General features: G+C 37.2%; 4 protein-coding genes across 8 annotated transcripts; 2 read left to right on the forward strand and 2 right to left on the reverse strand.

The window, feature by feature from the left end:
• The first annotated feature begins 1407 nt into the window (after nt 1-1407).
• Nucleotides 1408-11446, forward strand: LOC141612422 (delta-1-pyrroline-5-carboxylate synthase). 4 transcript variants are annotated; one of them, XM_074431190.1, is made up of 21 exons: nt 1436-1661; nt 4278-4349; nt 4469-4572; nt 5258-5360; nt 5445-5579; nt 5667-5726; nt 6049-6326; nt 7199-7349; nt 7482-7646; nt 8002-8079; nt 8472-8561; nt 8906-8992; nt 9091-9177; nt 9257-9353; nt 9661-9764; nt 9878-9950; nt 10038-10194; nt 10301-10369; nt 10638-10704; nt 10801-10871; nt 11131-11446. In XM_074431190.1, the coding sequence occupies exons 1-21, from the start codon at nt 1611-1613 to the stop codon at nt 11219-11221; spliced, it is 2190 nt and encodes a 729-aa protein (XP_074287291.1). In that variant the 5' UTR covers nt 1436-1610; the 3' UTR covers nt 11222-11446. The 4 variants fall into 4 exon arrangements, with proteins under 4 accessions (XP_074287292.1, XP_074287294.1, XP_074287291.1 ...); XM_074431192.1 differs by having other exon boundaries at nt 5667-5684; XM_074431191.1 differs by lacking the exon at nt 5667-5726 and having other exon boundaries at nt 1408-1661; nt 5445-5606.
• Nucleotides 11447-12721: 1275 nt separating this feature from the next.
• On the reverse strand, nt 12722-22167 carry LOC141612427 (uncharacterized). Of its 2 annotated transcripts, none has more exons than XM_074431200.1 (9): nt 21949-22167; nt 20173-20335; nt 19231-19395; nt 17714-17892; nt 17422-17517; nt 17002-17071; nt 16266-16390; nt 15238-15348; nt 12722-14687 (listed from the first exon to the last, which is right to left on the reverse strand). In XM_074431200.1, the coding sequence occupies exons 2-9, from the start codon at nt 20324-20326 to the stop codon at nt 13368-13370; spliced, it is 2220 nt and encodes a 739-aa protein (XP_074287301.1). In that variant the 5' UTR covers nt 20327-20335; nt 21949-22167; the 3' UTR covers nt 12722-13367. The 2 variants fall into 2 exon arrangements, with proteins under 2 accessions (XP_074287301.1, XP_074287302.1); XM_074431201.1 differs by lacking the exon at nt 21949-22167 and adding an exon at nt 20618-20926.
• Nucleotides 22168-40031: 17864 nt separating this feature from the next.
• Nucleotides 40032-41861, reverse strand: LOC141612424 (protein phosphatase 2C 37-like). The gene is made up of 3 exons (XM_074431194.1): nt 41335-41861; nt 40870-41226; nt 40032-40753 (listed from the first exon to the last, which is right to left on the reverse strand). Exons 1-3 carry the CDS (start codon nt 41767-41769, stop codon nt 40310-40312), a joined length of 1236 nt encoding a protein of 411 aa, XP_074287295.1. The 5' UTR covers nt 41770-41861; the 3' UTR covers nt 40032-40309.
• Nucleotides 41848-50198, forward strand: LOC141614747 (uncharacterized). Its single transcript, XM_074433493.1, has 4 exons — nt 41848-41917; nt 43383-43523; nt 44783-46074; nt 46236-50198. Exons 1-4 carry the CDS (start codon nt 41848-41850, stop codon nt 50196-50198), a joined length of 5466 nt encoding a protein of 1821 aa, XP_074289594.1.
• The last annotated feature ends 21891 nt before the right edge of the window (nt 50199-72089 follow it).

The following is a 72089-nucleotide window of genomic DNA, read 5'->3' on the forward strand; positions in this document are numbered from 1 at the left end:
TGATATTTTTTATTTAAAGATTATTTATCAAATATAAAATTCAAAAATAAATAAATTAAAAAGGCTAAAAAAAACCAATACAAAAGCTGTGTAAAATCAGAAATAAATCTGACAGATATCAGAGTTCAACTATCTAGATAAAATTGTTGCAAAATTAAATTTCTCATACTAGTCAGACAATAATCACAATAATAGACACATTTTTTAACAATTAGTCTTGTGTAAACAGTTTTACATAAAGATAGTATAAGATAAAATTAAAATTTTAGAAATAACCGGTGTTACAATACACTTTTAATTTGTAAAGCCACTCTACACAAGTATCTATACTATTTTAAATCAAGATTATTATGAGTTATAAAATTAAACTAAAAATTAAAAATATTTTGAAAATAGGGTAAAAGTAATACAATTTTTTTGTAAAATATATGAATCTAACAAATACCAACTTCAATAGGTAGTAAAAAAGTTTACCTACCGTAAAATTAAAGCTCTTACTTCTCATAGACCCCGATAAGACAATTTGACACATTCTTGACCCAACAAGGAGTAAGGGGGCGTTTGGTTGGAGGTTTATAAGAAATGAGAAAAGAAACAAACTTACTGATTTCCTTTGTTGGTGTTTGTTTGACACAAATAAAGAGAATGAAATTCCCTTCATTACCCCTCAATCCATTTATTAATTCTTTATCCCTACCACCAACGTATGAGATTTCATTAGCCTTGTTATCCTTCAACCACCTTATTTACCTACCACCACACTTGCGACTTCCACCACACCAGTCACCATCAAGTCGTCATCGCCGCCACCACCACCACCACAACCACCACCACAACCACCCCACATAAAACCACCACCACCGCCACAACCACAACCACCATCACGCCACCACCACCACCACCGCAACCACCCCACTGCCACCACCACCACGACGCCACTACCACCATCACCACCACCACAACCACCCCACCTAAACCACCACCCGCACACCAAAACAAACCACAACCCACCACACTTCATTTCTTGATGTAACCAAACAACTAGTTAAGTTTTAGGTAATCCATTGCCTTTCCCCCTCTTACCATTTCTAATTTTCGTTCCCTTTCCCTTTCTCTAACCAAGCGCCCCCTACGTCTCTTGTAAAATCACCTTATACAAGAGATTGTATAACAAGTTTTAAAATACTATCATGCCTTTCTTACCCAAACATGATAAATAGTAAGAAAGTGTTTTTGTTTGGGTTACTTAAATAAATTTAAGCTGTAGTTTTACAACAACGATTGTTAAAGTCGATGTACATCAGAATTTCTGCGACTTTTAATTTTTGACAGATGTAATTTATATTAATTTTTAATTTATTTTATTTTTATTATTAAAATGAGAGCTAGTAGTCCAAATAGTAGTATAAATAGAGAGCATAAATGCCCTACAATTGTACAACAACCACTCGGTATCCTACTCTACTGCCACCACCTTCACATCCTTCCCTTTCTTCATCTATTTTCCTTCATTCTTCTCGTTTCCGTGTTGCCTCATAATCAGGGTTTTTTCAGTTTACTGAGTCATCCTTCTTCTCTCTCTTCAACTCGCCCGAGTCCACTCATCCTCCATGGATCCTTCCAGAGCTTTCGTCCGTGATGTTAAGCGTGTCGTCGTCAAGGTATAATCCTTTTATTCATTTATTTTAATTCGTTTTAATTCAGCATTCAATTTAACCCTAATTTTGATCTGTTCTTGTATCTATCGTTTTTTTTATCGAATGTTTTTGAGATTTTGATGTTTTGATGATGTTTTTGTGAATGCTCTGTTATTGAATTTGGTATGATTTCTGCATGTTGTAATTTGTTCCGTTTGATTTGATTATCTTTTGTTCCGTTTGATTGTATATGTGTTTTTAAGTACGTTAATTGAATTCGAAAAACGTATACGATCAAATGGAGTAGATCAAGTCTTGTTGAAGTATAATTTTAGTGATTTGATAATCTTTTGTTTGGTTTGATTGTGTACGCGTTTTAAAGTACGCAAAACGGATTTTGAAAAACGTATACAATCAAATGGAACAGATGAACAAGTCTCGTCGAAGTCTAATTTTACTGATTTTTATATGATTTTATTCTGCTGATTTATTGGAAAATAATGTTTTGATTTGTTTTTGATTTGATTTTGTTGTGTTTCACCTGGATTTTCCCTGTTTTGTTTGATTGTATACGTGTTTTAAAGTACGAGAAAATTATTTTAAAAAAAACGTATACAATCAAATGGAACAGATGAAGCTTTGTCAAAGTCTAATTTTAGTGAATTTATTATATGATTTTGTTCTGCTGATTTATTGGAAAATGATGTTTTATTTCTTTTATTTGATTTTGAGGTGTTTCACCTGGATTTTCTCTGTTTCAGTTTTTCATGGATTTTTTTAATGTCAAAGCTATTTATGTTAAGTCTTGTGATTTTTTTTTTTTTTTTTTTTTGGTGTGGAAGTCTTATGAATTGAAGTTTAGATGTCTAACTTTTGTAAAGATTTGATCTTGGATATTTTTTAAGAAATTGTTTCTAAGCGATTTCTGGGTGTTTTTTTTTTTTTTTTTTTCGCGGGAATTTGTCTCTTGTAACACCGTTACAAGAAAAACCGGGAATTTGTTTTCCGCGGGGAGAGGTTTTCGTTTGGCTTTAAAAATAATCATTTACGGAGTATGTTTTTCTATATACATATATTCTTTTATGTCTGGAGATCCTCGTTAATCTTTTCAATATCTCTCATAATATATGGAAAAAATATTTTTAAAATCTGTACTTCATGTAAACCATTTTTATTGTGAATATCTTTGTACTATAAATTTTGCAACTTTTTCAGTTTTTTTTTTTTATTTTTTTTTAAGAAAAGTGAAAGGCAAAAACGACTTAATACATAGACCCTGCCGGATATGAAATAGAGGGAGTAAATAATTCCGATATCTGAAGTTTGACCGATATAATTACTTATGCGGTGACCTGTTAAGTTCTTAGGATATGATACGATGCATTAATGATTTAAGACTACTTTATGATGTTGCTTGTGTAAAAATTGGTGGGATAATGAAAAGGAAATTAAGGATATGCAGAAAATAGATTGTGATCTTAGGATCTCACCATCTAGATTCTCAGAATTCTTGTGTAGTATGTCACATTCAGGGTCCTACTTTCCGTTTTTTAAATTCATGTTTTAGCTTCCCCACTTGCCTTTTTTTTTTGTCTTGCTTTTGCAAATTTTGATATTTCCCGGATGAAAGCGAGAGATGGAAGAATAAAGTCCGTTTATTAAAACAGTATTTTTTTTAACAGACAGTCTCACGTTAAGACAAGAATTTATTAGAGGACACGATTTTTACTAGGAAGTAAAAGATTAGAGTAAATCTTGATTTTGTAAGGAAGAAAAATTAAGTTGGACGATTCTACCCAAATTCCCGGCAAAACTGCTATATTTGAAAAGCGAGTTCATGGGCATGACCATCGTTTGGGTTGTTGGACAAATATAATCCTCGGATAAAAAAAAATTCGAAACTAAATTGATTTAGAATTACTGTTGCCTCACTATTTCTTTTTATCGAAAAAAGTTAATTTTTTGGTTCTTTTGATCACATGTAGTACACACTATATGTTCCTTTATGGAGAAGATAGGTGGGTTACATGAATGATGAATCCTACGGATTCATCTTAAATGTTTTTTTATGTTCGAGGATAAAAAATGTTATTCATTTGAAATTAATGCTCTTTCAAAAAGACCTATAGAACAAAATAAACAGATTTTTTTATTGAAATGGAAAATGAAGCTGACTTAAAGAAGAGACAGTTGTTGAGTAAATTAGTAATACAATCAGCATCTGCTTGCTTGTCAATCATATGATGTTTGGATACTTGTATTTGAGTCCATCTGAATGGAATTTTTTTTAATAATCATGAAACAATGGATGTTAACAGAGACGGTGATGAGATAGTTATGAGGGGCCAAAGCTTGAAATAACAAAATTGCCGTTTAATTACTGCTGTGATAAGGTCCTAGTGATTTTATTTATCTTAATTGATAATAAAACAAACCTAACACTCTTATAAGGTCTGCCACAGGATGTTAATGATTGATTTCTTGATATAATAGGAAACATGGTGATTTGTAAATTTCTGATATTCGACGTAGAAATGGGATTTGACTTTTGAATTTTCTAGCAGCTCTCTCTCTTTACCTTTATCTGAAAATATCTCTGAATTCCCTTCACAAGCTTATAACGAGTATCAAATTTAACAGGTTGGGACTGCTGTCGTTACCCGAGATGATGGTAGACTGGCTGTGGGAAGACTTGGTGCACTTTGCGAGCAGGTATTCTAGCCTTTTAGGTCATTTCTTTCAACATTCATGTTTCACTGGTGAGGCTTCTGTTAGATGATTTTGTTTATCCGAAAACCATGTGTGTAACCCTCAAAACTAATTTTATGCAGTTGAAGGAGTTGAATGCTAATGGACATGAAGTAATTTTGGTGACTTCAGGTGCTGTTAGTGCCGGTCGCCAGAGGCTTAGGTTCAGGAAAATGGTTAACAGCAGGTTTCTGGCTTTCCTTATTTGTAAAGCTTATTAATGTGGGTAAATTGTGTATTCTAATTACACTGATGTAAAGTGAGAAATTGCAACCTTATGAAAGATTGTGAACTTAACTCAGTACAGATACGAGTAAGGAATGTAAATTTCTGTACCGTGAATTTTCTTGTTCTTTTTATTTTTTACCTTATATTGACGGTTCCACAAGAAGATTCATGCTGGCGTACCCCAAATCTTTTTGAGGCTAAGGCTTTGTTGTTATAATTTGCATTGTAGGGACTAAGGATTATATGATAGGTATAGGCTGAAAGCTTTATTGCATTGAATGTTACCTCCTATAATGAATACAAAAGAGTTGCAAGTCCTTCAATATGACATTTTAATGTTCCTGTTGAATATAGTTTGAGATTGCTGAGTTCCTTATAACACTGGCCTATTTCGGCAAATTTAGGAAACTTAACCCGAGACGTAGTTTCTCATACGTTGCATTATGCACGACACTTAATGTGGGGTGCATTGAAAGCTAATTAGTCTAGCATGATCAAGAGTATTGACAATGTAGATAGGTCTTACAAGTTATACGCTGTCAAACACGTAACTCTTTCTCTTTCTGAAATACCGGCGAGCTCATTTAATTTCGGTTTCCTATAGGAGCCAGATAATATTTACATATTAGTCTTTTTCGTTCCAGTTTTGCCGATCTTCAAAAGCCACAAATGGAACTTGATGGGAAAGCATGTGCTGCTGTTGGGCAGAATGGTCTTATGGCGCTTTATGATACATTGTTTAGTCAGGTAACTATTTTTTTTTTTTTTTTTTTTTTACAAAGCTGACTGCAAGTATATGCAGAATGTAATTATGTAATGTATGTTTTGCAGCTGGATCTGACTTCTGCTCAACTACTTGTGACGGACAATGACTTTAGGGATCCTCATTTCAGATCACAATTAACTGAAACCGTTAATCAGTTATTAGATCTTAAGGTCGTTCCCGTATTGAACGAAAATGATGCAGTAAGTACCAGGAAAGCTCCTTATGAGGTATGTACTGTTTACTACTTAACTTTTCATTGATGAATCTTTTTTTCTACTTGTACCCAGGGTTGTACAATAAACAAGGTAAAAGTTTCTCATCGCTTGACCGGGATACCCCAAATACAAGTAAACCGCACATTTTGTTTTCAATACTCAGCTTAAGGCTGCTTTTGTAATTTTATTATGTTGCATACTTTAAAAATTTTATCCGATGAGAATAAGAAAAGCACTTAAGGATTTACTTTCAGCATTTGTTTGGGGCAATCTTTGTGTCATTGTGAAACTCGAAGATCCAACCCTGCACCTGGTAGTTAAAATCTATGTTTTATTTAAAACTTAGATAACAAATTATCTTAGGTTCATGGTAGATGCTTTTCTTATTTTCAATTCAGTATATTTCTTTTGAAGCCTTTACATTCTAATTATAGCAGTTTGAGATGAATTGCAGGATTCAACTGGTATATTTTGGGACAATGATAGTTTAGCGGCTCTACTTGCTTTGGAATTAAAAGCAGATCTCCTTATTTTGTTAAGTGATGTGGATGGTCTTTATAGTGGGCCCCCAAGTGATCCTCGATCAAAACTTATCTCCACCTACGTTAAGGAGAAGCACCAGAGCGAAATCACTTTTGGGGACAAGTCTAGGTTGGGCAGAGGTGGTATGACTGCTAAAGTGAAAGCAGCCGTTTATGCCGCCTATGCTGGAATTCCAGTAATTATTGCTAGGTCAGTGCCGTTATATAGTCTCATAATTTGGGTGCCTGCTAGCCTGTTTATTTAGTGCTCACTGTGAATTACATGTTAGGCGCGTCTTTTACTTAATGATGCGATTGTGTATATAGTTGCTTCAACCATCAATGTTTTAGCATTTTTAATATCAACTGCCAATGTTTTAGCCTAATTGGAATGGGGTATTGGCTACTATGTTTTTTTTTTTTTTAAATAACAGGAGTCATATGAAACATAGCAAAATATTCGGGCTAACCTGACAATTTTATGTTTGGAATTGTCTTTGACTTTGTTATAAAGGGTTTTATATAACTTCGAATATAGATAAATAGTTCAGGTCATGGGAAGTGTTGCAGTTGTCATTGTGAAATGATGTCCTCCTCCAAGGTGGATGTCTCTACTTCTACCGCTCTATCTGTTATCTAACCTTCTACGAGGCCTTAATTGCATGTTGCATTAGTGTTTTTAGTACTTCCTTCCATCAATAGACTTCCTAGGGTGTTTTGCACAAAACATAAGGAACATATTAATGTGGATGAAAATGTAAGTTGAAGAAAGACCAGGGGTCACAAACAATATTAACACAAATCAAATACAAAAAAAAGGAAAGATTCCAGCAGAAGTTTATTCTGGACATCCCAAATTGGAAAGTATATAGTTTGTCGTAGACAAAGGGAGTACTTGTTTTACTATAGATATGAATTTCTTGTGTTAATTTCAGTCCTTATTCTTGATTGCATGTATCTTTACCCTCTTTTGACGTCGTTAACATAACATTGCTTACATATTGCTTGTTATGCTTGTCAACCCTTTTAATGGTGTCTTTCTCATGATTTCTGTAACATGATTGTTTTATACGTCTGTTCCAGTGGTAAAGCAACCGACAACATCATCAAAGTGCTTAATGGTCAGCGCATTGGCACCTTATTCCACAAAGATGCTCATTTATGGGTTTCAGCTAAAGAAACTGGCGCACGTGAAATGGCAGTTGCAGCCAGAGAGTCCTCTAGGAGGCTTCAGGTACAAGGCTTTGCCATTAATTATGCTTACTTTATCAATATTAATAGATTATATTGTCTTAGATTGTTCCCGGATCATCCCGGTTATCGAGCTACAGAAACTATAATTTTTGCTACTAAAACTGTTTAACAGGCACTTACTTCGCAAGAAAGGAAAAAGATTCTGCTAGACATAGCTGACGCGTTGGAATCAAATGAATCATTGATCAAGAGTGAAAATGATCTTGACGTCGCGACAGCAGAACTAGCGGGATATGATAGTTCACTGGTGGCTCGCTTAGCCCTGAAACCTGGCAAGGCAAGACATCAATTTGTACTTTATAGTCTAAATTACGAACTAAAAGTCTAAATCTAGCTTCATCCCATTTATGTCTCTAATTATATGTGATGTTATAATGTCAGATTTATCACATTTGATTTATCAAAACAATTATTTTTATACTCTCTTTCTACGAAGAGTTTGATAGTGTTTGTTATGACTTATGAGATAATAGCCGTCAATGTTAACTGTCAAAGTGAAAGGGTATAAATATAAATGGGATACAGTCATACAGTGATATTTAGTTAGTTTGGTAATATTAAATTTGATAACATCCGATTATTTAGATAGCTGTATGATATTCATGTTCTGTCCTTTGGTTATTCCTCTGCAGATTTCTAGTCTTGCTAAATCAATTCGCGTTCTTGCTGATATGGAAGAACCTATTGGACAAATTTTAAAGAGAACTGAGGTTCTTATTGCTTCCTTACTCCATTTGTTTGTCGTAAATTTGTCTTCATTTCTTCCAACATGAAGAAACCCTTTCACAAGCTTCTCTCACCTGTAAAATTTCCTCAGCTGAAGCATTGACATCTAGAATTTATCCAGCAAGTATTTAATGTGTATTCTCTTTGTCTCCAAGTCATGATCATGGAAGCTTCTTATTAACGTTTTAAAGTATTATTTCCGTCTTTCCGGAATTAGGATTTCTCCAACAATTCTACTTTTGGCTTAGGACTTTTAAGTAGAATTATTGCAGACCGAATTTGAACTTTATACTGATATTCAGCATGATTTCCAAGGTATTTAAGAACATTAATTATCTACGGAGTACATGATCTCATAGCTAATGTTTTCTCACAGGTTGCAGATGAACTCGTTTTGGAGAAAACATCGTGTCCTTTGGGTGTTCTTCTTATCGTGTTTGAGTCACGTCCAGATGCTTTAGTTCAGGTTTGTGTAACCTAGATTTCTATCCTTATCATACTGGTGCTAACTCCTCGTATTCTTTCAAGTGTTGTACTAAATCTTAAATGTATTATACCACATATCAATGGGAAACAAACTGTTGAGATTTGAAAAACAAACTGTAATTGACCGTAGCCTACAAGTGCAATACATCCAATATCCCATTGTAGTTGCATAACATGCATTATTTTTATAAGCTTCTTAATGTGTTTTTTTCCTCGTCTAATTATATTGCTCAAATGAGTTTCCGTCAGCTACTTCATTACTGGTGGTCTAATTGCATCTCAAAATATATTTACTCATGGGTTGGTCATCTGGAAAAATTCCAGATAGCTTCATTGGCGATAAGGAGTGGAAATGGGCTTCTTTTAAAGGGTGGAAAAGAGGCAAAGCGATCAAATGCGATTTTGCACAAGGTTTACACCTTTTGTTTTCCTTTTTTTAAGGTTTCACTAAAATTGTTTGTGAAACTACTCGTGGGTATTGTTAGTCAACTGACGTTTCTTGGTTTTAGGTTATCACTTCTGCCCTACCAGATAAAGTTGGTGAGAAACTAATTGGTCTCGTAACCTCAAGAGATGATATCCCTGATCTGCTTAAGGTAAGTGACGATACAGTTGTTTAATTATGAGGAAGGGACATGTGTGAATATTGAACTAACAATATCTACTTCACTCCAGCTTGATGATGTAATTGATCTTGTGATTCCAAGAGGTAGCAATAAACTTGTTTCTCAGATTAAGGAATCCACCAAAATTCCTGTTCTGGGGCACGCTGGTAAGTTCTGCACTAAAAAATAAAATTTTTGGTGCAACTTTTAGGAGGCCGCGTTTCTCTAATTCTCCATATTTCACTCAAACTATATTTTTGCGGGCCCTTAAATCATGAGGCCTTGTACAAGCGGTGCGCTAACACACATTAAACGTCATCGCCTGGTTTTGCACTTGTAGCAAAGCCAGACACATGGACTGAGTAATGACAGAGAGACCTTTGTCCGATATTTCTAAATGAGTCTGTCAAATAGTGAGGACTTACGAGGATGGCAGATGTGATTTTACTAATCAAGCTTGATTTTCCTGTTTAGATGGAATTTGTCATGTTTATGTTGACAAATCTGCCAATTTGGAAATGGCAAAGAACATTGTTCTGGATGCAAAAATGGACTATCCTGCTGCATGCAATGCAATGGTAATTTCTTAAAAGTTCGACTGTTTGTTGCTCCAATCTAATTTTTCATTTCTGCTTTTCGGTATTCTTTTCATCTTTCCCTCTTTTGAGAGTTACACATGCTTTGCTTTTAGGAAACACTCCTTGTACATAAGGATCTACAGAGTGGAGGCTTGAATGCTCTTATTGATGATCTTAGATCTGAAGGTATCTATTCTCGTACCAGTCATCCCACTCGTTCTCTTTCTATTCCCTTTGATGGTTAGAACTTGAATATATGTGCATTTCATGCAGGAGTTATCTTGTTTGCTGGGCCAAGACTAAGTGCCTTGAATGGGCTCAATATCCCAGCAACGCAGACATTTCATAAGGAGTACAGTTCACCAGCATGCACTGTAGAGATAGTGGATGATGTGTCTGCTGCCATTGTACATATTAATCAACATGGAAGGTACTCTTTCTGTCTTTCATTACGTCAATATCATATGTAATCTCAGCTGAATATTTTTATTGCATTCTGATTTACATATCTTTGATTATACATTGTTTGGCTGCAGTGCGCATACTGACTGCATTATAGCAGAAGATGTGAAAGTTGCGGAAAAATTCTTGCAGCAAGTTGATAGGTAAGGCTCATATATATATTTTCCTTGTCACAAGTATCTATTTCACTATAAACAATATTAAGCCAGTGTCTCGTAGGTTTCTCTCTATGGCGGTCAAATATTACGGATGGCAATATTTTGATATGTGCATGACCAACATCCAATACTTCACCATTATAACTGATATTGACCAATATGACCATACTTGACTGATTTTGACCGATAGGGTGATAGTGCGATACATACAACTGATGCTAGACTGATATAACTTCACAATATTAAATTGCAGTGCTGCTGTTTTTCACAATGCTAGTACAAGATTCTGTGATGGGGCTCGTTTTGGTCTGGGTGCCGAGGTATGCTCCTGAAGTCCTGACTACTAATCCAGTTACAGAACCAAAATATATTTATCTCTTGAGAAAACATCATGTGTTTTTGCTGGATGTCAACAGGTAGGAATAAGTACTAGTAGGATTCATGCTCGAGGTCCCGTTGGTGTTGAAGGGCTGTTAACAACTAAATGGTTTGTTTATATCTCTGACTCTGGTCCTGACTTTTTTTTTTATCACATTTCACCCAAATTTTTTAATTAAAAAATTAAAATCCACAACTCACGTATAGTTACCGCGTTAAGATTTCCTGTCTCGGCCTCCGACTACATGAATTGGAAACATAAAACACAATCTGCCGCGTAAACACAATCTGCCACGTAAATGCATATTTCCTACTGGTAATCAAGAATAATAGTTTTAAGTGCTGACCTGAAGTCATTTATGATGCAGGGTTCTTAGGGGAAGCGGCCAAGTCGTGGATGGCGACAGTGGTGTGGTATACACCCACAAGGACCTCCCAATCGAATCAGAGAGCTGTTGAAGATATGCTTGCTTATAATTTGTTCCGAGACTCCCAATTATAGCGCAGTTTGTCCGAGGGAATAGGGTTTACATTTTTCTCATCCCTTCTCTCGCTGCCTTGTTGGGTATTCTCTGTATGCTAATTAGCATTCTATCCAGCTACTCTTTACTATACTCATTGGTGACTTCATTTGGAGCTTATAGTTTCGTTGAGTACTAAATAAAATTATGCGATTATGATGAATGACCGTGTTTGGCCTATGTTATTAAGAATCGCTTACTAATTTTGTCATGATTAGCGTCACTTCATGAAAATTCTAGTTTTGGCCTGAAGACCTCATCGGTACCTGAATTAGCACCTAAAAGAGGGTCGGACCCTCGATATTCTGATGAACGTCCTAATAGATTTATAGTATCTTCTTTGGATTGCAGAATGGACTGGCCTCAACAATATGCGCTTGGTATGCTAGTGGTAGTATATTGTTGTCAAAGTTTTTTCGCTTAAACTCGCAACTTATGGTTACCATTGGGTTAAATTTGATCTCACACAAACAGATGAATGCCATTTCGACTAGTGTTTTTTTTTTTTTTTTTTTTTTTTTTTGGCAGCAGAAAAAATAAGTTCCTTACTCAGTACCTACCCGACTCTCGGAGTCGCGGATTTTATTAATACATTATTAGGATAAGAAATTAAACTACAAATGGGGTTGACAACCAAAAAAGGCTTCTTAACAGGACGATCAGAGCTGGCCAATTGAGCGAGCCCAAGTGTTAATTTTCATCTTCCTAGTGACATTCGGAAGGGGAAAATGGTCGGTTCCAGACTTCCAGTCCCTTTTGAAACAATAATTATTGTGTAAGATCATTGTACAGTTAGTGCTTAGCGGATCAAAGGGAGGTCTTAGTCCATAATATTATTATGGACAAAAAACGTAGTGAAAGAGCACTCAAAAGTCTAGGGCTTAACTGGAAATATATACTCCGTAATTCTTTACAATATATCAAGTCTAAGATGAAGGGATCTTGCTTCATTTTTCCTTCATAAACACAATAAAAATATCAATTTTTTATAGTTTTTTATAATGTGTAATTATAAATATGTGCATTGTTATATATAGAAAATGAAATGAGATATTTAAACTTAAATAAATGGAGTACCATTTATGTTTCTTCCTTTTTGAGGAAATATTATGCTATTAAGTACTCCCTCCGTAATTATATGATGTTCCCATTTGACTTTTTAAGGTCATAGTTTGCAAATTTTGACTATAAATATTTAAAAAGTTATGAAAAATTATGATAAGATATAAAGTTATTTGCATTTGCTATAAACAAATGTTTCATAAAAATATTCTTTTAAAAAAAATAATAATATATCCAGGCACATAAACATGGTCAAAGTGTTACCTAGAAGACTGTAAAAAGTCAAACGGAAGCATCATGAAATTATGAAGGGAGTATCAACAAAAAGTATGGAGTATGTTTCTTCATCAATAATGTCTAGATCTTAAGTTCCTAGTGGAGTAAGAAAAGTAAAGCAATTGATTCAGCAACACAAAAATATATTTATAATTTTCTTTTAGTTCTATAAATAGCCAAATCGACATGATCAAGTCATAAACCAGACGTCTGTGTCTATTAATAACAGCTTCTAACTGGAGATAAGCAAAAGAGCAACTAGGAGATGTCTAGTTCATGATAAAATCATTAGAAATTGGATCTTGACCATGGTTCGAAATCCACTCGTCTCAAAATAACACTTGTACCCTAGCAAAGTCGACCCGGCCCAAAAGCCTGACCCGACACCCGAACTAAGGAACCAAACTTGACAGAACCCGAATTAACCCGACACTATTATGACCCGACCCAAATGTTTATAGTTGGAAACTGATCATTATCCCCAAGTAACTTGATAAAAACAGACCCGAAATGACTCAAATCCAAAATGACCTGAATATACCCGACCTGACCCAAATTCTTGCAAACCCGAACTGGCCCAACTCGTTTGACCCATTTGCCAAGTCTCCATCTACCCAGGTAAAAAGAGCAGCAGAACTAAAAGGTTTCTTCATCTCCACATGATAAGCCTCCATGTACTAAAAAGAGCTGAACTGATCACACACTTATTTTAAACTGCTTCGGCCGCCAAAACTGGTAGAGGCCCGTTATTTGCTGCAGTTTGGCTGTAAAGTGTGTGGCCATCGCGGCCCAACCACCTGGGCAGGAACTGGTGGAACATGTGCTTGCCCCGTTTTTGGTTGATCCACATTCTGACACTGGTTTCCACATTTCTCCTTCGTCAACTGTTGGTTGGCTAAATGCACTTGTCGTCTTGGAGATAATTGTTTACTATTTTGCCCCTTTGAGTCCGTTTTTGGTTGGTCCACATTTTGATGTTGGCTTCCACATTTCTCCCTCGGCTGTTGGTTGGCTAAGTGCACTTGTTGTCCTTTAGATAAGTGTTTACCATTTTGCCCCTGGGAGCCTGCTTTTGGTCGGTCGCCATTCTGGTGTTGGCTTCCATGTTTCTCCCTCGACAACCGACGTTTGGCTGCGTGCACTTGTCCTGGAGATAGTTGTTTACCATTTTGTCCTATCAGGTCGGTTTTTAGTCGGTCCACATTCTGACGCTGCCTTTCGCAATCCTCCTTCGGCAACCATTGATTGGCTGCGTGAACTTGTCGTCGTGGAGATGGTTGTTTACCATTTGACCCCTTCGAGCCTGCTTTTGGCCTGTCCTCATTCTGATGCTGACTTCCACGTTTCTCCCTCGACAACTGTTGGTTGGTTACGTGTTCTTGACGTCTTCGAGATAATTGTTTACTATTTTGCCCCTTTGAGTCGGATTTTGGTCGGTCCACATTCTGAGGCTGGCTTCCACAATCCTCCCTCGACAACTGTTGGTTGGCTACGTGCTCTTGTCGTCCCGGGGATGATTGTTTACCATTTTGCCCCTTCGGATCGGGTTTTGGGTGTTCCATGTTCTGGCGCTGGCTTCCACAATTCTCCCTCGGCAAATATTGGTTGGCTACGGGCATTTGTCGTCCTGGAGATAGTTGCTTACCATTTTCCCCCTTCGAGCCCGTTTTTGGTTGGTCCACATTCTGATGCTGGCTTCCATGTTTTTCCCTCGGCAACTGTTGGTTGGCTACGTGCACCTGTTGTCCTGGCGGTAACTGTTTACCATTTTGACCTTTCGGGTTTTTCCATGTTTTCTGATGTTGGGAAGATGAATGGTTGCGACGTGGTGCACTTTGATGGGACTGTGGATATGGGCTTACATCGGCACTTGGAAACACAAATGCCGCACCTGGGAAAAATCCGGATAGTTGGTGATGTACTAGTGAGGGAATGAGAGAATTACGAGTTAGGTTTGGACTGATGAGCAACTGGTATGTGGTCTGAAATGCTTCAGCTATTCTTTTTAGCCGAGATTGCGCAACAGCTCTTGCAGTATTTTCGGGTTGTTCAAAAGGATCTTCAATCTAGTGATCATAAATCGACATAATCTTACGTAAGATTCACTTGAACAAAGAGTGCAGGAAAAAGGATATTATGCATAGTTATATGATGAACTTCGTAATTTGTTTGTTTTGCACCAAAATTAAAAAACATTGTATATTATTGAGGGGAATGAAAGTTGATACTTGATGACCACAAATAACATATTCCTTCCACTTTTTATCATATGACCTCATGTCTCAAGGTAAGTCTTTAACTTTCAATTTTATAAAAAAAAAATATTTTGAGATAGACTCATCTAATTCATGAAAAGGTTTTTGCAAGAGTTTACAATTCATAATACTTGTTCAATAACTTTGAGATATCAAAAGGAGAATTAGGTGTCTCGAAATGTGGAAACGACATAGATGGAAAAAAATGGAGGGATGTAAAAAATAAAAAAAAATAAAAAAAATAAAAAAAAAAATCAAATGGAAATTTAGTCATGGACACCCGAGAATCCGAGATAAAAACAAAGAAGTTTATTCATGAACAAAGAAATTATAAGCAGCAGAAAAATGAGAACAAACTTACAAATATGGTATATGTTCTCGGGAGCCATCTTGTATTGGTGCTGATGTTTTCCCATCGTCCACTATACGTGCAAACGCCTTGTTCAGTTGTCCTTGTACTAATATCAAGAAACTGTACAACTTTAAGAGTCAAAATCAATACCCTAACAAAGTCGTTCTTCTACTTCACTATAGAAATTGATTTCATTAGCAGTTTTCCATGTTGAAAAAACAAAGCACGTAAACATGTTTCAAGTCTGCAACAAAATGTTCTAATTATAGAATGAATGTGTAGAATCATGAGGTCATTCCTGGCGACGGTATTTATATTTTCACCCCTAAATGTACTAAACTAAAGCTCATTCTTGGTGATATTATTTACATCTTCAACCCTTCATCCCTTTGGCATTTTGCACGAAAGATTAATAATCTCACTCTCACCCAATCTCATACATCAGCGCTATGTTACAATGACATGGTTAAAAGTGGATGTGTGTCTAAACGATTGATGCTATTTTGTAAAATTTTCTCATGTTTTTGACTTATAGTGATGTGTAGTTCTGTACAAGTGTCTTACTGTAGACACCTTCAAATCTGCACCCCCCAAATAGACGCTCGATGATCAAATCCACACCCTCAAATTTTACTGCAGACACGGCCACACGGGTACGCGAGGCAATATGAAAAGTCGGAATAACATAGCACAAGCTAAATCATAGAGTTTGAGGTACACAAGCGAAGTCATAGGTTGAGGCTTGAAGTACACAAGCTAAGTTGGTTAAGGTAAAAAAGCTAAGTTGAAGAGTTGAGATTTGACATTTTGACAACAAGAACAAACCCGCGGCCTTTGATTCAGAGGTGGGAGCTCAACAAGTTGAGCTTTTCCTCTTTAAGTTATCATTATTCATAGCGTTGATGAAAAGAGTAAGCTGCACAATCAAAGGGGAAGGAAGGGATGATGAATCTGAATTTTCCTAACTTTCTGAAATTTACGAATAAATGATAAGCCCAGTTAGACTGAAAACTGTAAATTAGGAAGAATGAGAGTACCTTGCCAAAGAAAGAAACGAAGAGCTCAGATAAACTACTGTGATTAGCTCTTCTCCTTCTCCTGAATCTTTCTATATTGCTCACAGCTGTTTCCTCCATGCGTCTCTCCACTTCAGCCCTTATTCCTGCAGCAGCCGAAAATTGGTTACAACCTCGCAGAATTTAGGGAGATAGACGAATGAGGTTACCATGGTGGCAAAGAGTGACTAGGAATCAGGATTCAATGACCGGACAAGGAGCTAACAACGGCAAGATTCTTTTTGCTTTTGTATCATGATGGAATAAAAATGACTCACTAAACTGGTTGTTGCCCTTTTTAGTGTATCCTAGTAGTCATTCTATTCGGTTTCCGATGCAGAGTTCATAATGGATCTTTTGCAAACAGGCTCTGTGTTTTAAAACACAAGTAAGATCGCGTACAATCCAAACTCCTACCCAATTCCTTGTCCCACCTGGGCATTGTAAATCATTGTTGAAGAAAAAGGTATACAGTAAAAAGAAGCATAAATTAGTATATACGGATGACTAAACTTGGAGTCTTGGAAAGGGAAAATGACACAAATAGTTGGCTTGTCTTCCAAAGTTCCAATGAAAAAGGTGAATGGAGAAAAGAAAAGACTAAACTTGTTCAGAGGAAATGTGGCCTCAAATATCGTCCCCTTTTTTTATTATTGGAGCACTGGGCCAACGGGGATGACATTTAAGTTTTTAGACATCGGCAGACACTATTCCTCACCTATAAGTTCATCAGCCATGTTCCCAGGATATATGTCTTCAAGTGGAGGCAAAATCGCTGGAGCACACGTCTGTACAAAGATGGAAGAAAAATAGAAAAAAACAATCACCATGTGCAAATAACAATTATTATTCTTATCAACGACAATAACAACAATATATCATCATTATTATAAACTTATAATATTATTACAGTTACTAATTGTTATTTCTTCGAAATGCATGCACAAGGAATTCAAGATTACACGGGCAGTCAGTCACCAGACAGAAAACCCTAGCATATAAGCTAGTTCAAGAGTCAAGACTACACAGCCACTGGACAGAAAGGAATAAGAACCAAAAAACAAGTCCTTTTCTCCAAGACTCGGAGCCTTGAGGGGTCGTAATATATATATTCATAAACTTCCATGAACTAGCATACCTGAAAATGGAAGATGACAAGTAAAGACAATGAATACGAGTTGAACGTTCCACTCTTTGGATTGTTGATACCATTTGCTTTTGCCCACTCCTTTACCTGAAGTGGAACCAACAAGGTAACAAAACCGTTATTCAAAACCGTTTAGGCACGTGTCCAACAATGCGAAGAAAAAAAGGTATTATAAAAACAAAAATTAAATGAAATAAGATGAAGTTTTCACATGAGAAAATGGCAAACTTATGTTGCTAGTATGCTTAATAACAGACATAGAATTACTTATAGCAGACCATACCAGCAAAACCATCTCACGAAATCGGCGATCTATGAGACTGATCCACAGAATAAATTTAGACTTCATATGCCCAGACAGGTTATTAATTGAGATGTCACATGAAATGTTCCGAACTTTGCTCTCAAGCTTCAAAATCGGTACTCTTGCATGGGACACAAACTGCAACCTCCTAAAGCTACCTGCAGAAACATGTTTTGATAACAATCATTCTGATTAAGATACCATACAAAGCATTCTCGTTTGTACCTGGCAACTAAAAATGGAGTTCCCACTTCCCACATTCCAAAAATACGTGTTTGCACATTAAACTTCTAAGAGTGAGCTCTCAAGATAAATTTCGAAATATGCTCAAAGGCCTGGGCTAGACTTTTCAGATCACTCACGTGATAAGGTACCAGGCTAAACCAATCTTCATGGCATTTCTGCCAATACTCTATGATCAAGCATGTATGGAATGGAGGGTGCTTACCTAAGCTTTGTTTCCTGACTTGGCTGATATTCAAAAATGCACTTAATGTCAAGACTAAGTTATACAGATTTGGAATTTGTACTAATGAGTGGTGCTGTATTTGTGGAGAGGAGAAGGAGACTATTCCTCATCTTTATCAAGATTGCAGATATACAAAAATAATTCTGGCTGGTATGTGCTCAATGCTGCATATTACTACTCCTGCAGCAAATGCTGCCATCTGGATTGGCAGGAGGAAGTGGTCAACTTGGTCTACTGTAAAAAAAAAAAAAAAAAAGAGCATCTGTCTTGGTGCTGTCATGACAGTTTACTACGGAGTACAACATATGGCAGCAAAGGAATTTAGCAAGAAGAGAGGGTCAAATACAAAGGCCTGCGATGAGTCAAGTATTGCTTATCAGACTTAAGCAGCGAGATGTGAGGAAGGTTTCTAGAGATGATAAAGATTGGATCAATGCAAAGCTAGATTGTAGTATTCATGCTGTTGTCTTTGATACGCTTTTGTCAGCAAAACTGTATTGGTAGTTTGTAATAGACTGTGCTTGATTAATGGAATGCTTACATTTCATCAAAAAAAAAAATTATTGTATATTGAAGTTCTGAGAGTCTACAATTAAACCATCTTTCCAACACCCAAGGTGGCATGCATAAAGCTTCCACCATTAAATAACAGCTATTTCAAAAGAAGACAACTAACTGTAAACATCCTTACCTTACTTTGTGTTTTAAATGTTTGTGCTATACTGCTTTTTTTTCGTAAATTTTACTTCGATTCCTCCCTCATTTCAGAAATGTGTTCTAGAAACACAAGATAACTCAGAGAAAGGATGATTATTTTATGTGCCAAACTAGGTGCTAAAACAGTCACTTTCCGAATGAAGCCCGCCTCAGAGTATCACATAATAGCTCAGTTGCAGCCAAGAAAATTTGTCCCTCTAGGATGTCGAGAAACAGAAAAACATATATACGGAGAGATTTGGAAGAACAATAAAAACTGACAAAGGCAGCAGCTTAAAAGTGAATTATCATGAAATAACAGAATTATAACCTGTTTTTCTCAATGCTTTAATAACGTCCCCTAGCAACATATGCTTGTGCTTTTTAGCAGGGACTAAAATATGTGAGCCATTGGCCAACTCAATTGATATATCCAGATCTCCCCAACGTGAAAAGAGCTGAGACAAGAAAGACCCAAATGGATCCACGGTTGCACCTGACAGAAACAATTCAATTTGTATCTCGTTAAAAAATATCTCCCTACATCCCATTTATATTGTTATCATTCCACTTTAATAGTCAACCGATGTCGACTTTGAATGAATTTCTCTTATAATGTACAACATATCCAACTTCTAAGAAAATGATAATATGAAAAGAGTTGCTGCGATTTTACATTGTACCACTATATATATTTGGACATTAATGATCAAAGTTGACACTCGTGACAATCAAAGTCAAATGGAGATTACAAATTGAAATGGAGATAATAGTAAATCTTATGGAAAAAAAAAAGGTCACTAAGTGACAGATAGCTATGGAGTATGTTCATCTCTATGACATTTTATGGTTTAGGGAAACCATTTTCAAGAAAAAATATTTTTTCTATTCCCTTCGTTTTGTTTGCAGAAGGGGCCCAAAATGAGGAAAGCGTGAAAGAAAAATTCAGTTCACTCCAACAGCAACTTTTACATTGAATACGTGTTTCTGCTCCCCTTCCGCTTTCTCCTTCATTTTCTCTATACAACTAACGAGAAAAAGTTAAGACTCAAGTCTTTTTTTCTACTTAACAATTTCCATCGATTTTTTTTTTTTCAAAAAAAAAACATTTTTCCTCAAACCAAGCAGCAATTCGTGCATGAGTGTTATGAGAGATAGAGGCTGCCGAGAATTTATGCAAGGATACTACAAATTACTTGTGTCTAAGCTGCAAAAGAACACATGAATGACAGTATAAGAACTTGATCAAGCACATCTAAATAAAGCCCCTCACCTTTTAAACTTTCAATCGAACTGACAACCTCTCGCAAATCATCAATAATCTTCATTCTTGATTCCAAATCCTCCCTCAAGGGGTTGACAACACGAAGGATTTCAACAAGGGCAAACTCCAACATATTTTGAGTACCCATATTTTGAGTACCCATTCCGAAGTACTGAAAGTCAACAAACAGAAATTTTATCAGACGGCAAACTTAAGAATTCAGGGAAATGCAGTACGGCAATGTAATTCCATGAAATACGAAGATTATCTGATTTCATGAATTACGGAGATTGTGTGATTTCGTTTTACCCCACGATATGCAAGTCGGTTATCTCTATCAATAGTCATAGTTAACTCCAAGCGTGCATCAAACATAATGGTCATGTTTGCTAGACTGTAATTACAGTTTACATTTTACAATGTGATACTATAAATAACAATAACAGAGACTTACCCTACCCTTTGTTGGATAGAGGGAAGGGGAGGGGAGGGGAGGGATTGGGAAGGAGACAATTTCACTTGTTTGGTTAGCAAATTTGGGTACAAAGGATTTCACTTACCCTCCCCTCCCTTTCCCTCCCATTTTGATATCCAAACGATGTTTTAAGCCTAAAATGATTTGGGTTCAGCTCATATGAATCACCAATCAAAAACGTTAAAGACAAGTAATATTATGGTGAAAATTTTACGACGAGAGATTTTGTTATCGAAGGAGCTACAATTGATTACAAGAACCCAAGTTATGGGCCATTGTTCAAGGTGTACCTATGTAATCGTCATTTCACATGTAAACTAGTAGAGATATAACGGCATAACGCAATCAGTTATACATCACTCTCCATATTCTGCTTTCTCTCCCCAATTCTTGTTCTATTGAAACTAACCATTCATTACATCATAATGGAGACTACATGCTACCAACCATAGTTGTTACACAACAACTCTAACACTATAATAGTACTCCCTCCAAATATATGATTCTATGAAAGCTTTCACGCTACTTTTTATACTAGAAATACAAATGCGTATTGGGAATACAAATACATATCTTTCTATTCTTTTTTCATTTGCTCTTCATTAATTAATATCTTATCATATATTCGAAAGGAGTACTGAATTCCTACAAACAATGATAACGATTGAACAAACCACATAATGAACCCGGCAATTTCAATGATGAAGGGCGCTAGCAATCACTACACCGGTATACATTCATCAAATTACATTCATTAGCAAACTTACATGATCGTATATGAATTAGCGTCACTCAAAAGGAGTACTGAATTCCTACCAACAATGATAACGATTGAACAAACCACATAATGAACCCGGCAATTTCAATGATGAAGTGCGCTAGCAATCACTAGACCGGTATACATTCATCAAATTACATTCATTAGCAAACTTACATGATCGTATATGAATTAGCATCACTCAAACGTACATCAATCAATACTAAAAACAATTAACCTCGTCTAACAAGTCATTATCAAATCAAATCAAACAAATGTAGATAAATAGATAATACTACTTCAAATACGAATTAGAACAAATAAAACAAACTACTGCGACGAAAAGAGTGACAAAATTCCGATTACTTTACGAATCTTTTAACAAGACAAATCAAAATTAGCTAAAACACAATCAAAATTCACACATGCAATTCATCAAACAGGTAGTAAGCATCAAAATTAACTAATTCGCAATTGAAAATTCACACAGGCAATTCATCGAACAGGTAATAAGCATGAAAAAAGATGCAAGTTTTGGCAAAAATAAATCGACCTCAGAGATGTAGGAGTTGATAAACCCGCTTAGGGTTTGTTCATGGTGAAAGCGCCATGGAATTCGATACTGTGTGTCAGTGTGTGATCGCAAATTACGACAACACGAATAACACAGTACCAAACCGCTTATTGATTAGATAAAGAGAGTGTCGGGCGGGAAAATGACCCAATGTCAAGACTCAATATAACTAGTTTTACGCCCGTGCAAAAATTGCACGGTCTGCATTGATAAAATTTGTTAAACATATACTCCCTCCTATTCTGGATAATAGTCCCATTGTGGGCATGGTACGAGAATTAAGGGAAAGAGTTAAATAATGTAAAGTATTGTAGTGGGGTGAGGTAATTGGAGAGATGGAAGATATTGTGGGGTATTATTGTGAGTGAAGTGATTAAAATAAGTATTGTTTTGGGTTGAGGTGGGGTATTGTTGTGGAGTTGAAGTGATTAAAATAAGTATAAAAGTTTACCAAAAATAGACAATGGGACATTATTGTGAATAGACGGAAATGGACAATGAGACACTTATGTAGAATAGGAGGGAGTATTTTTTTTGTCAGAAAATCCACAATTTAGGTAATATATTATGACATATTTGAAAATTTTGACTGTGAGTCATATTTTTAATTTAAGAGAATGTAAACAATTGGCCAAATTTTTCGTTTTTTTTTTTTTTTCATGTTCACAATTATTTTTTAACATATGTTTTGTATATTGTAATGTATATTTATGTGTTATATAATGGCTGTATGTTTGTATTGAGGGAGGAAAAGGAGGAAATAAATTAAATTACTTTAACACCCACTACTTGCAATAGGGACCACTTTTTAAATTTTTTTTTTTTTTCCTAAATTTAAGAGGTCAATAAGAGAGCTCTAAAGAACTCAGCTTTTATACTATTTAGATGAGCAAGTATGGGAGATACCGTCTCACACTAAATTAGCGCGAGAAATAACTTAATCTCCGTACATATTATTCCAATTAATAGATTACTAGTTTTGATCCCGTATAAATGCACGATTTTGTAGATTGTAAATATGCAGAGAAATTAGCATTTAACAATTACACTTTAAATGTAATATTATAATATACAATTATTAATGATTAGTATCAAGATGTAAAAATTACATTAATTTCTATGATAGTCTAAAATAATTGGTAGAATAAATTTCTCCACAAAGATTGACGCTATGTAAAGCCAACATTTATAGAGAATATCCAAAAAATGTTAGGCTCAATTGTAGGATGGTGATTTGAGCGGAAAAATACCTAGATCCACCTATTCCTTTAATAAATAGGAGATGTCTCCGTCATTTTTTTGCCTTTACTTTTAACATAAAAACCAAGAAAAAACCTAGATGTGAAAGTGAGCCATATCTAACTGTGTCTCGTGTCAAACCACTATGTCTGGAGAAGCAAATAACACGGTCGGGGGCACAGTTTTCTTTCTTAAACTTTGGCTTAGGAAGTCACGCACAACCCATGGCTTAAAACGGGTCTACATACCAAAGTATATGGCAAGTTGACTAAAAAATGCTGAAAGTTTTGTCTTTATTACCACTATGTGGTAGTACTTGACCCGTTTTAAGATTTAAGACGAATAACACGTCTTAACTAAAACAAAAATTACATAAATTAGTGTGTATTTATTAATAAATGGAACGGGGGAAAATTAATGCTTCGGTACCTGAAGACAAGGACAATTAATTCTTCCGGTTAAGTTGAATTGGGTTCCAAAAGTCATTGGATTCATGTTGGTGTATGAATACTAAGCTAAATCAAGTGTAATGAAGGGATTTGGAGTGAACGTGAGAAGTGATGGTGTTTTTCTTTGAGACGAGGGGTTAAGTTCAACGTTCGATTATGGAAAAAAAAAATTATGATATTCGAGGGGATGTATCTCTTGCTATTCTCCTATACAACGCGCGTAACTTTTATTTTCAAAACTTTAACGTTACTTTTAAACACGTGTAGAAGGAAATAAAGCGTAAATGTTATTAAATATTATTATATGAATGTCCATATCTGAGAATATTTTTAGAATATATTATCTTATGGAAACTATGCCCTCATTGTATGTGTATATATACGCTCTCATAATGAAATAAGATATAGTTCTGTCTCTCCCATATTCTCTCTACCTTCTCTCTACAATTCTCTCTTCTTTATTTTATAACACGTTATCAGCACGAGTTTTAACCATCTGAGTGAATAAGAATTAATAGTCTTAATTTGTTCTAGATCTGATAGTAAGGAGGTTCATATCAGATCTTATTATTTTATTTCGCTAATCAAGGTATGTTATCGTTATACTCCGTCATTATTTTATTTCGCTAATCAGCAAGTTTCGTATACTCCGAGATAATTTATGTTTGAGAATGAATTTCATTAACACGTATAAAAGGTAATCCTAATCACTATTACATATTTAAGTTAATTCTATATTGATCTAGTATGCACTTGATCACACGCTCCTATCTTTATTTGAAATTATTTCCCCACGCATTGTACTATCGCATATTTTCCGTACTCCGAGTTCTCCAATTGGCTGGTTATAATGGCTTTTATGTAATTTTCAATAAGAAGGCATAAGCAAACTTACGGTTGAATTCTCGAAAAGTGGACATATATATTTTTGGACCCGAAGATACATATATGCGGTCACAAGTTTTGATAAAGGGCATACATAATATCTTTAGGCCTGAAGTTCTAAAAGATTTATTTTATAAAGATGAGAAATATGTCTACATTATATCTTTGGTCTGAAGTTCAAAGTTTTAGAGGTTGTGATAATTTAACATCGTCTCATCAATACAATATATTGATATTGTGTAAGTATAAGTGGCCAGAAGTTCACATGTAAATGCTAGTGACCATAAATTCACAGCTATGATTTTATAAACCGTAATTGAGTTTAAAGCGGTCTTTATTAAAGGGTAAATTATTTATGAATTGATTCTTGTTCACCTGAAGTTGAACAATATAATGAAATCTGAATTTTGATCCATTCTTAAAAGTGAATGTGACATCTCATAAATAACCGAGATCGAGAACATGGCATTATAATAAGCCTAATATTACGGCCTGAATTGAGCCTAATAATGTGCCTTTATTTTATAGCTTTGATAATAAGGTTAATATCAAGCTTAGCTTACTATATTATTTTTAACAGATTCAGGTACGATTTTACTTAGCTTACCTATTCTACCCAACAATCATACAAGTGTTATAAGTATGTCACGCATGTCGCATGAAATAAGTGTCATAATTTTATTTTATTTTGTTTCGGTTAATTTGTTGATTAAGTAATCAGACACTTTTTATTTAGGCCCAATAACTTGGAAGGTCTTAATAAGTCATTTGCTTTAAATTATTCCCTCGGCCAGTATTTGGCTACTTGCGTTGATTTAAATTGTTCCTTCAATATTTGGCTACTTGCGTAATACAGAAAGAATATTACGGCTACACTATATGCTAAGTTATTAACGTAGCACTATTAATGAGCATATCAAATATCATTACTAGCATTAATTTTAATTATTTAATCATCCAAATAGTTATCACTTTAGCATGACTTGGGCTATATTGTTGTTGTAAGTACTATTTTATGATATTGTCCTGTACAATTGATTGTGGCAATTTTACGGAACTTGAGTTGACAACTTTTCATTCTTAAATGTTTCTTGATTGATTCTAATACCACGCTAATACTAGTTTATGAATAAGTTGTATATATCTGAAAAGCATGATCTAGATGAAGTGATTTCGTTGATTTTGTCATTGTATATTCGTGTTAATATTATATGTCGTAAGGTTATTTGTGTATGTAATGCTTGTGAGACTAATGTGATCATTATAATAATCTGTAAAAAATAACTGATTGATCTGATTAACCGTTATTTCCCGAAGTGAACATGTGTATATCATCATTATAAATGTTAATAATTATAATTATTGCTGGTCTTATTATATAATTATCCATGAAAATACTCAAAGAATAATATAGTAATGTTCCATATTTGAGTATTGATGAGTCTTGCCTATATATATGAGACACTTATTGTGTCATACGTCACATCATTTATCTGGCCGGATTCTTAGAAAGTTGACATGAAATAATTCAGATGTGACATAGTAAGGCCATCCGGGTTCTTATTACATACACCCGTTTTGATAAACCTGAAGTTTATCCTAAGAAAAATATAAGTGCTGAAACTCTTTTCGTGTAAATTTATTAAAGGCAAGACATTACACGAAGACTGAGTATATTTAACATTGGAGATCACAGTTTGATTATTATACAGAATCGTTAGTCTCCGAAAAGCGCATTGTCATTCAGCACATTTAAAATCCAACTGCATTATACGTTACTCCCCAAAAGATTTTGTTAATGTACAAAAATGCCCAAATAAATTCTTATCGGTGATATGAGAAATTAAGGTTATGGTTTTTACCACCTTAGGGGGAGAATGATAAGGAAAAGCTGGTAAAAACAAACAAGTAAATTATCCCCAGCTGAACCCGAAGTTCAGTGGTTTGTTTTCAATATGAAATACATCAAGTAGAGGTTCATGAAATTAGAAATGATGACATTCATTTGGTTATGAAGATGTATTATGATACCACTTTTATCACCTTATCAAAATGTGATATGTTACATTAATATCTATGATTTAATTATAGACATATTAGCCCTATATGTGGTATAGCGAGCTATAAATTAGTCATAGAAAATATATGTAATGAAAATTAGATTCTTGCCAAATTGAACAATAACCACACGTGGAATGTAGTGAGAGAGTCATATCGGTTCACATATTTCAAGTAATAAGAAAACGGCAAACATGGGCAGTTGGTACTCCTATGGAGTAAAGAAATTTGGATGTCCCAGAAGTGACATAGATATCTGAATAATAATAGATGGCCGATGTAGAAAAGGAATGGTACCAAATATATTCAGATATCACTAATTCAGTACTGACAATATCACGAGATATTGAAATTATATCGATATGTTTAAGGAACCAATATGCATTTGCGCGCGAAAATTAATGGACTAGAAAATGGGGATCTTATATTTAAGTCCATTTTAATTGTCGACATATAATCTATGATTATGAATGAGCTCATGGACTCGAAGTCCATTCATTGACCTGAAGTCAATTGATTATGATTATTGGAAAAGAAAGCGCATACGGTTTGCATTTTGAGTCATCATCATGTGCATTTTAGTTAATAAGTTTATCATGTGCATCTTAGTATTATTATATATACATTATACATTATTGCATTGTTTTATTGTTGTTTAGATTTAGTTACATATCATACGCATGCACATAATTAATTATATTGTTATAGTTTGATAAATGTTTAAAAGGAGAAATATATTTTTCTGACCTCTTATAAATGATCATCAATTGTTAATGGTTGATCAATTGAGTTATTGAAAACTCTTGATGAAATATATAAACCTCTACAATACGATTGAAAGATATCGTGATTAGTTCTAAAATGGAACATCAAAACTCCTATAGAGTTTATTTGAAATTGTTATTGTCTCAACCTGAAGTTTGAGCATATGAGAATAATGATAATGATGTAAATGAGCTTCATGCTAAACATGTGAAATTAGTTTGTGGTCCAGAAGTACCATAACGATTGGAAAACAATATAGTCAAAATCTACAATGAGAATGTCAATCCATACATATGTGGTTTAGCAAAGAAAATAGCTCAAAGAAATTGGATGATGTATTCAATAATTATCGGATTGATTCTCCTTAATACAAGGAATTAAGGAATGATGGCTACACTCTTTTTCCCTTCGACTAGGTTTTTTGGTCCCAATGGGTTTTCCTAGCAAGGTTTTTAACGAGGTAGCACAATAAGCTCATTGATACGCTATGATTATTAAGATGAGTTATTCTTAACATATAATGTTATGTAATCTATGAAGAAGTTCCCTATCACTATTGTGGAAATATTATTTGAAATAAGATCCAAGAGTCATCACAAATGACTACACCCAGATTGTGAGAATTAAAGAAATATGAAGATTGAAATTATCAAGGATTTGGAGATATCAAGTTTATCAACTACAATGGATCTTATTCAACGTTCGAGAAGTTAAGTCAAAGTATGGTTCATTTCAAGATTTATCAAGTTATGTAATCATCAGGGGGAGTTGACACGCGTTGTACTCTTTTTCCTTATCCATGGTTTTGTCCCACTGGGTTTTCCATGGAAAGGTTTTAACGAGGCAGCTATTATTATGCGTGTTTGAAGATTATTGTACTCTTTTCCTTTCTAGTATTTTTTTCCCACAGGGTTTTTCTAGTAAGGTTTTTAACGAGGCATCTTCTTCAGTAATGGACATCCAAGGGGGAGTGTTATGAAATATTATTATATGAATGTCCATATCTTAGAATATTTCTAGAATATATTATCTTATGGAAACTATGCCCTCATTGTATGTGTATATATACCCTCTCATAATGAAATAAGATATAGTTCTGTCTCTCCCATATTCTCTCTACCTTCTCTCTACAATTCTCTCTTCTTTATTTTATAACAGTAAATAGAATGTAAAAATATCATTCGAAGATACAAGATTAAGAGACTACTAAGAATAAAACTAGTTTTTATTTAAAACGCTCTTATATTATGAGAATCCAGCCGTTCACACACAACAGCTACATCCCAACGGCTAGCTCCTCCATACAAGCAACAATCTTGACCATATTTCCCTTGTATATACTTTGCCTAGTTTGTATAATATTTGTTTCCGTAAATACCGTAGACATACAAGTATATATAGGCTAGAATAGTTTATGTAAAGAATAACAATCTGATTAATAAAGCAATTCCAATGTTTACATTATACACTTCTATTATGGTATCTGAAGACTAGGGTTTATTTGTCTTCACTCAAGTCTGTCGTCTTGCTCTGTCTTCTACTCTTCTTTTTTTATCTTTCCAATCTTTCCTAGTTCCTTACAATGACAAATCCCGAAACTACTGAAACATCCAAACCATCCTCTTATTCTATTGTTCATGTCGAACACACGGGACACAGCATCACCCCCATCGTTTTTAACGGACATAACTATGATGAATGGTCCCGATCTTTTCAACTCGCTCTCTTGGCTAAAGGGAAACTCGAATATATCGATAATTCTCTCAAAAAACCGGCTGAAAACTCGGTTGATTTTGCTTCCTGGCGGACAACGAACGCTTTGGTCACCGGTTGGATTTTTAATACTCTTGATACCAGCCTGTGACGACAAGTTTCCCTCCGTCCCGAAGCTCGTCTGGTCTAGAATGACATTCGAACCTGTTTCTGTCAAACGAATGAAGCACGGTTGTACCAATTACAGGCCGAACTGTTGGCTTGTCGTCAAGGACCCACCGAGACCCTCATGTCATATTACGGACGCATGACGACAATTTGGGACACAATTTTTGAACACGATACAATTCCATCTTGCTCGTGTAACCCCTGTTCGTGCAATTGGTTGAATATTATCAATGATCGGCGTGAAAAAAGACGGGTACGTGATTTTCTTATGGGCCTTGATGATCGGTTTTCTACTACTCGTTCCCAATTGATAGGTATTACTTATCTCCCGAATTTAGATATTGCAAACAATAGACTCTTACAGGATGAAGGAGTTCGAAATATTTCGCAACCCAAAACAGAGACCCAACCCGACACCATGGCTTTTGCAGCCCGTGTCAACCAGGGCTCTCGTCAATCCGGGGGTCGTGACTCGAGACCTGACCGTCCCAATCCACCTACCCCTTCGAAATACTTTTGCCCCGTCTGTCAAAAATCTGGTCACAGCTTGAAGTTTTGTTACAGTGTCACGGGTAAGTTTCCGGAATGGTGGGGGGACCAACCTCGTGACCGCGTTTACCTTGACCCCCACGATCCCACAGACCTGACCAAAGCCAAGTTTGTTCCCGATTCTCGCAAGTCAACTCGCTCTACCTCACTCGTATCTGGTGCTTCTCCTAAAGCACACATGGTCTCGACTTCGTCGAGTACGGGTCCGGTTGCACCTCCAGTTTCAGGTTCTGCTCTCAACTCTCTTGACAAAATTGATCTAAATAATTTGTCTCCTAAAGAATTGTAGGAGCTTTCTCAAATGTGGCAGGCTCGAAAGGCTAGCTCCAACAATGATCGTCTCAGTGGTAATGATCTTTCTTCTACTTGGATTATCAATACGGGTGCATCGCACCATATGTCTGGCTGTTTAAAATTCCTTACCAATCTTCGAAATATTGTCCCTTTATCGGTAGGATCACCGAATGGCGACCTAACTATCGCTACACAAAGTGGCGACGTCTGTTTATCATCCCGTTTGATTTTATCTAATATTCTATATGCACCCAATTTAAATTGTAATTTAATTTCTGTCTCCAACTTCTTGATTGATATGACTCTTACGATACAATTTTCTCACAATTTTTGCCTTATCCAGGACCGTTCCTCGAAGACGGTGATTGGTGCGGGTGAGCAAGTCGAAGGACTCTATTACTTGAAGGGAGTTCGAACCACCGAGGCACATGTTCACACCGTCATGGGGTCTGATTCCGTAGAGTTATGGCATCGGAGGTTGGGGCACCCGTCTACATCTATTTCTCGTTTTTTACCTTGTTTATCTTCTACCAATAAATCGTCTTTTCACAGTAAACATTGTGAAATCTGCCTTCGCGCCAAACAGACACGTGAACCTTTTTCTTTAAGTTATAATATTGCGGACGATACTTTTGATTTAATTCATTGTGACTTATGGGGTCCATACTCGGCAAATGCTTCGTGTGGATCTCAGTATTTTTTAACTCTCGTCGACGATTTCTCCCGCTCCACTTGGGTTTACTTGCTACGACATAAAAGTGATACAAAACAAACTTTATTAAATTTTTTCTCTATGATTGAAAGGTAATTTAACAAGAAAATTAAAATCATACGCAGTGACAATGGCAACGAATTTACGTGTTTAACTCAATTCTTTATTCAAAATGGCATTTTATTTCAAACATCCATGGTCGACACTCCACAACAAAATGCTCGTGTCGAGAGGAAACACCGTCACATCCTCAATGTGGCACGAGCTCTCCTATTTCAAGCTAGTCTTCCTACCCTTTTCTGGGGCGAGTCTATTTTAACTGTTGTTTACCTCATTAACCGAACCCCCACTGATCTCCATCACGGCAAAACTCCCTATGAAATTCTTTTTCACAAAACACCACCCATGGACCATCTTCGAATTTTTGGATGCTTATACTATGCGAAAAGTATTAATCGTACCCGCGATAAATTTGCCCCACGCAGTTGCAAATGCATTTTCTTGGGTTATCCTCTTGGCAAGAAAGGATGGCGGGTCTATGACTTGGACTCCGGTACCACGTTTTCGTCTCGCGATGTCGTTTTTGTTGAACATGTTTTTCCATATCACGCTTTACAAGTCACTGATGACCCGTCCTCCCCTCAATTCGACACCTCTTTAACACCCATCGACCACCTTCTCATATACAACTCGACACCATCAGACTCAACTCCAAATGTTTCCTCTCCGGACCATCCCACATCTGCCACCACAAGCACGGAGCAGCCAGCCACAGAGCCGCCACCCACTAGCTCCTCTTCCCCACCTCGGGAAACTACCTCGCCACCTAGCCGCTCCACCCAGCAGCCTGGTTCTCGCCCACAACTCGTACCCGACGATACAAACACGGATATGGGTAAAGGCCATCGACCTAAAATCCCAAACTCTCGCCTCAAGGACTTTGTTCTTCCTTCTCGTCGTCCCTCGACTCACTACCTTACCGTATCCTCTCCGTCTTCAGGTACACGATACCCTATTTCTCACTTTGTTGATTACTCTAAGTTTTCTACTAACCATAAATGTTTCCTAGCGGCCGTGACCAAAAATCACGAGCCTAGCACTTTTTCTCAAGCTATGCAGGTACAACAATGGCGTGACGCCATGAAGGACGAAATTGACGCTCTCGAACGCAACAATACATGGACTCTGGAAGACTTACCTCCCAACAAGAAAGTTATCGGCTCAAAATGGGTCTATAAAATTTAATACAATTCCGATGGCACAATTGAAAGATATAAAGCTCGTCTCGTTATAATGGGCAATCGCCAAATTGAAGGGATAGACTACAATGAGACGTTTGCTCCGACTATCAAAATGGTCACGGTCACAACTCTTCTAGCCGTGGCTGCTGCCAAAAACTGGGCTCTACATCAGATAGACGTCCACAATGCCTTCCTCCACGGCAATCTCGATGAAGAGGTTTATATGAAGCCTCCTCCGGGGTTCGCTTCTCATACAAATGGCAAGGTGTGTCGCTTACGGAAATCTCTCTATGACCTTCGACAAGCTCCCCGATGTTGGTACGCTAAGCTCGCTTCCGCCTTAAAATCATATGGGTTCAAGCAATGCCCTCTCGATCACTCGTTGTTCTCCATTATTCAACCCGAAACCGAAATCCATGTCCTTGTATATGTGGACGATCTAGTCATCTGTGGTAACAATTCTACCGCCATTGATAAGTTCAAGAGCTACTTAAGTTCGTGTTTTCATATGAAAGATCTTGGCCCGCTCAAATATTTTTTGGGTTCGGAAATTGCAAGAAACAAAAGCGGTCTATTTATATCTCAAAGGAAGTACGCTCTCGACATCTTAAGCGAAACCGGGCTCCTCGCTTCTAAGCCTGCTTCGATCCCTATGGAGCCGAGTCACAATCTCGGGTTATCCTCCTCGTCGCTCTTGACCGACCCACTCCCATATCGCCGTCTCGTTGGCCGCTTGGTATACTTAACTATCACTCGTCCTGAGCTTATCTACTCCGTTCACATTCTTGCCCAGTTTATGCACGCCCCTCGCCAGGATCATTGGCAAGCAGCTCTACAGGTAGTTCGGTACCTAAAAAATAATCCCGGACAAGGATTGCTATATCAGTCCGCTACCGACCTTTACTTACACGCCTACTGCGACGCGGACTACGCCAGCTGCCCCTCCAGCCGAAGGTCCTTATCAGCCTATCTAATCTTCCTTGGTAGTCCCCGATATCATGGAAGACCAAGAAACAAACAACGGTCTCTCGGTCCTCATCAGAAGCCGAATATAGAGCCATCGCGTATACTGTTTGCGAAATCAAATGGCTCAAAGGCCTCTTATCCTACCTGGGTATTACTCACGATAAACCTATTGAGCTCCTCTTTGAGAACCAATCCGCGCTACATATTGCCAAGAATCCGGTCTTTCATGAACGGACTAAACACATTGAAGTCGATTGTCACTTTATCAGGGACGAGATACTTTAAAGGAACGATCCAAACCAGCTATGTTCACACGAAAGCTCAACTAGCCGACATCTTTACCAAAGCTCTTGGACGTATTCCTTTCGACGACCTTCTATCCAAGTTGGGCGTCTCTTCCATCCACGCTCCAACTTGAGGGGGGTATTATGAGAATCCAGCCGTTCACACACAACAGCTACATCCCAACGGCTAGCTCCTCCATACAAGCAACAATCTTGACCATATTTCCCTTGTATATACTTTGCCTAGTTTGTATAATATTTGTTTCCGTAAATACCGTAGACATACAAGTATATATAGGCTAGAATAGTTTATGTAAAGAATAACAATCTGATTAATAAAGCAATTCCAATGTTTACATTATACACTTCTATTATCTTACGATAAATTTTCATGAGATCGTTCACGTTAGTACCTAACAGGCTAACATTTAGCTCCTTTCCCAAGCGAGTAAGCGACCGGTACATGGAACAACAACTCAAGATGAAGCAAGTTTGGTTTTATGTTTGGAAACACCTTTCACGGACAGCCCAAGAAAAAAAAAACACTGCCCAAGATAGAAAATATCATAATCATTAAAGCCCAAGTTAAACGGTCCAACACCCCCATGACTTTATTACTAGCCCAAGTATATGACTCACATAATACAAGTTTTTTTTTTTTTTTTTTTTATTTATGAGCTTAGAAGCCAATACGATTTAACGTAAATTTTCCATGGTATCCATGAACATTGACAGATTATACATCAATACATAGTACCCCTCAATTTAAATTTCAATCAATGAAACCCCTGTGTTTATGTTTACATTTTTCTTTCCCAGAATACCCTTTGGTAAACTTCCGTCATGCAATTTTTTTTTAAGCTTAGAAGCCAATACAATTAATGTGCACTTTATTCGGGCTTCTTTTAGCTTTTTTCATTGCTTAGTTTTTAACTTTATTCCGAGACGTTTCAATGGGTTTGCGCATCATCTAGCAAAGCAGGCCATGAACTTGTAAAACCTTTATTTACAGCTGTCAAAAAAAAAAATAAAAAAAAAATAATGTGCACTTTTGGTAGTTTCAGGGGCGTCTAAGGCAATGGGTAATTACGGGAGGCGAAATCCAGCCTCCGATTTCGGCCACCAAATTTACAAACTTCATTGATGAACTTGCATACAAACCTTAACATATACTACACTATTAATACAATTGTAAATTTATATTCGGAGCCTTATTTTTTTATGGTACACCGAGCCTCCATTTACTCTAAAACGCTAGATTAGTCTAGAACCAAAACATATTTGGAGATTAATTACGTATTATGGAGAATTCTGAAAAGTGGGACAACGCTATGAACAACGAAAGTTGAGATAACTCTCTCCATTTACATATTCTCTTTTTATTCAACATGTAATTATTTGACGAGTTAGAGGATAAATAATAGTTTAATATTGTTATATAATAGAAGAAAATGGTGAGGATTATATACTCGAATAAGAGTACGATTTTGTTTTTTTTCAGCTGAAAAGAGTTGAACTAAACATATCTGAATTTAATGGAGCTAAACTTAACTGAATTGAATGAGCTGAATTGAACTAAACTGAAGTAAGAGTTAATTTGTGAAGAAATTAGCTGACTGAACTGAACTAACCTGGATAAAGCAGAATTGAATTGAGCTCAAATAAAGTCCAAAAGAACATAACCTACACTTACTAGGGGGTCGTTTGGTTAACCACTAAATTACACTGACACTTTAATTCATGTGACTTGCAAAATGGGTGTTATAACAGAAGTAAGAAAGAACTGATAAAAACAATAGAGAGACAAACGCACAGATTTACGTGGTTCACTAACGGTGTGTTAGCTACGTCCACAGGGCAGAAGGGAGAGAGTTTTATTGATATGTGAGGAGTTTTCAGATTACAGATTCAGACGGTATGATAAGCATAACTGCTAGGTAGAGGCTTAGAGAGTTTATATAATACTCTCTAAGACCTAATACAGAATGACCTAATAAAAGTCCAAGACAGACCTAGCCCAATAACAGATACGGATACCGTTTATGTTATTCGAAGCGGCGGTTAACAGAATCAAGGCACAAACCCAACAATGGGTAGGTTGTTTGGTTACTCCAATTCACATGAATTGGAACTTCCCATGAATTCAAATTCCTCCATAATGGAAGAAGTTGCTTACCTAAGCCTCCATAGGTAAGTGAGAAAACCTACATGAATAACAATACGTACATGTAACCAAACAACATTTTCTAATTCACATGAATTCTAAAATCATGTGATATGACACTTCCTAGGCATTGCAAGTTCCCGCATATAACCAAACGACTCCTAGGTGTTTACACTTGAATGTGTATTAACGAAGAGGATTCATACTCGAACAATAATAATGTTATATTACTCTTAGCCTTTATTAAAGCAAGTCCAATAATTTAGCCTGAGGACTTGCTTACAATTTTACAAGATTGCAAGCTAATGGCTAAACTATTATTGAAGTTCTCCATGTAGGTTTGCTTTGTTTAAGCAACTAGCTATTTGCTTAAATGAACCCACCACATGGAAACAACTAAGAGCATCTCCAATGGTTACCCAAAAGGACTTGCTTGCAAAAAAAAATGTCAAGCTAGTTGCTTAGCCATTGGAGCACTTCTATTGAACTAGCTTAAATTGAGTTAGTAGCTCCATGGAGCTAGTAGTTCCATGGAGCTAGTAGCTCAAATGGTCCTATCAAAAAATCTACCAACTAAAATAAAACACATGGAAATAGGCATGAAGTAGAATTAATTTCTAAGCCACAATACAAGTAGTTTACCATTGTACTAGTTTCTAGCTTAAAAATAGTGTAGCTTGAAAATCTTATGTGGCAAAGATAAGCTAGTAGCAACTAGCTTACCATTGTGGATGCTCTAATAGAAAGTTAGTAGCTTAAATGTGGGTCCAATAAAGCTAGTGAAAAATTAAGCTAAACCATTGGAATACATTACTAATTCAAAAGTTTTATAGCTTAAAATGTGAGGTGTTAAAGGTAAGTTAGTAGAAATTAGCTTACCATTAGACTTGTTCTTACTACTAATGAGGACTTATGTATTGATCATCATCTCATTGATATCATTGGTTTATTGAGTTACGTGGAATATGGGTGACTTTTTTTATACACGGGAAGATGACTGTGAGATGTTACAAGTAACATTTTTCATCAATAGCAATAATAACTGTATTGTACGAGGCTAACACTAGTGCTCTTTTAACGGGAAGAATTTGACACAAATGATACTTCGTACTAAACAATTATTAACAGATACACTACAAAGTAAAAATAGATAACACGTAGCCGATCGAGATGGAGGAAGTACTGATTACCAACTATTAGCGAATAAGTTTTGGTATTTCCTATAACGGTTTAGAGCATCCACAATGGTAAGCTAGTTGCTACTAGCTTACCTTTGCCACATAAGATTTTTAAGCTAGAATATTTTTAAGCTACAAACTACTACAATGGTAAGCTACTAGCTTAGTGTTCTAGCTTAAATGCACCATATGTCAACTATCTTCCACAACACTCTCTTAATTAATATATTTACTTATTTTACCTAGAAAATAAAAATTAAAAATATTTAAGTGTTGTCTTAATTGGTAGATTTTTTCTTGTAGGCCCATTTGAGCTACTAGCTCCATGGAACTACTAGCTCAATTTAAATTTAAGATACATGAAAGTCTTTTCGATGGTTAAGCAAGTAGCTTGAAAACTTTTTTATTTGCAAGCAAATCCTTTTGCTTAACCATTGAAGATGCTCTTACAAATTATGACTATTTTCTGATAAAAACTATCCAATTACAAATTCTTAAACACAAAGTATAAGATAATACAAGGTTACATTTTATTATAAATAATCAATTTTCTCAGTCACAAACTCATAATGCGTAACATATTCGAATGGGGATTTGTGATAGTCAAAATATACAAAGTAATATGCATGCGGAGCAACATCTATATGACTATATGGAAGAACATAAATTCTCATTTGCGACAGACACTATTCGTCACAAACTTGTGACGGGTCTAATAAAATCCATATGAATAGATAATGACAAATTATTTGTGACTCTCTAGATACTCTGATTTTGTCTTATCTAGACACTCTAAGTTTGTCTTATATTTCTACGTGGGTAATATATAACCCCTTACAAGGTTGTGAGGGACATACTTGTGATAAAAGAGACTTAATGGAAGAATGATGCTATGATGTAGGCTTGTGGGTACGTGTCTCTTCGTATCAGTACTATTTTAGAATTTAGTTTACACACATTCTTATTTGTGACGGGGATATTCGTCGTAAGTTTATGACGGGTTAAATATTGTCCATATGGGGAGATAAGACAAAAAGCAAAGTATCTAGGGAGTAACATTTTATTTTGTCTTATCTACCATGTAAGTAGTATTTGACCCGTCTTAAATTTATGATGGATATACGCGTCACAAGGAAAACTTGCTCTTTAGATTGTATGTTTACCTAATTGCCAAGTACTCCGTATAAGTGATATTTTATGCTTGCCAACTTGTGGCTCTTCACTAATATCAATGGACTTTCAACCTTGGAATCAAATCATTTACATAAAATTATCTTAATATTTTGTCAACTTTTTTCTCCTGAGAAAAGATATGTTGATAAGCCTACTTTTTTTTCCCACTCAATATTTTTTACACATTTTATCTTGTCAAAGAATCAATTACTCTTTGACAATAATGTCCAATTTTAAGATTCATTTCGGGTAAATGTTGTGTGTACACCTTTACGTTTTAGTGGTTCAAATATCTACGCTATCTTTGTGAAATAAGTTGTGATTGGTAATACAAAGTTCCAATTAATTAAAATTTTCCTCTTTTTTTAGAATTCAGTAATCTTTTATGAGATTAACAACTTTAATCCATATTGTATGCGACTTTTTCTAAGTATTTGATTACTTGTGTACACAAGATTAATGAGATAGTCTCACATGTGAAATCACCTTTTGTGATTACTGATTAGAGTTTCAGTATGTAAAAAATCTCCAATAACTTTTATCGGTGGATAGCATAAAACACCCAAATTACGGATTAAAATTCGCTATACTTTCATTAAAACTTTATAAGATTCGCGAAAAATACATATGTAGCTTGCTTTAGATTCTCTACCATTGCTATCGTTGTTAACATTTTCCATCTCACTCAGAACTCAAATCAACTTCAAAATGTACAATCGATGGTTCCATAGTTACGTCCCCTATTATGTGGATGTTATGAAGGGTTATAATGGGAGGCATCAAATGTCTATATTTGAAGGTAAGCAACTTTGTATGACTAATAAAGACATGTTTTTATCTCACACAAAACTTCAATCAACCAACGATAATAATTGATGGTTTCACAATAGCGTGTCTGAGAGCAAATTTAATGCTGTCAACGTTATTTAAACTCAGGTTATGAATATCACTGTTTATGACTAACCAGCTAAACAAGGGCATCTGCTTAGGCTATAACTTAATTGGATCATTGATCATATGCCTCCACGACTCGCCCTATATTATATTCGATACAATTACACAAGTACATGTTCGTTTCAAATGACTCAACTAATGAAAAGCTAAACTTGATGCTAAAGTTTTACAAAATGAGATATCATATCATATGAAATTATCATAAATATAGTCAATTTATGGACTATACAACCAGTTGTATATGTTGTACGGTTTAGAATCTGAGCTTTGTGATAAAGTATCCGAGCTTTATGTTAAAGAATATGAGCTTTATTAGAAAGTATTGAGTTCATCTAATTATACATTAAAAACATGAACTTTAAATTAGGCTGAGAAAAAACACATGTTTCAATTCAGTATCTTGGTTGTCACGCTTGTAATCTTTGGATGTATAATTCTATTTGTGTAATACGGTCATCGACATAACTATGGCCCATGGATCAATCTTATTCAAGATTTATAGGTGGAGTAGTTTATATTCTTGTTGAAATTAATTAAAGTTATTAAAATTAATCACAGTTTTATGCACAAAAATCAAACCTTGCCAGGCAGGCAAGATACTTATGAATTAGTCAGCCTTCGAATCAAAAACACAATTATCTCATCAAAACAATCAAAGTCATTGCAATATATTTTAAGCTACGCAACTAGCTCCAAATATCTCTCATTTAATATCATTTTATCAACTTATCTTCTTCCTAGTCACCCATTTTCAATCTTGATGCAATGGAAATTAATATCTATTCGCAACAGAAAAACTCATCGGAAAATTCAACATATTTTTTACGATATTTTTTAATTATGTGAAGAACTTCAATAAAACGTAAAGAATTTGGTGAATTAAAGAGAGTACATTGTAATCGGCTACAAAATACAAGCCGATCATGCTAAAAACCGTCATGAACTTGAAATATACGAGTAATTTGTGTAACTAGATCAAACACATACGGAGTAAATAATAAAGAGTTCATCTATTAAAACGATCTCAAATTAGAGCTCAACGATCTTTTTATACAATTAAATCCAACATTATCGCAGTAATTTCTACTCCGTAATTAATTTCACTAAGACTACTATAATCCCAACACAACTATTACAATACTTTCATCATAACAAAATTTGCCATTTTAGCCCATGTAAAATAATAGGGAGCCAAAACGATAACCAATTTTAATTATGCTTAAAGCCGTCGTGAACTTACAATATGATTTGTGTACCAATATAAAACACATAAATCGAAAAGAGTTCATCAATTAAGACAATCTCAAATTAGAGCTACAGCGGATCTTTTTATACAATTAAATCCAACATTATCGCGGTAACTTCTAATTAATTTCACCTAAACTACTATACTACTCGTATTACAATACTTTTGAACAACATGACAAGATTTGCCATTTTACCCCATGTAAAACAATAGGGGGAGCCAAAACTTAATAATTAATCCATTTAATTTAAATAGCGCTATAATACGAAACTAATAATATCAATTAACCGATATTAATTATGTTATCGAATTGATCTTAAATCAACTACAACAACACTAACATTATCAGCACTATGCCTCGCTAATGCCAACTTCGTCAGCAAAATCGACGCATCGGAACACGCCTTATCGGAACACTCCCGGCCGGCATCGACAATCGTGTCGTTTCCAGGAGATTGAGGTGGAGACGGTGGCGATCCCGCGTTAATCAAGCACATCCTCGCTACCGAGGCTGCTGTCTCATTCGATACGACATCCCAAAGGCCGTCGCTCGCAATGATCAAGCACTCGTCTTCTAGAGTCCGGTCCGTTATGGTTATCTCCGGGTCAGGTATCACGTACGGTTTAAGGTAGTTATCGCCTATTGCACGTGACATGGCCAGCATACCAAGGACACGTGCCCCGTCCCAGTAGATGACACGTCCTCCCGCTTTCTCGATCCGGTCCAGTTCATCCGGTCTATCAGGCTGCAGATCAAAAACCGAGTCAGTACAAATCTCATAAGTCATCAAATTAAAAACAAGTACTTGTGTAAGACGGTTTTATATATCGGATCTTAATTCCGATCCAAAAATTCGCTCACCTTATGATCAGATGAAAGAGGAACCGCTACGCCGCCACGGCAAAGAATTGCGCGCGAATCTCCACAATTCGAAACGACGATTTTCTCACGCGTAACGACGGCAACAACGGCGGTTGATCCGACGGCGTCGCACTGAGGCGTTTGAAGCTCACATCTACACGACGTCGTTACAGCTGCCACGTCAGCAGTAGAAGTGTTGACTCTTTCACCTACTTCTTTATCCATTCGATTGAAGCTCAACGACATCGTTTCACTCCAATTATCTTCGCTTTCGCCTTCAGTTTCGGCTTCGCCATTTCTTTTCACGATCTCCTCCTTGAGTATCGCGTGCATCCTTTCCTTGCACTTTTTCGCAACCTATAACACAAATCAACATAAACAAGATCAATAACAATCTCAATTTGATCAATTTCTAAAATTCTAAAATATCGATTTCAATTAATCGTGATTATGATGAAGTATTACGTGAGAGCAGCCGTGTCCGTCGAAAACTCCATAGAAATGAACTCCATGATTGAACTTCCTTTTCCTACTACCTTCCTTCTCACAAAAAAACGGTTGAATCGACACCGCATCCTCCATATCTCTTCTCCGACCGCAAACCGACGTCACTCCAAACTTCGGAAACTCTTCATCGACTCCGCTATCTCCAGGTGCAGAATTCTCTTTTTCCACGGCAACACTTAACGTCAACGACCGAGTCGGCTCGCTCGACTCGACAGCGAACTCGGAGTTAGACTTCCGTCGTTTCATCAAACCGTGCGTCTCCGAGATATCGGAGATGTTGGAGATCATCTTACGAATCTCCATTCTTCTACGACGAGCCGTTCTGGTCGCCGGTTGGACCGGACTCGTCGGTTCGGTTTCTCCTACTTTGATTCCGCAACACATTCCCGCCATTACTAATAATAATGAGAGTAAACCCGGTTCAATAAGATGAATTAGAATAAAATAATATAAAAATTTTGAGAGGAGAGAATGGAGAGAGCAGAAGGTGGAGGGAAAGGAGAATATAAAAGGATAGGAGAGATCGGGCAGGGTGACCAAAGTAGGGACGGGCAGTGTTGGGGGGCAGAGGGGGTACAGTTGGAGTGACGTAGAGAGGTTTGAGAGGAGATGTAATTTTGACCGTTAGATTGAGCAGAGAGAAAGTTGAGAGGTGAACACGTGGAAATAACTTTTGATTGGTGGGGTCCAGAGGAAATGAGAGGGTACGTGGACCTATGAGAGTGTAGCACGAGTTTTAAGTTGTATGAGTTTGCCTTTTCTGACACGCATGTGGTCCTTGAAGTAGAGAAGGCGGTATATTAATATCGAAAAGTTGGGGCGAGGTGTCGCCCTGGTGTTTTTTTAGTAGAGTCGTGTTTCAAGTCGTATTTACTACATTTAACTCCACTCTATTTATTTCCATTTTTTACGCTATTTACAAGTGTACATTTAATCTCGATTTTCTCTCAATACATAAGTGAAAATATATTCATGTGAGATTTTATTTGATTCGTCTTTACGAGTACATTAAAAATATCTAACTTTTATAATTTTTGCAAATACGTAGCTAACGATATTTACCGCGTAAAACACGTGTTGGCGAACGTGAAAAAGCAAAGTGGTATAGTGGAGTTGAAGGGAGGAAGTATGTTCTTTTGGATTTAAAGTCACCTTGTTTAAATTTAGACTCTGTTTGGTAAAACTGACTGAAAAGGTACCTGAAACCTGAAAAGATATCTGAAATCTGATAAGATGACTGAAATTAAAAAAGTACCTGAAAAGCTAGTTGAAAATTGGAAACTGATAAGGTAGCTGATTAATTGTAAAGTGTTTGGTAAAACTAACTGAAAAGGTAACTGTTTTTTTTTTGTAAAATGACATAAAATAAAGGAGATTAATAATTATAATAAATTAATTTAAATAAAGGGTAAATATGTAAAGTAGAACATTTCAGCTACCTCAAACTTTAAAAAACTACCCGGAGTAGCTTTTCATTTCAGGTACCTGAAAAGTCATTTCAGGTACCTGAAATGACTTTACCAAATAGCACTAGGTAAAACAACTACCTGAAATATTAGTCAAATCAGGGACCTGAAATACCTTGTCAAACATAGCCTTAGCTTAATCTTTTATAATATCAATTTTTATAAGTTTAGTTCAACCTCTATTAGTTCAGTTTAGTTTAGCTCTTATAAATTCAGATCAGTTCAAATAAGTTCAATTCAATTTCTACAAGTTCATCTCCTATAAATTCAATTTAGACAAGTTCATACAATTTATATTGACAATAAATTCATACCCGTTTTCTAATATTTGACGAATTGAAAAAAAATTGTACACTTTTCATTTAAATCAATAAAAAAAAATCTAATATTAAAATGATCATATACAACATTATTCTTAAAAAAAAAAGCGGCCTTTATAATTTGTTTATGTTAAACTGCCTACTCATTAATTATTCACAAGTTCACTTATCTTATTAATATTTTTACTCTTATTTCACTTATACCTCATTATCTTAACAGATTCAGGTATGTCTGAAACGAAGTGTAAGAAAGTTATGTACAAGGTGCGAAATAACATAGTAAAAGATATTTGGCGAGACAATGGATTCGATGATGGCTGTGAAAATGAAGATGAAGATGAAAGTGACGAGGAAATAGATGGTTAGAATAAACAAAAGTAATACTCCGTATGTAATTTATTTTTTATTGTAATGTATTGTAGTACTTGTAAAAAAAATAAAAAATTATATAAAGCGGAATTTTTTTATAAATTTAGTTCGACTTTTATAAGTTCGGCTCTTATAAGTTCAGTTCAGCACTTCAGCTCATATAAGTTAAGTTAAGTTAAGTTCAGTTCAGCTCATATAAGTTTAGTTTAATTCAGTTTAATTTCTAAAAATCCAAAAGAACAAGGTCTTATGTCTGAAAATAGTGGATAATTTTATTTTGAATGTCTTCTTATGATATGGAGTACTAAAGATGATCGTTTTCTAATTGTGACCTAATATAATTTTTATATAGTAAGTAGCGCTTTAATTATTATATATAATTAATCTCATTGTAATTTATCGTACTCTTTTTATTGCAAAATCAATTTTTAATGCAAATTCTTATAATCGAATACATAATTATCACAACATATAGAAAATAGAAGGAAACATATCCCCCTACCTTATCCAGCACCCTTCTTACCTTATATTGTTAATATCCAAACATTTAATAAAAAGATTTCATGAGATTATGAAAAAATGCATGTCCTTTGCTTGTCTCATCGACCAAAGAGTCATAATTCATAAACCTTTACAATCGATTAACAAATTCTTTCATTTTTTTTGTTCCTTTTTGCCATATCATGAACGAACATATATAATGTAGTCTTAAAACCTCTAATAACATATCTAGAGTCAACATTCCTAAGTTGTCAATTTTTATGTGTAAACGAAAAACAAGAATTCGTTAATAATCGACTTTTTTCTTACGTATTTTATTCGATAAAACATAGAGAAATCTTCCTATAAGACTTTGTAAGTACATATAACTTCAATGCATATATATTAATATTAAATTGAAATATATACAAAAGTCAAATACAATATTTAATCAGTTGACAAAACGATATATCAACCTTTTAGATTTTTTCGATAGTGAAATATGGTTGAACTAGTGTCGAAGAAGTACACTTGTTCAGCTTGACCAATACAATAGTAAATCAATCGTAGAGAATAAGACCGTAACATCGGGGAGTGCTCCTAGGGTTTCCTGTGGAGAATTCGTCTTTGCGAGTCTCTGAGTCTGTCTCCGCGTGTCTTTGCTTCTCCTCCTTCTTGAGGCCTATTCCTACTCTTCTAGCGTGGGATTAGGGTTTGTGGGTGTTAGTAGGGTGCGAAGAAGTGCTGTTTGGTAGTTTGCCCTAATGACAGAATCGAGTAGGGCAAATCGAAGAGAAGGAAAACAACCGATGTATGAAAGGGACAAGGACGGAGATGGTGGCTTCGTCTGGGATGTAGGGGATGATAATGCAGAGAAGGAAAAGGCGGGGTTGATGCTTGTGGGAAAGCTATGGGCGGCCAAATCGACCAACGTTCGTGCAGCGGTGGATGTCATGACAAAGTTATGGAGCCCCAAAGGAGCGATAGTAGGTAATGTTATCGATGCTAAAAACCGAATTTTCGTCTTTCGCTTTTCTGATATAAGAGATAAGAATCGAGTCCTAGAAGGACAACCGTGGCACTTTGATAAGCAAATATGGTGTCTGGATGAACCTAATGATGAAGGAAAGTTGACTGATACACCGCTTTTCCTCGTCCCTATGTGGGTTCGTATATATGATTTACCAGTGCGGGGACGATCAAACGAAGCGAATTTGCGAAACCTAGGAGAACAGTTGGGGAAATACATTAGCATGGATGTGTTACCAAATCCAGAGATTGAAAGAGCAGTGAGAATTAGGGTTTTGCATGATGTTAGACAACCGCTGAAAGCAACAGTCTCAATTAAAATGCCAAATGGATTGACTCGAGATTTTGAAGTGAAATATGAAAGATTACAAGCGACTTTCTGCTATGGGTGTGGAGTGTTTGGGCATGGGGAGAAAGAGTGTGAGGAGGGGCCCTATGAGGAGGAAGAGCTGAAATTTGGAGAGTGGATGAGGGCATCCCCATGGAAAGTTACGAAGACAGGGGTAGATGGTGGGGGGAAAGCAGCTAGGTCCCTAGGGGTACTGTTTGACAGGGAAAAGGAGACGAGGGAGCAGGAAGCCATTGAAAGAATGATAGAAAAACTTCAGCGGGTATCTGTGGGAAGTAGAGCAAAGATGAAAAAACCAGAGAAACAAAAGGAGGGTGGAGCCGTGAGAGAAGAAGTTGGGATGGAACGGTTGCCTGATGGGGGAGACGATGTGCTGATGGTGGAAAACTTGGAAGGAACAGAGCAGAACAGGGAGCAGGGGAAGGAGAATACTAAGGCACAAGAGGAAAAACAGCTGCAAGTAGGTGCGGGGGTGTTGGAGCCGGGACTGGTGCACAATAGGGATGGGGATGTGGAACGAGGGAAAAAAGAAGGTAAATGGAGAAGGATGGTGGGAGACGAGGGTCTAAATAGAGGACAAAATACAGGAAATGCTACGGTGGTCTGCGGGGTGAAGAGGAACAGAGGTGAAGAGGAAGGGGAAACAGGGAGTGCAGCTAAGAAAATTTACAAACAACCAGGGGTGGTAATACCTGAGGCGGAGGTTGAGCAAACTCAACCCCGCCGGGCCCAATGAGTCTTATAAGCCTTAATTGTCGGGGCTTGGGCAACCCCGACGCGGTGAGTGGACTCCGTAATTTTGTACGGAGAGAAGCCCCCACTATGCTTTTCTTGTGTGAAACGAAGCTTAGTGGTGTAGAGATGAGGAGGGTGAGAGGATGTATGGAGGACTATGACGGCTTTGATGTAGATAGCGTAGGCAGATCGGGTGGTTTGTCGATGATGTGGAGGAAGGGAATCCAGTGTATGGTACGGACTGTTTCAGTCCATCATATGGATTTTGACGTAGAACTGAATGGGGTAAAATGGAGGATGACGGGATTCTATGGATGGCCGTCAGTCTCTGATAGGCATTTATCGTGGCAGCTCTTACGGCTTTTAGCATCGGAATCACAACAACCATGGATTTGTATAGGGGATTACAATGAAATTCTTTACTCAACGGAGATGAGCGGAGGAACACGACCACAATGGCAGATGAATCAATTCCGAAATGCGGTGGATGACTGCGGCCTTAGGGATATGTCTTTTGAGGGATACAGTTTCACATACGACAATGGACAAATCGGGGATGACAATAGACAGAGTCGTATAGATAGAGCCATGGTGACGAATGAGTGGGCTGAACTTTTTCCCTATTCGAAGCTAATCCATCTAGATAGAGAATGGTCGGACCATAGCCCGATTAAGGTCGTCTTTGATGGTCGTAGTGCATCGAATAGAACGAAGAGGAGACTTTTTCGGTTCGAGCAAATTTGGGTAGGAGAAGATGGATGCGAGGAAGCTATACAACGGGCATGGGACACGGGTAATTTTAACCTGATCGACGCCTTGGGGAACTGTGAGACCGAGCTGACAAGGTGGAAAGGTGTGTCTATCGGGAAAGTCATGAGGGATTTACTTAAAAAAAGAAGACGGCTTCAAGTACTCAACGAGGGTGCCCGTACTGCTCAGCTAGTTCAAGAGAGGAGAAAATTGGTGACGGAAATTGCTCAGCTACTGAAACAAGAGGAAATCTTTTGGAAGCAACGTTCCCGAGCGATTTGGCTCAGTGAAGGGGACCGTAATACGAAATTTTTCCATCAAAAAGCAGGGCAAAGGAAGAAGAAAAACTTTATTGCAAAAATTCACGATGACGAAGGGAGGCTGCGTGAGGGAGATGAAGCTGTGGAGAAGGTTGCGGTGGAGTATTTTCAGGAGCTGTTTACCACGGGGAGACCAACGCATACGGGACAAATTTTCGAAGGTGTCAGGAATAGAGTGACTCAGGAAATGAATGAAATTTTAATGCAAGAGTATGATGAAGCAGAAGTTCTTGAAGCTCTAAATCAAATGCACCCATTAAAGGCTCCCGGGCCGGATGGCATGAACGGACTGTTTTATCAAACATATTGGCACGTGGTGGGACCGCTGGTCATGAGGACGGTGCTAAATGTTCTGCGTGGGGGGGAGTTCCCGACAGGTATGAATCGAACCTTTATAGTCTTAATACCAAAGAAAAAAGCCCCGGATAAAATGAGTGAGTTCAGACCTATTAGCCTGTGTAATGTGACGTCCAAGATTGTCTCGAAGGTTTTGGCTAATAGACTGAAGCGCTTTTTGGGAGAGATTGTGTCGGAAAATCAGAGTGCCTTTACCCCGGGTAGACTGATTTCGGATAATATCTTGGTGGCTTTTGAACTCTTCCATCACATGAAAAATACGAGGCAGGGAGAGGGTCACATGGCTTTGAAGCTAGACATGTCTAAAGCCTATGACCGGGTGGAATGGAGCTTCCTTTATCAAACTCTGGTGAGCATGGGTTTGCATGAAGGTTGGGTTAATCGTGTGATGCACTGTGTGACCTCGGTTTCGTTTGAGGTGCTGATAAATGGTAACCCGTCAAGACTGTTTAAACCGAGTAGGGGGATCCGCCAGGGGGATCCACTTTCGCCCTACCTATTTATCTTGTGTGCAGAGGTGATGTCGAGTTTGATTAGACAGGCGGTAGAGGCGGGTTCGATACATGGCATACGGGTTGCCACAAACGCACCGGTGGTATCACATCTACTTTTTGCAGACGATAGCATCCTCTTTGTGAAGGCAAACCAGCTCGAAGCTAATAGGGTGAAGGGAATTCTAAATCGCTATGAGATGGCCTCAGGTCAACGCGTGAATTATGATAAAACAACAGTCTCTTTTAGCCATTGCACGACGGATGAGAGGAAGAGGAGTATTGCTGATTGCCTCGGGGTGGAGGTAGTTGACGAACAGGGGAAATACCTAGGGCTTCCAACAGTGGTGGGGAGGTCAAAAAAGGCTATAGCGGGATGTATTCGTGACAAACTCAGCAAAAAATTGGAAGGGTGGCGAGGGAAATTACTTTCAAAAGCGGGAAGGGAGATATTGATAAAGGCCGTAGCCCAATCAATCCCTACGTATGCGATGAGTGTTTTCAAACTACCAAATAATTTTTGCGACGAGTTGAGATCGTTAGTATCCCAATTTTGGTGGGGTTCGAATGGGGGGAAGAGGAAAATTCCATGGATAGCATGGAAGAAACTATGCAAGGCGAAGAGTACTGGCGGCCTGGGATTTCGAGACTATAAACTGTTCAATGAGGCTTTGCTCGGAAAACAAGCATGGAGATTATTAACAGAGAGAGGGTGCCTGATGGCGCGAGTGTTGGCGGGTAAATACTTTCATAATAAATCTTTCATGCAGGCTGATCTGGGAACAAACCCGAGCTATACATGGCGCTCGATTTGGGAAGCTCGCTGCGTGCTGGAAAAAGGGATACGGAGAAGAATAGGTGACGGGCTAAGTACACGAGTATGGCGGGATGCGTGGATTCCGGGCACGCAAACGGGGAAAGTCATTTCACCAAGGGGAGAATGTGACGGGAACATGCTAGTTGCGAGCCTGTTGAGACCGGATGGACTAACGTGGGATACGAGTAAGGTAAGAACGTTCTTTTTGCCTTTTGAACAAGAACGCATTTTGAGCATTCGACTGAGCATCAATGAAGAATGTGACTCGTGGTATTGGAGTTTGGAGAAGGATGGGCTATACTCGGTAAGGTCAGCCTATAGAACGCTAGCAAAGGACCTTGACACAGAGGAGGAGCAATCGAGTTACCATAGGGAGAAGACGTTGTGGAATAGTATATGGAAAGTGGATGTTTGGCCGCGGATCAAGGTATTTTTTTGGCAACTGTGCAGGGATGCGTTACCAACTAATGCCAATATTGCTCATCGGCTCAAAAGTCGTAGTGAGTTGTGTCCGATTTGTGAATATCGACCGGAGACAAGCTTACATTCGGTTATGGGTTGTGGGGGTATGGGAAGGGTATGGGAGGGGCTGGGTTTGGAGCTAGAAGAAGTAGGAAGGGTTGAGAGGGTGAGGGAGTGGGTGGAGGCTGTGTGGAAGATTTTGGATGAGCGACAAAGAGTAATATTCATGGTTGGGTGTTGGGCGAAGTGGGAGGCAAGAAATAAACTGGTGTTTGAGGGACGAAGTGTAAGGAACGACAGTATTATAAGAAGGGTGAGGGATGTGGTGGATGAGATATGGGGAACGAGGGAGGAATGCATAAAGGAACGGGGTACAGCCGAGAAGGAAGGGGGATGGGTACGGCCGGATAAGGGGATGGTGAAGATTAACATTGATGCAGGGGTCATTGAGGGAGTAGGAACGGGATGGGGGGTGGTTTGCAGGGACGAGAATGGGGAGGTGATGTGGGGATACACGGAGCAGGGGCTGGGCGAGATGGAGCCAAGTGAAGCAGAGGCGGAAGCTATCTTATCAGGGGTGAAGGAGGCGTTAAAGAGGGGATGCAAACGAGCCGTTGTGGAGAGCGATTGTCAAACGATTATTGAGATCTTGCGGAACAGGAAAAGAGGACGAAGTACTTTACATAGTATAGCTGCTGAGATTTTATCTTTATGTTGTCAGTTTGATTTCGTTTCATGGTCTTTTGTTCGTAGACAGTTTAATAGTGTTGCGCATAGTCTTGGGCATACTAGGCCGTGGTTTGTTGGTCGTCGAAATTGGGGAACGGTTTTGCCACCAGTTCCTAGGAGCCTTGTATCGTTGGATTTAAGGAAATGATATTAATCCCCTTGTGGGAATTCAAAAAAAAAAAAAAAAAAAAATACAATAGTAAATCAACCAAGACGTATTCCTCCGCCAGTTCATGCATGAATATACGAATAAGTCGATCAACGGATTTATAAACTTGATAATTATGGAAATTAATTGTATAAAATATAATTTATCTTATTCAGTGATTATTTTTAAAATATAAGTTTAATTCAGTTCAAGTTAGCTCAAAACCATTTAATTCAGTTCAGTTTCCTTTAACATTATTAATGTTACTATAGTAATAACATTTATTATTTACATTTGTTAAAAAAAATCTCTATCATAAAATAATATTTTCGACAAAAACTTAAGAACATGTTAATGCATAAAAGTATGATTAAAGTATTGTTTTAGAGACAGTATAAAAGCAAATATAGTAGTGTAAATTTGGAGGTAGAGGGTGTATTAGAAATTTTTTATGTTACATTTGGTGTACTACAAAACTGTACACCCTAATGAATGATAATGTAAATTTTTTTATTTTACTTAGATTGTATTTTTAATGGTAAATGCTATTAATTTTAATGTTTTTATTAGTTGAGACGGCTATATAAGTATAAATTGCAGTAGATATTGTAAATCAGATACAAGGGACAATTGGAGAATGTTTAGAGACGAATAAAAAAAAGTTCGTGTAAATACAAGTGAAAGTATATCTAATCCGTTTTTAGATATTGGTCCTGTTTGGCAAACGGCATAAGCATATTTATGATGACATATTGCGTTAGCAGGATGCGGTTGGCAGATTTTCGTAGCAGGTTTGACCATCATATTAAAATAACAGAATTAAGAAAATGTGTTTGGTAATTAGTAGATTATGTGATAAATCTACCATTTTCATGTATAAACTCAATATGCTATTACAATATGCATGCTGCTATTAGCAGCATATTCAAAAACATTAGACTTCGATTAATATGTTATTTGAATATGAGTATATGACATTAACCAAACACTTTAAATTGGTAGATTGATTGGTCAAAATACTATTTAAGCCGAAATTTACTAATTTCACCAAGTATGTTCAATACCGGTTTAAGAAAGAAAAGAGTTGTTGATTCAGAAATATGGCGAAAATAAGAAAAGATAAATGGAAGATAAAAAAAAAAAAAAAAAAATGATTGGAGAAGTCCAGCTGTATTCAGTGTTGAAGGAAAGCACCTATGTTGGAATTCCCTATCAATCCTCTAATGAATCGGACACGTGTGGACCACATGTCGAGATCCGTTTGCTAGGGCCGTGTTCGGAGCTCCGAATATCAACTTTCACGGACTGTCTAAAACCTGGTAGCTTCGACACGCGTCCCATGTGTGACGTACACCCGATAAGCGTACATCTTTTTATTTTTACAATTAGTCTTACAGAAGAAAACGGGTCGGAATAAGTGACGGATAATGACACTCACAAAACAAATAGGGGGACAAAGTGGGGCACCCCCATGTGCTTCCCTCTCTCCTCTATTTGGGTTATTTGTGAGGGAAAATGATATCCGTCACTCCAAAGTGACGGATACGTGCCGTCACAAATGAGATTTTGTGTTATTTTTATTTATTTATTTAGAGTAAAAAGGAAGGTTGAGGAGCTTTTTATTTCAAGTCGAGTTGTGGCAAGACCAAAATGGATTGCGGAAAATCCGATACAAAAATCATTTCAGCCTCTACTTTTAACATTTAATCTCGCAACAAAGTGTGCAATTGTATTGCCTAACTGTTTTACATGAGTACAATTGAAAGAGTGAAAATCACAAATGGAACTTCAAATATCTTCTATTTTTTTTGGTCTAAACCATCCGGTAATCCGAACCATATTGGGCCGATTAATCCAGATTTCGGGGCGTGTCCAAGGATTACGGTATTTAAACCCCTCCCAATCGCAGTTGTGGGAGATCGATCAGCAGACCTCCCTACCAAGCGCAGCCTCATGCTACCACTGCGCCAACCAACGATTGGTTTAAAATATCTTCTATGACGAGGCCCCACTGTGTTCTCGGGACAACCCAGTTTCGGACAGCCATAACTGGCGGAGTCAGGATTTGAGCTTAGGGGGCGAAAAAAAATTAGGGGGGCGGATGAGTAATAATATGAGATACACTCGAAAAAATTTCGAAAAATTTAACTAAAATTTCGAAAATCTCAACCGTTAGGGGGGAGGGGGGGGGGGGAGGGCCTCTGCTATCCCCCTAGCTCCACCACTGCATAACACCTCCTAAAGCATCACATCCCAAAATCACCTCCGTAAAAGCCAGTCTCCTTGCGACTTTTCGTCCATAATTTGCAGCTGCAGCCTCCGCCGTCTCAGGGGACCAATTAGCATGTGTTCTTTTGCATGCAACGAATAACACCATACCGGAATGATCCCGGCTAGCCACAATAAGCCCAATTTGACCGTTGAAAACAGCAGCCTCCACATTAATTTTCTAACATCCATCGATTGGTGGAAGTCAATGGATCTTAACTTAAAACGATTCTTACACACGATTAAATTAAAGGTGAAACTAAAATATACTCCGTAGTTGCTAAAGGTCTTAAGTTAAAATAGTCTAAAGCACGACTAGTTGTATCCAATAAGGATTCACCATTATTATTTTAGAAAGTATCGTCAATTCTTATAATTTAATTAGAGTGAATACTATAGAGACGTGATAACTGGTAGCCCATAATTTCTAAATTCATTTATTTACTAAAACAATATATCGAATTAAGAGATTAATTTTCGTTAAACTGTTAACATTTTACAAAGGATCGTTTATCCCAATTTGATTTACAATTTCGTGTCTCACTCTCTACTTTGATTGGAAGTTTCGTGATACTCTGTATTTTTTAATGTGTGCTATATTTTTATTAGTTTTTTTTTTTTTTTTATTTGGAGCAATGTACAAAATTTCACCCATTAAATACTGTAGAAATGAGTTTACATACACATTTCAGTTATTCATAAGAAATGAGCAAACAAATTTTTTAATTAAAAAGTTTCAAATTGTATTATTGCTAAAAAACAATCGCATTTGCAAGTTCTTTCACATACTCCCGCAATTCCAATTCTTTATTTACTTTATTTAAACCAATCACAATACGAAGAATAAACGGAATTAAAAGGACCGAGACGAAAGTATATAATAATCGTAACCAATAAGAAATACTAAAATTAGTTATCCTTAGATCTTTGTTTTTTGTAGTCGAAAAGTCTAAAACCAGTCCACAGTATGCTGCGGAATAACAAAACCGGAAATGCTAATTCTTTTATTTCTTTCACTTTCTTATTACTTAATCTCCAGAATTAGTAATTTAATTTTATGTTTAATTTAGTTTTATTGATGTAGATTATTTGTGTTATTTTATGTATTTAGATGACAGTGGTGCATGAACTAAGCTATCGGGGGCAACTTGACTGACGTTTGCACGGGTGTCCGACTCTCCGTACTCGTTGCACGTCACTACCTGCGTATGGATTAATTGTACTCTCTCACTCACCCCATATTTCCGGTCCGAAATGGATTTGTTATGGCTAGTCCGCTTAAATTACTTCATCTTTAAGTAATTTAATCTCTTTTATTCTCTTTTTCTTCCCAATACAAACTTACTTAATTTTTTACCACATAATTTTTTACCGGTTGTAGAAGGTCACCTTTTTCCACTTTTCATTTAACTCCCAAATCTTATTCATACCACGGCAAAACACTGCTTTGTGGTGAACGAAGAAGATAATGGGTGGAGTTGGTGAAGTTTAATGGTGGTCTGGTAGGTTTATGGTGAATTGGCGCGTGCAGAGGTGAACAGCTGCGCTGATAGTTGGAAGGAGTCAGCGCCGAAGAGTGACTGCAGGTGGTCGGAGAGAGGATCTTCGACGGTCGACGAAGGAGTAATGAACGAAGGGAGAAGATATGAATTGTTTATTTATTTGGAATTAAGGGAAGAATTAAGGTGTCTTAACCCTTAACAATATAAGGGTAACCTGTTGTTTAGGTTGTCGGTCGCTCTAGTGTATTTTGGGAAGGAAGGAGGCATATGATTTAGGAGGGATTAAATTCGAATTATTTAAAAGATGTAGTAATTTAAGAAGGCCACCATAGTATGAATTATTAACCCTATGAAATAGCCCTATAATTTATCAACAGTCCGGATTAAATCTCATGACCATATAATGATTGTATTCGCTTTATAAAAGTAATGTTTTAATTAACGGGGGGGGGGGGGGGGGGGGGGGGGGGGAGAGAGAAAAAAATATATATATTAAAATATGGAAGTATTAGAGAAAACATGGAGAGGATCCAAATTGTCATATTTCATGCATTCGAGAATTTTAGAGATTGATATGGACCTAAATAAATTCGCAAATTCCCATTTTTGACCGTAGTATCCGTCTGAAATAAAAATAGGTAAAATATAACTATTTCAAAATAAAATGTGAATATTTTCAAATAAAAAGTTATCATCAGTTTATTGTTACAAAGTGATGTATTTCGTTATAACTTTTTATCATTAGATTGTGACACGCCTAAAATGTCGCACTAAAAGACGACCAAATTAACAATTTATATACCACTAAACACACTAATTAGCACTAATTATAAACTAGTAAAATAGCAAGCAAGGGGTCGAACCCAAGAGAAGATGGGTTTTGCAAAAGTGAAATTAAAAGAGTAATTAGAACAATTGTGACAACAATAACAACAAGTAAATAAAAAAGGGGGGGGGGGGGGGGGGGTTTGGGTTGAGTTTTAATTGTAACAAAAGTAAGGCAAATTCAAACAAGAGTGCAAAGCAAGTAAACAATCAAGAGTTTAAGATGGAAATTAATCAATATTAAGAAAGACTTAACCCGACTCAAAGCATGGCACTTTAGTTGACAAAACCCTTCAATCAATCCTTCAATTATATATTATCACCCTATTGTGAAGATAAATCTTCTAAATCTCCTTAATAATGGCCAAATGACAAGGAAATCACACTTAATCAAATAACCCAACTTATCAATTCTACCAAGTAGAAACCACATACATTGGACAAATTAATAAGAAGATATGAGCACAAGAGATTCAATAGGGGTAATTAGACACAATGAAATCACAATTAATGCCCAATTACAAGTTAATCCTTTACTTGCTAATTAAGCCAAGAAGAAATCACATTCATTAGCAGAATAACAAGGTGTTGCAAAGATGAGATTACAAGGAAATCACACTTAATAATCTCAACAACAATAAATTAAGGAACTTGATTAATTAAGCAACAAGGAAATCACACTTAATTACTCAATATAAACAAGGATTCCAAAATTCAAACAATAAACACAAAAGGATTAACCTGATAATTAAAATTAAAGAAGGATTAAAGGATCTTACAACCAAAGTTTAAGCCTTGAGCCGGATTAAGAGAGGAGATTAGTTCTCCATAATTAAATCTAAAACCCAATTCAAAAGATGAAAATATTCCCAAATTACAACCTTGATTAATTAAAGTCAACAAAAGATCCTTAACCTAATTGCAAACTTCCTATTTATAATACCCCGTAACCTAACACTTATGGGCTTAACAAAAGACAGGCCCGTAATACAAAACGCTAACAAAAACCGTCAAACCCAGAATTTTCGCACCGTGCGAGTTCTGGTGTCTGGAAACTCGCACGGCGCGAGTTTGCTGCTGGAGTGCGTCTTTCTTTCATTCTTTCTTTGATCCTTTGGAAGGCTTTCTTGGTGCATTTCTTCAAGCTTGTTCTTGGCTCTTCCTTGGACATTTCTCTTCTATCTATTGGCTTCTTGATCTTCACTTGAACCATGCTAAATGGCAAAGCACTCGGAATTGGTTAAACAATGTAAAAATCGTCATAAACCACCCCTAAATGTTACCAAATGAGCTCAAAATAGTGCCAAAATGTAGTAGAAATAGGAGCTCATCAAACACCCCACACTTAGCCCTTTGCTCGTCCCGAGCAAACTAGAATAAGTCTAATCACCACCTAGGCCAAGAAGTATGGGCACTCCTAATTCCCCTCTTCATCTCACTTCTTCCTTCTTATATCATCCCTCTTCTAAGCACATGGTCACTCTTCTTCATAGCTTCAACAAGTGAGTGAGTGACCCAAATTCCACCAATATGAACCTCTCTTCTCTCACGCCCCCTCCTTATGTCATCCCTCAACTAAGATGGTCCTAAGTCCACCAATTCATCCATACATCCTTCCCAAAACTCAACACTTCCTCCTTATTACTCCACTTAGTAATACAAGGCTACCATGGTCACTAAAGCCTCTCCTTTCAATCAATTTGGCAACCTCAAACACTCCATTCTTTAATAATTCACAACAACTCAACAACTCACAATCACAATTCTCCAACCAATGCATAGAACAAGTCAACACAATTCCAAACTTCAAGTATGCCAAGCACTAGTAACAAAGTAGCCTCCGAATCCCCCTCCTAGCCTCGGCACACTTCTAACCTACCCTTCCAACCTTCTTTGACACCTCTACTTATGTCACCAACACCATGTAGGAAGTAGTAAAAATATGTGACAAGATTTGAGAGTTTCAATCATTTTTCATTTTGCCTAAATCTCTCATTTTGCCTAAACCGCCCGCCCTTGCGGGTTTTCGGTTTAGCATTTTCCTCACTTCTACTCTCGTGGCTCGCACTCATTTCTTCATTTTGCCCGGAGTGCCTTTTCGGGTTTTCACTCCGACCTCGGCCACTTTCCCATTTTTGCCTAGGATGCCCTTTCGGGTTTTCATCCTAGCCGGGTTTTTCTTTTTCTTTTTTCTTTTTTTTTTCGTTTTTTTTTTTTTTTTTTTTTTTTTTTGAATGAAGAACAATGCATGGAATTGAAATATATTACAAAATATACATGATACCAACTCATGTCCACCCCACACTTAAATCTTCACTTTGTCCCCAAAGTGTGAGGCAAACACCACACCTAAACTCACTCAAGAGTGTGAGCTTGAGGCACCTCCAGAGTCCGGAGGTCCTTCTCTTCTCCTTGCTTCTCTTCTTCTTCTCATTCTAGCCCTTTCGGCTCTTGTTTCCTCAACCTTAGCCGCATTGTACCCTTCGTATTGGGTGGGGAATTGTTGCATGAATTGAGCATTCATCGCGGCCACCATATCAAAAGTTGCATTTGAAGTATAACGCAACTCTTCCAAATCTTCTTGATAATGGTGGTAGCGGTTTTCGGTGATTCCCCACCGAGCATTCTCCGTTAGTTGTATTTGGGAGAGGGTAGATTCAATGTTTGAGACACGGTTGATAATGTTGGTTTGCCATGTGTTGAAGGCCGAGTAGTCGAATTGAGGACCCGAAAAAGGATATTGAGGTTGTTGTTGTGGCATATGGGGAGGAGTGAAATGTGGCTCATCAAAGGGGGCATTAGGCATGGGTTCATCAAATGGTGCATCATGAGGCATGTCACCAAAAGTCAAAGCCCCCCCCCCCACTTGCGGTTGCTCTCCTCCCTCATCCTCTTCCGGCTCAACTACTTGGGCTCTATCAACCCAAAGGTACACAAAAGCATCATCGGGGGGCATGTAGAAATCTTTCGCACTCCCCCAACCCAAGGGTGGTAAGTCGGAGGAACGGGGTAAATACATATAATGCTTGGAATTTTGTCCACCCATGCACCAAATGACCAAGGGAGCGGTCTTGTCAACCACCTCAAGCATTTTTGAGTGCTTCAAGTAATGGAGGTCTATGCGACCATTACCTTCAAGTTCGAAAGCATTGGGTGGGAATGGTACACCCGTCTTTTGCACAATTAATTCGATCATGCCCCCAATAAAAATGGTTCCTTTGGGGTTCTTTTGCAATTCAAGGCACCCACTCACAAATAAATCCACCCAATCCGGCACTCCCCTCCCTTCCGGGGTCATTGACCAAAGACATTGAATTTGTTGGTATTGCATTTTGGTGGGTTCGGTCATGACCAAGAAATTTGTATTTATATGACGGCTTAGGAGGCGTAAGACCGGGTTGGGGATGGTGGTGTTCTTTGAGTTCCCGTGACGTGCATCACCCGTAATATCGTTCCAAAAAGCACTCATCAAAGGTTTATCAAGTTTTTCTTTGACGGGGGCTTTGGTGATATGGAGAGCTTCGCGAACCTCATCATAGGTCATGGTATGGACAAGGCGACAAGCCCGGAATTTTATCCCCGGGACCTTGTCCCTACCCACTTTCACTTTTTCCAACGACGAAAGAAATTCAAGAGTAACACCCCTCCGGGTGTATGCGGCCATGTGAGTGTAGGCCTCAAGGCCAACCTTTTCCAATAACATTCGGGTCAAGTCAAGCATTCCCAATTTAGAGAGAATGTTTTGGTCCAAGAACTTGGTTTGCACAATGGTTGACACCGAAGCAAATTTTCTCCAATTTGAGAGGGTCGTGTCTCGGAGGCCTTCCTTACCCGAATACTCCTTTTCAATATGCTCCGCGGCTCCCTTGGATCTTTTGAGGAGGAAGTCGCGGTTTCTTTTCCTTTTCCCATTATAGAACAATTAGAATCTCAGAAAAACACAATTTTTGAACAAAATTTTGGGTGAGGCAATTGATCAAACACCTAATATGCACTACAAGAAATGTTGTGCTAATTAGCTATTTGCTAGAAAAGAAACACCTCACTAGTTAAAGGATTGTTTTAAGGACGATAACAACACAAATAGACAACCAAATTTCGAATTTGAAGAACACAATTTTGAATTTTAGTGAACTAGAAATGACAAGGAGAAGAATAAGGTGTTATACCTCCCTTTGATCCTTGCTTGGGTTGTTTGGTGAAGAATGCTAACCCAAATTGCTCAAAGTCGTCCCTTAAAACCGATTTGCAACCCCAAATCTTCAACTTCTTCAATTGACCCGAAACCCTAGCTCGAAATGATGATGATTCCTCGGATTTTATGCAATTTACCTTACCCAAATCGATGTTGGGAGATGAAAGTTGATGAAACTTGAAGGTAAATTGATTGATTTGAGTGATTTGAGAAGGATTTTGATGGGTGATTTAGGGGTTTAGGGTTAGTGAGGAAGAGAGAGGTAGAAGGTTAAGAGAATTGGGGAAGAACTAATGAGAGTGTCGTGCGAAATTGGAGCTGAAATGTGGCATTCTCCATAAACTCGCACCGTGCGAATTATGCCCACTGAAAAGTCGCACGGTGCGACTTTGCTGCTGGAATCGACTTTTTCGTTGCAAAATTCTTCACTCTAGCCAATTCTTTTAACCATCATTCTTCCTTCATTTCTTCACATATGCCCTTGAGTTGATATCCTATTGCTAAAGCACACATTAAAACATCCTAATATGCTAAAAACATCAATGAAAATGCAAATGATTTAATTTATTATGCAAGAATTAAAGGATGCAATGAATTTAAACATGAGAAATGCAATATGAACAATGCAACATGACAAATGCAATATAAACAATGCAATGCGGAATTTAAATATGCAAGGGAAAGAAATATTTACAAACTTTTGCCGTTTATTTAACGTCGATGGCTCGACAAAGTTGCACTTTCATCAATTTGAGTAGATTGGATCAACAAGATGGAGTGTTTCCACTTCACCCACTTCATTTCCTTCATGATAATGCTTTAGCCTTTGCCCATTCACTTTCAAAACTTTCCCGGATTTCAAGCATTTGATTTCAATTGCTCCATGTTGAAAAACTTTCACCACTTCATATGGTCCCATCCATCGAGACCTCAATTTCCCGGAGAAAAGTCTAAGCCTATTTTGAAAAAGTAAGACTTTCTCTCCCACTTGGAACACTCTTCTTGAAATCATATTATCATGCCATGCTCTTGTTCTTGCCTTGTAAATGGAAGCATTCTCATAAGCATCGTTCCGGATTTCTTCCAACTCTTGTAGTTGAAGTTTCCTATGAAGACCCGCTTCATCCAATTGCAAGTTAAACGACTTAACCGCCCAATAAGCTCGATGCTCAACCTCCACGGGTAGATGACATGATTTCCCAAAAAGTAAGCGGTAAGGTGACATCCCGATTGGCGTTTTGTAAGCCGTGCGATAGGCCCACAAGGCATCATCTAACCTCAAGCTCCAATCCTTGCGGTCGGGATTCACCGTCTTCTCAAGGATAGCCTTAATCTCCCTATTAGAAACCTCGGCTTGACCGTTGGTTTGAGGGTGATAGGCGGTTGAGACCTTATGAAGTACCCCATACTTTTTTAGAAGAGCTCCAATGGCTTTGTTGCAAAAGTGAGTACCCCGGTCGCTTATCAAAGCTTTTGGAAAACCAAATCGAGAAAAGATGTTGGTTTTGATGAATTCTCCAACCACCTTTGCATCATCGGTCTTGGCGGCCTTAGCCTCCACCCACTTGGAGACATAGTCCACCGCCAAAAGTATATAAACATTGCCACAAGAGGCGGGAAATGGTCCCATGAAGTCAATACCCCACACATCAAATATTTCACAATAGATCATGGGTGTTTGGGGCATTTCTCCTCTTTTTGAAATATTACCAACTCTTTGGCATCTATCGCATGTCTTCACCATGGCATGAGCATCTCGGAATAATGTGGGCCAAAAGAAACCACTTTCCAACACCTTTCTAGCCGTTTTCTTGGCTCCAAAATGCCCGCCACAAGCATACTCGTGACTAAACCGGAGAATTGACATGATTTCGGTGTCCGGCACACACCTCCTTATCACTTGATCGGCACAAAATTTCCACAAATAAGGATCATCCCACACATAGTACTTGGAATCACTCTTGATTTTGTCTCTTTGATGTCGAGTCAAACCCGGTGGAAATTTGCCCAAGACCAAGTAATTCACGATATGTGCATACCAAGGTTCGGTAGACATCAAGACAAGTAGGGCTTCATCCGGGAAGGTCTCCTTTATTGAGCTTTGTGGTACCAAGGAGTCTTCTTGGATGATTCTACTAAGATGATCCGCCACCGTGTTGGTGGAGCCTTTCTTGTCCTTGAGTTCAACGTCAAACTCACTCAAGAGTAGTACCCATCTCATCAAACGGGGCTTGGATTCTTTCTTTGAGACAATGTGCCTCAAAGCGGCATGATCCGTGAAGATGATGACCTTGGCTCCAAGAATATAAGATCGGAATTTCTCTAAGGCAAACACCACCGCATGAAATTCTTTCTCGGTAGTTGTATAGTTCCTTTGAGCTTCATTCATCATTGTCGATGCATATTGAATAACATGAGGTGCTCTTCCTACCCTTTGGCCAAGTACCGCGCCAAGGGCATAATTGCTTGCATCCGACATTATCTCAAACGGTTCATTCCAATTGGGAGGTTGAATTATAGGTGCCGAAATAAGCTTCTCCTTGAGCATATCAAAAGCTCCCTTGCATTCTTCATTCATGACAAATTCACAATCCTTTTGAAGTAGCTTGCATAGAGGAGCGGCAATCTTGGAGAAATCCTTAATGAAACGCCGGTAGAACCCGGCATGACCTAGGAAAGACCTCACTTCACGCACATTAGTAGGATAAGGCAAGGTGCGAATGGTATCGACCTTTGCCTTATCAACCTCAATTCCCCTAGAGGAAACAACATGTCCCAAGACTATTCCTTCATCAACCATGAAATGACATTTCTTATGGTTGAGGACGAGGTTGGTATCAATACATCTCTTCAAGACCCAAGTAAGATGACTCAAACAATCCTCAAAAGAATGACCATGGACGGTGAAATCGTCCATGAATATCTCAATAAAGTCCTCAACATGATCCGAAAAGATACTCATCATACACCTTTGGAACGTCCCCGGGGCATTGCAAAGACCAAAGGGCATCTTTCTATAGGCAAACGTTCCAAAGGGGCATGTGAAGGTTGTTTTTGTTTGGTCCTCGGGTGCGATTGGGATTTGAAAATACCCGGAGTAGCCATCCAAAAAGCAATAAAAAGCCTTTCCCGCTAACCTCTCCAACATTTGATCCATGAAGGGAAGCGGGAAATGATCTTTTCGGGTCACGTCATTTAGCCTAAGGTAGTCGATACATACCCTCCACCCATTTTGAACTCGAGTGGGGGTCAAAACACCTTCATGATTCTCGACTACCGTTAGCCCGGATTTCTTTGGGACAACTTGGGTTGGACTAACCCATTGACTATCGGAGATAAGATAGATCATACCTACATGAAGGAGTTTGAGTACCTCTTTCTTCACAACATCCATCATTGGAGGATTCAAACGCCTTTGTGGTTGTCGGACGGGCTTTGCTTCATCTTCAAGAAGAATTCGGTGCATGCATAAGGTGGGACTAATGCCTTTGATGTCGGCCATTGTCCACCCAATTGCTTCCTTGTGTTGCTTAAGAACCCGGATGAGAGCCTCTTCTTGATCCTTAGTAAGCTTGCTTGAAATAATTACCGGTAGAGTTTCTTCACTTCCTAGAAATGCATACTTCAAGTGGCTTGGTAAGGGCTTCAATTCAACAGTAGAAGGCTTGACAATAGAGGGAACAGGTTTCTCCTTTGGTAGCTCTTCTAACAATTTGGAAGAAAGGAAGAAAAGTTCCTGGACAGAGGGAAACTCGCACGGTGCGAGTTTTGGGACTGAGAAACTCGCACGGTGCGAGTTCTCTGCTGCCTTCCGGATTTCTTCCTTTTCTTCCCATTCTTCCATTGGGGGATTTTCCTCTAGGTCCTTGATTGTTTCCTGCAACTCACAAGACAAAGCATACCCCGTATCCTCTCCAACCAATCCATTAGTCAAAACAACATTTAATGGATCAACTTTGCACAATTCATACACGGTTTGCACAATTGGCTCAAAAATTTCAAGAAAACACAAAGATGAAGTCTCGGATGGGTATTTCATAGCCTCATGTATGCTATACTCAATCTTTTCCCCCTCAAATTCCATTGTGAGGCGACCACTAGATACATCAATTTTGGTGTTGGAAGTCCTCATGAAAGGCCTTCCCAACAAAATGGGAATGGAGCCTTTCTCGGGTTCCATCTCAATTACATAGAAGTCGGCGGGGAAAAACATTTCCCCCACCTTCACCAAGACGTCTTCCACAACCCCTTTAGGATAAATGTTGGACCTATCGGCCAATGAAATGACCGTACGAGTCGGTTTCAAAGGCCCTAACTTGAGTGATTCATAGAGGTAATGGGGCAAGACATTGATGGAAGCTCCTAAATCTAGCATAGCATGTTGGCATTGCAAATCACCAATCTTACAAGGGATGGGGAACATGCCCGGGTCGCTTCGTTTTTGTGGCAACCGTTTTTGAAAAATGGCCGAGACATGTTCACTAGCCCACACTTTCTTCATGCTCTTTGCTTTATTGGATCTCTTAGTAGTGCATAACTCTTTCAAAAACTTTGCATGCTTGGGTACACTACTAAGAAGATCAAGAAGAGGAATGTTTACCTCCACTTTACGAAAGATATCATAAAGGCTTGAAGTCTTCTTGTCAATTATCCTTGTATCATTCAAAGCACTCGGAAATGGAGCTTGTGGCTCATATTCCGGAAGAGGTTCATGGACCCTTACTTGTTGAGGTGAAGATGCTTCCCCTTGTTCCACTACCACTTCAATTTCATCTTCAATCACATCCTCCACTTCATGAACAATAGGAAGTGGTCTTGTCTTCTTAGGAGCTTTGGGTGCCTCTTCCAACTCTCTACCATTCCTCAAAGAGACCGCTTTTGCTTGTTCCTTGTTCGGTGGAGGAATGGTGTGAGAAGGGAGACTCCCTCCTTGGTTGGGTTGAGAATTGAGTGTAGTGAGGATTTGACCAACTTGGGTCTCAAGGTTGACAAACCTAGAGTCGGTGAGTCGGTTTTGTTGGTACACGGCGGTTTGAAATTCCTTGGTTTGTTGTTGCATTGTCATTTGATTCATGGTAAGAGTCTTCATCATTTCTTCCAAGGAATTTTGTGATTGGTTTTGGTTTTGATTTGGCTTTTGAAATGAAGAGTTTGAAGCCCCTTTTTTATTTTGATTTTGGTTTCCACCCCACCCCATATTTGGATGAGATTTCCAACCTTCATTGTAAGTGTTAGAATAGGGGTCAAACTTCCTAAAACCAATAGCCTTCACCGCTTTAATTGCCTCCTCCGTTTGCAAAGATGGACACCCATCGGTGGGATGAGTTGGGTCATTACAAAGACCACAAAATTTCACATGAGAAGTACTCCCACCACCTTTTGTAAGTTCCTTCACCAAATTAGTGAGAAAGTCAACTTTCTCCTCCATATGGTTGGAACCTTGCCTTGAGGAGAATGTTCCACTTGACTTCTTAATTCTCCTCCCAAAATTCCTAGAGCTTCCTACCAACCTTTCAATCAACTCATTTGCTTCTTGGACTGACATGTATTCAATTCCACCTTGGGTGGCGGCTTTAATCATCCTAGCATCATCCTCAAGTAAACCACCACAAAAGTTCAAGAGAAGGTCGTGGTCGGTATACCCATGGTATGGGCAACTAGCAAGAAGTTGTTTAAACCTCTCCCAATACTCATACAAGTTCTCCCCATCCAATTGTTCAACATTACTTATTTCTTTCTTCAATTGAGATGAGAGACTAGCGGGAAAATACTTTTCTAAGAAAGCCCTCTTCATTTGATTCCAAGTGGTGATGCTCCCGGTAGGGAGATAATAAAGCCAATCATTGGCCGCGTCCTTGAGTGAGAAAGGAAAGGCCCTTAGTTGAAGTTGCTCATCGGTAACCCCATTAGGCTTCATGCTTGAGCAAACAACATGAAATTTGTTGAGATGCTTATTGGGATCTTCCGTGCTAAGCCCATGGAATTGGGGCAATTGGTGAATGAGCCCGGACTTCAATTCAAAGGTGGCATTTTCCGCCAAGGCCGGAAAGGAGATATACAAGGGTACTTGTGTGAGATCCGAGGCGGTAAGTTCCTTAATAGTTCTAGGCCGTGGTGGGTTCTCACTTTCACCATGCCCAAGTGGTTGTCCGTCCTCACGATCACCCATGATGATTTGAATGGGTACGGGTTGTTCAAAAGGGATGTTGTTATCTTCTCTTTGGTCTTGTTGAAAACCGGGATCAATTTCTTCAATAACCGGGTTGTCTCTTCTAATACCTCCTCCTATCCAAGCAAGTGATCTTTCAATCTCCGGATCGAAAGGAAAAAGTGGTTCTCTTGAATTCCTAGTATTGACCATAAACAATACTACACAAGAGCACACAATCAAAAAGTTCACACAAGTAAAGAACAAGACACTATCAACAAGAAACAAAGACTAACTAACACAACTATCCTAAAAACACAAATAACAAACACTAGCAAAACCGTTACCTTCCCTAAGAACGGCGCCAAAATTTGACACGCCTAAAATGTCGCACTAAAAGACGGCCAAATTAACAATTTATATACCACTAAACACACTAATTAGCACTAATTATAAACTAGTAAAATAGCAAGCAAGGGGTCGAACCCAAGAGAAGATGGGTTTTGCAAAAGTGAAATTAAAAGAGTAATTAGAACAATTGTGACAACAATAACAACAAGTAAATAAAGGGGGGGGGGGGGGTTGGGTTGAGTTTTAATTGTAACAAAAGCAAGGCAAATTCAAACAAGAGTGCAAAGCAAGTAAACAATCAAGAGTTTAAGATGGAAATTAATCAATATTAAGAAAGACTTAACCCGACTCAAAGCATGGCACTTTAGTTGACAAAACCCTTCAATCAATCCTTCAATTATATATTATCACCCTATTGTGAAGATAAATCTTCTAAATCTCCTTAATAATGGCCAAATGACAAGGAAATCACACTTAATCAAATAACCCAACTTATCAATTCTACCAAGTAGAAATCACATACATTGGACAAATTAATAAGAAGATATGAGCACAAGAGACTCAATAGGGGTAATTAGACACAATGAAATCACAATTAATGCCCAATTACAAGTTAATCCTTTACTTGCTAATTAAGCCAAGAAGAAATCACATTCATTAGCAGAATAACAAGGTGTTGCAAAGATGAGATTACAAGGAAATCACACTTAATAATCTCAACAACAATAAATTAAGGAACTTGATTAATTAAGCAACAAGGAAATCACACTTAATTACTCAATATAAACAAGGATTCCAAAATTCAAACAATAAACACAAAAGGATTAACATGATAATTAAAATTAAAGAAGGATTAAAGGATCTTACAACCAAAGTTTAAGCCTTGAGCCGGATTAAGAGAGGAGATTAGTTCTCCATAATTAATCTAAAACCCAATTCAAAAGATGAAAATATTCTCAAATTACAACCTTGATTAATTAAAGTCAACAAAAGATCCTTAACCTAATTGCAAACTTCCTATTTATAATACCCCGTAACCTAACACTTATGGGCTTAACAAAAGACAGGCCCGTAATACAAAACGCTAACAAAAACCGTCAAACCCAGAATTTTCGCACCGTGCGAGTTCTGGTGTCTGGAAACTCGCACGGTGCGAGTTTGCTGCTGGAGTGCGTCTTTCTTTCATTCTTTCTTTGATCCTTTGGAAGGCTTTCTTGGTGCATTTCTTCAAGCTTGTTCTTGGCTCTTCCTTGGACATTTCTCTTCTATCTATTGGCTTCTTGATCTTCACTTGAACCATGCTAAATGGCAAAGCACTCGGAATTGGTTAAACAATGTAAAAATCGTCATAAACCACCCCTAAATGTTACCAAATGAGCTCAAAATAGTGCCAAAATGTAGTAGAAATAGGAGCTCATCAGATTGTCATTTTTTGCGGGTCCAAAATAGTTTGACTTCTTACATTTGAAATTTATTTTTTACCATTGTAAAATAATGACATTTTTAAAGAATTACGGATTATTGTCTATCCCTTTTTATTTTTTTTTAAAGAATAGTTTAACCAAGGTTAAACAAATGATTGAACTATAGTAAATAAAATAACAGTAGGTGTCATGAGAGACCGTCTCCCACTAATTTAGTGGGAGACATAATAGGGAAAAAAAGAATTTCGTGGGTTCTTCACCCCATCACATGAGGGGTCTCTCAATAACGTTATTGAGAGACCGTCTCTCTGGAATTTTTGTGATAAAATATACTTCGTACATGTATAATATTTATCAATAGTTTTAAGTAATAATTAAATCTATCTAGATAAATAAGTTTTAATTTTAAAATGGATATATCCGTCTCAAACATATATATTTCAAAAGTTGTAGTATTATGTACTAGGCTAAACATCATATAAGAAAAAGGAATACGTAATTGCAATAAACATATGTCACACATTTCATTCCATTACGAAAAAAAGTATGGTTTTTGTGCCGTCCAATTAATATAAAGCAATGTAGGTACTACTACTTCTTGCCTTCCATTTTTGGAGTCTTCTCTAAAAAAAGTATACCAAATGTCGCTGACCTATGTTTAACGAGATTATAAAGCAACTTGGATTAAACTAATTTTCATCTTTTTAATTAATTTGTTGTTAATGTTTGACCAACAATGGTAATGTCATAGACTCATGGTTAAGCAATAAGTAAGGACAATTTGATTTGACTATATTAACCAATTAGATATCGACACCCGATAATTAATTATTGTTAATCATTTGTATTATCGAACAAATTAAAAGATGATTACCTAATTATCATCTCTTGTGTCTCTTTCAAAAATATACAAAGCTAAGCCAACCCATTAGTAGATTATTAGGACGTGTCGTGTGTAGGACGACCATATAACTACATTATATTCCATGATTATATTATTTGATGTCCTTAGTTAATCTATTTGTTGCCACGTATGTTAATTTCCAACATTTTGATTTTGATTTGGTGTACTTTTTTTAAGCTTTAGACAAAGGCATCACACTATGTCCTTGATTTGGAAATTTCTGAATCAACCTTGATTAGAATTTGCTGATAGGGCTGTTTATAAACTAGACCAAACTAGTAAATCGGACCGATTCGTACCATTCGGTTAGGTTCGGTCCGATCCACACCAGATACATTCCGGTGCGGTCTCCTGATTTACTAAATTATGGTAGCCGGTTTTGGTCCGGTCTAAGAAAAAACCATATAAAATCTAACCGGTCTGGTTCAAAGCCGGAAAAAATCAGACCTAAATTGGTTCCGGTCCCGGTCCCCTCCTAATTGGCACAGTCTCCGGTTTTGGGACATGTGGCTGTTCGGTCCGATCCGGTTCTGAACCGTTGAACATCCTTATTTGCTAGTGTTCGAGGAAGGAATTACAACCTAAACTAAAGTCGAGAACGTAATTTAAATGCTATTAAATGAAATTGATAAAACAATAGTTTTAGGATTTATGTTAACTAGTTGAGTGAGTTTGATTTAAAATGTCGTCGCAATGGATGAGAAGAAATAAGATATCGTGAAGGGATGGATTTAAAATAACCCCATATATACATTATTCCGTAATTGTATTATGGATTATTTTCTGGTTCACTCTGGAGATATGTGGCAAGGGAATAGAGTTTTGAATTTGAGAGGAAAAAAGGATATGAAATTATGAGGAGTTTGGGGTGACTTTAGAATCTATCAAATTTCTAACTTTATTTCAAAGTGTTCTAAAAGATCATAACTTTATTTCAAAGTGTTCTAAAAGATCAATAGAATGATTTAAATTCATTTCATAATTTTCATTTCATTTGCAATTCTGTCAACCAAACATCGTTTTAATAGTTCTGGAGAACAAATTCATGTATTGAGAATAAACTAGGATTTTGTTCAACGTTAAACTCTCACTTACCCTAGCAAAAAGTTTGAATCTTGTCTACCTAGTAGGGATTTATTTTGAATTTGTGCATTGGTTGCACGTCCTGTAGTGCTGGGTTTGTGTCTTGATTCTGTTAGTCGCCGCTTCGAACGACTATGCGGGAGTTAGGTTGCACGGACACTTCTCATAATCGGTGTTCCTGTGTCGGACACTCGTGTCGGACACGACACTCGTCGGACACGCGTCAAAACGTGTCGGACACCTGTAAAGCCGTGTCTAACTTTCATCTTTTATTTGGGCACATGTCCGCCGCGTGTCCATGGTATTTTGAGTCGTGTCCATGGTATTTGGACACACCTTCAAACGGAAAGTTTAATTTAAGGTAAATGGCGTGAATTGTTACATGGTTGAATTTGGTGGGCAAATGATGTTCTTTAGACAAGTAATGAGATGTCGAAATAGATTGATTATAAGTTAGTTTTTGGTTTTAGAAATGAGATTAAGTTATACTTAACGTCAAATTTTACCTTCATTTATTTAAATTTAATATCAAATACATTTTCAAAAATAAAATCACACATATATAACTACAAAATATATATTTTATTAAATTTAAATAACGTGTCCCGTGTCCTAAATTTCATGGGATGCCGTGTCACGTGTCCGTGTCGTGTCCGTTTCCGTGTCCGTTTTGGTGCAACCTAGTGCGGAAGTACTTAGACGGTATCCATATCTGTTATTGGGCTAGGTCTGTCTTGGGCCTTTATTAGGTCATTCTGTATTAGGTCTAAGAGAGTATTATATAAACTCTCTAAGCCTCTACCTAGCAGTTATGCTTATCATACCGTTTGAATCTGTAATCTGAAAATCTCTCACATTAATAAAACTTCTCCCCTGTGGACGTAGCTAACGCACCGTTAGTGAACCACGTAAATCTGTGCATTTTGTCTTTATTGTTCTTTATTTTATTCTTTCTTGCTTCTGTTACAACATTTAGGTCGTCTCTAAGGGGTCGTTTGGTTACACACTAAATAATGTAGAAACTTAAATTCATGTGAATTGGAAAATGGGTATGTTGTTTGGTTACCCCAATTCACATGAATTGGAAGTTCCCATGAATTCCAATTCCTCCACAATGGAGGAAGTTGCTTACCTACAGTACTACAAATCCAGGCAACTACAACGCCCCTTTAACAACGATTATTCACGAAAATCACAATAGACGTTGTAGAATGTATGATGCGAATTTTACTAAACTTAATTACAACGGGTATGGTTATAAAAACCGTTGTTATTAGTTTTAACAACGGGTCACACATGCACAACCGTTGTTAATAATTTGGCGCAAAATTGGCGCAAAGTTAGTGAAAAGTAATCACAACGGTTACTTTTGTAACCCGTTGTTAAAACATATTTGACAACGGGTGTTTTTTACAACCGTTGTTAAAACATATTTGACAACGGTTGTTGTTTAATAACCGTTGTCAATACCTTCCATACTATAAACCACACAAACACAAGTCTGCTGCAGCCACAAAACACAACCCTTAATACACAAACACAAACACAACAGACAAACACAAACACAAAACACACACTTTCTCATCGTCTCTTTCTCTCTTTCTCTCTTTCTCATCGTCGCTTTATCTCTCGCCGTCATTGTTGATTTCATCGTCTCTTACGTTCGTATTTATCGGGTAAATCTCGCCATCCTTTGTTAGTTTCATCGTCATTATTTTCTTTTTCTAATTATTTCTTTTGCATGTATGTGTTTTTATCGACCATTATGTTATTTGTTTAAGTATTGTTCGCATAATTAGTTAGTAAAACAATGAAGAAGCAAGATGAAGAAGGAAGATAAACATAATTAATATATATATATATATATATATATATATATATATATATATATATATATATATATATATATATATATAGAGGAAGGATCAACTAAGGTCCTTAGATATAATAAGTCCATAAGTCTTATTGTGAGCCATTGGATGGAGGGAGATGGATGGCCAAGATCAACCTCCAAAAGTGTGTTTATGTACTAATATCACTCATTCTCTCCTCCTTCACTAATCTTTCTAATTAATCACTAATTCACTATAACTTCTTTTCCTCTCATCCACTTTTCTCACATATCACACAACTCATCTTCTCTCTAAAACCCCAAAAAATAAAAACTCAAAAAATCCAAATAAATAAAAAACCCAAAACCCAAATAAATAAATAAAACCCAAAAAATCCAATTAAATCAAAAAATCCAATTAAATCAAAAAACCCAAATAAATCATTCATTCTTCTCTTCCTCATTCACCACCACCCACCACTATCCCACCCGACACCATCTCACCACCCACCACCGCCGCCACCACACCGCCCCCACCTTTTTTTTTTTTTTTTCGCCTCGTTTTTTTTTTTCGCCTGCGTTTTTTTTTTTTTTTTTTTTTTTTTCGTTTGGTGTTTATTTTCATGTTTTGAGTTGTTTTTTCCATTCATTTTTTGTTGTTGTCTTTTATTTTGTTACTTCTCGTTTTTTATTCATTTTCTCAAATCTCTTCTTGTTATACTTTTTTTTTAAGATTTCGGGTTTTAAATCTCGTTTTTTTTTATGAGATACTTTTTTTTCATCTAAGATCTACTAAAATATTTTTCATAAAATTTGTTGTTTTAATCTTAGTCATATAAAAATTCTTATAATTTGTTGTTTTAATCTTAGCCATATAAAAATTCTTATAATTTGTTGGACTAAAGTTATACAAAAAATGAACCAAAGTTATACAAAAATGAACCAAAGTTATACAAAAATGAACCAAAGTTATACAAAAATGGACTAAAGTTATACAAATATGGATTAAAGTTATACAAATATGGGCTAAAGTTATACAAATAAGGCCTAAAGTTATACAAAAATGAACCAAAGTTATACAAAAATGGACTAAAGTTATACAAAAATTTGGACAAAAGTTATACAAAAATGAACCAAAGTTATACAAAAATGAACCAAAGTTATACAAAAATCGACCAGAGTTATACAAAAATGCCCAAAGTTATACAAAAATTGGACTAAAGTTACACAAAAAATTGGACTAAAGTTATACAAAAATGAACCAAAGTTATACAAAAATGAACCAAAGTTATACAAAAATGGACTAACTTTAGTCAATTTTTGTATAACTTTGGTTCATTTTTGTATAACTGTGGTTCAT

This window comes from Silene latifolia, chromosome 11 (assembly GCF_048544455.1).
Source record: "Silene latifolia isolate original U9 population chromosome 11, ASM4854445v1, whole genome shotgun sequence".
Classification (NCBI taxonomy): domain Eukaryota; kingdom Viridiplantae; phylum Streptophyta; class Magnoliopsida; order Caryophyllales; family Caryophyllaceae; genus Silene; species Silene latifolia.

Bases quoted from the DNA above. Each gene is read 5' to 3' on its own strand.
- LOC141612422 (XM_074431190.1), top strand. From the start codon at position 1,611: ATGGATCCTTCCAGAGCTTTCGTCCGTGATGTTAAGCGTGTCGTCGTC. The intron at 9,178-9,256 runs GTAAGTGACGAT...ACTTCACTCCAG, and splicing joins ATATCCCTGATCTGCTTAAG to CTTGATGATGTAATTGATCT. The intron at 10,370-10,637 runs GTAAGGCTCATA...ATTAAATTGCAG, and splicing joins TTCTTGCAGCAAGTTGATAG to TGCTGCTGTTTTTCACAATG.
- LOC141612427 (XM_074431200.1), bottom strand. From the start codon at position 20,326: ATGGGTACTCAAAATATGGGTACTCAAAATATGTTGGAGTTTGCCCTT. The intron at 17,893-19,230 runs GTTATAATTCTG...ATGTTTCTGCAG, and splicing joins TAAAGCATTGAGAAAAACAG to GTAGCTTTAGGAGGTTGCAG. The intron at 17,518-17,713 runs GTATGGTCTGCT...GTTCCACTTCAG, and splicing joins TTCGTGAGATGGTTTTGCTG to GTAAAGGAGTGGGCAAAAGC.
- LOC141612424 (XM_074431194.1), bottom strand. From the start codon at position 41,769: ATGGCGGGAATGTGTTGCGGAATCAAAGTAGGAGAAACCGAACCGACG. The intron at 41,227-41,334 runs GTAATACTTCAT...TTTGTGTTATAG, and splicing joins ACGGACACGGCTGCTCTCAC to GTTGCGAAAAAGTGCAAGGA. The intron at 40,754-40,869 runs GTGAGCGAATTT...TTTGATCTGCAG, and splicing joins CTCTTTCATCTGATCATAAG to CCTGATAGACCGGATGAACT.
- LOC141614747 (XM_074433493.1), top strand. From the start codon at position 41,848: ATGGAGAGAGCAGAAGGTGGAGGGAAAGGAGAATATAAAAGGATAGGA. The intron at 41,918-43,382 runs GTAGGGACGGGC...TTATCTTAACAG, and splicing joins GATCGGGCAGGGTGACCAAA to ATTCAGGTATGTCTGAAACG. The intron at 46,075-46,235 runs GTAATACCTGAG...TGTGAAACGAAG, and splicing joins TTTACAAACAACCAGGGGTG to CTTAGTGGTGTAGAGATGAG.